Raw genomic sequence first — 72,089 nt, 5'->3', positions numbered from 1 at the left:
CAGATCACAATGTCAGCTTCAAACCCTTTGACCCGAATCCTTGAGACCAACAGACTGACCGGAACCAACTATAAAGACTGGCTTAGGAACCTGAAAATTGTTCTGAATTGTGAGAAAATAGGGTATGTGCTCGAGAATGATATCCCTAGGCTACCAGCACGTCCTACTGATGATCAGCGTGAGACGCATCAGAAGTGGACTGATGACGACATTAGGGTCAAGTGCTACATCATGGCATCCATGACTAACGAACTTCAAAGCCAGCATGAGAACATAAAGACTGCTAGGGAAATACTGGCTCATCTGCAAAAGTTGTATGGTGAGCAGAGCCGCACTGCACGCTTTGAAGTGTCCAAGAGGCTCTTCAAGGCAAAGATGCGTGAGGGGCAGTCTGTCCATGATCATTGTCTGACTATGATCAAGGACCTCGAGGAGCTTGAGAAGCTCTGTATGTCCATGCATAAGGAATTGCAGATAGATCTGATCCTGCAATCCCTTCCTGATTCATTTGGTCAGTTTATAGTAAACTACCATATGAATAAAATTGAATGCATGAAGACCGAGTTGTTGAACATGTTGGTAACTACTGAAGGAGCTTGAAAGGTTCAAGGGGCTCTGTTCTGGCTGCTGAGCTAACTTCTGGTTTCAAGAGAAAGTCTACTTGGAAGAAAAAGAAGTCTGCAAAGAAGCACAAGAAAGACAAAAAGCCTAAGAAGGAAGTTCATAAGAAAAAGGCTAATGACAAGGGAAAATGTTTCCACTGCAACGTCGATGGCCACTGGAAAAGGAACTGCCCTTCATACCTCGAGAGCCTGAAGAACAAAAAAGACACACCTTCTGAAGGTATGTTAGACTTGCTCGTAATTGAAACTAATCTTACGGTTTCTTCTACTTCTAGTTGAGTTATAGATTCTGATTCTAGTGCTTATTTATGCACTACTATGCAGGGTCTAAAGAAAAGTAGGAGGCTGGCAGAAGGTGCAGTGACCCTTCGGGTTGGCAACGGAGCAAGAGTTGCTGCTGTGGCTGTAGGCACCTACCCTCTGCGATTACCGTCTGGATTTAGTTTATTGCTCAAAGACTGTTATTATGTCTCTGCTGCTAGCAGGAATTTGATTTCTGTTTCATGTTTAGCACAGGATGGTCATGTTTTGTCATTTGACAAAGACTGCTGTTCTATTTATTTCAGTAATAAATTAGTTGCACGTGGTTTCATGATTGACAGTCTTTATCACTTGCATATTGATGTATCTGTGAATGTGTCTGAGCAAGTAGTGGATGCCATAGGATCTAAAAGATCGAGAGATGAGATAAACCAGAAGTATTTGTGGCACCTCAGGCTTGGCCATATTGGAGAGGACAGAATGAACAAATTGGAGAAAGATGGGCTTCTCGGCCCATTGACTTCTGAGTCATATCCAGTTTGTGAGTCCTGCCTTCAAGGAAAAATGGCTAGATTACCTTTTGTAGGACATGGGGAGAGGACCGCTGAAATACTTACCCAGGTTCATACTGATGTATGTGGCCCATTTGATGTATCAGCTAGGGGTCGTTATTCATACTTCATTACCTTTACCGATGACTATTCATGATATGGGTATGTGTATCTTATGAGATACAAATCTGAGTCTTTTGAAAAGTTCAAAGAGTTCAGAAATGAAGTAGAAAAATAGACAGGAAAAACCCTTAAGGTTCTTCGATCAGATCGAGGAGGAGAATACCTTAGTGGGGAATTCCGGAACTATCTCAAGGAGAATGGCATAGTCTCACAATGGACACCTCCGGGTACACCTCAACTCAACGGGGTGTCAGAAAGGAGGAATCGGACTCTATTGGATATGGTCCGATCCATGATGAACTTCACATATCTGCCTATGTTTCTTTGGGGAGATGCCTTATTATCCGCGATTTATTTATTGAATAGAGTTCCCTCTAAATCCGTTCCTACCACACCGTATGAGATATGGCATGGTAAGAAGCCGAGTCTTGGTTATCTCAAGATTTGGGGATGTCCGGCCCATGTCAAAAGAATGCAGGCGGACAAGTTAGAGCCCAGGACCATAAGTGCTCGTTTCATTGGATATCCTAAAGAGTCATTAGGATACAATTTTTACGTCTCAAAGGATCACAATGTGTTTGTGAGCCGACATGCCGTCTTCTTGGAAAAACAGTTTATCCTTGATAGAGGCAGTGGGAGGAAAATTGAGCTTGAAGAGAGAGTCTCTGAAAAGCAACAAGTAATGGATCCTATAGAACCTATTCACATAGAGCCAGTACACGTTGTACCTCCTCCACCTCGTAGATCAAGTAGGGTCTCCCATCCTCCCGATAGATACTTAGGTATACTAGTAGAGGATACAGAGGAAATGTTCCTCATGGGAGATAGGGAACATATACAAGATCCCAATACCTACAACGAGGCGATATCTGATATCGATTCCGAGAAATGGCTGGAAGCCATGAAGTCAGAGATAGACTCCATGTATTCCAACCAAGTTTGGACCTTAGTAGATCCACCAGAAGGTATAGTACCTATTGGATGTAAATGGATCTATAAAAGGAAGATAGGTTCGGATGGAAAGGTAGAGACCTATAAGGCAAGGCTAGTAGCGAAAGGGTATAGTCAGCGCGAAGGCATTGACTATCAGGAGACCTTTTCACCTGTAGCCATGCTGAAATCCATTCGAACATTGCTTGCCATGGCAGCATTTCATGATTATGAAATATGGCAGATGGATGTGAAAACTGCTTTCCTGAATGGATATCTTGATGAAGATATCTATATGGAGCAACCTTTGGGTTTCACTTCCAGTGATGGTGATCACAAGGTCTGCAAGCTGCAAAGGTCCATCTATGTCTAAAGCAAGCATCTCGGAGTTGGAACACTCGTTTTAATGATGCGATCAAATCGTTTGAGTTCATCAAGAACGAAGAGGAACCGTGTGTTTACAAGAAGGTTAGTGGGAGTGCTGTCGTGTTCCTCGTACTGTACGTGGATGACATCCTCCTGATAGGAAATGATATTCCTATGCTAACCTCGGTCAAGGTCTGGTTATCAAAAGAGTTCTCCATGAAAGACCTTGGGGAAGCATCCTACATTTTGGGGATAAAGGTCTATAGGGATAGATCTAAAAGGATGCTTGGCCTATCACAGAAGATGTACATAGAGGAGGTACTGAAGAGGTTCAGTATGAAAAACTCCAAGAGGGGTCTATTACCCCTAAGACATGGGATTCATCTCTCCAAAAAGATGTGCCCCAACACATCTGAAGAGATTCAACGCATGAGCAGGATTCCTTATGCTTCTGCAATAGGAAGCCTCATGTATGCCATGCTGTGTACACGACCTGATATAGCCCTTGCTGTGAGTGTCACTAGCAGATATCAGTCAAATCCAGGTGAAGAGCACTGGACAGCTGTGAAGAACATTCTTAAGTACTTGAGAAGAACTAAAGATTTGTTCTTGATTTTTGGAGGACCATCAGAGTTAAAGGTAGAAGGATACACAGATTCAGATTTTATGACTGATATTGATGATAGAAAGTCTACATCTGGATATGTGTTCTTGTGCAATGGTGGTACGGTAAATTGGAAGAGTTTCAAACAACCGATCATTGTTGATTCTACCACGGAAGCTGAGTATATCGCCGCCTCTGAAGCTGCAAAGGAAGCCTTCTGGTTCAACAAATTCATTGCAGAGCTAGATGTAATGCCATCGGATGCCATCACACTCTACTGCGATAATAATGGCGCCATAGCCCTTGCTAAGGAGCCAAGGTCTCATCAGAAGTCCAAGCACATAGAGCGGCACTTTCACCTCATACGCGAATACCTCGAGAAGAAATATGTCGAGGTGCAGAGAGTAGACTCCGCGGACAACGTGGCAGACCCGCTCACTAAGCAGTTAAATCAGCAGAAGACAGAAGCCCACCTTGAGAAGATGGGACTTAGATATATGTCTGATTGGTTTTAGTGCAAGTGGGAGATTGTTAGATGTATGCCCTAGAAGCCAATCTGGCGGACACATTATTAATTCTAGGACATAAATTTGTACTTGACTTTATTATTATTGAATAATAAATGGGCATCTTTTTCATTCATATTGTTTATGTGTCTATGAATCGTCCAAGAAATTAATAAGATGATGATACATATTCTCAAGAGTTGAGAATTTGAGCCATGTATCATTGGTGATTAATTTCTAAATGCTCCTGATCAATGGATCATCATGAGGACGGTGATCGATCCGATCAGTGCACAGATCACTTTTCTTCTGGATGGACGAGACTCGAGTCCACAGTGTAGGGACACTGAAGTGATAGTGCAGGTGCTTGTTAAAGAACAAGGGTACTGAGCGTGACCAAGACAAGAAGTCACTTGGATGTCTATCCACTCGTCAGTGACTTGCTTGATATTGCAGTAGTATGATTGGTCCTTTGACCTGCGGTGCTTCGGCTACTCACAGTGAGGTTATTGTAGTTTGACAACACGTGTACATGGTCTCTAGCCATATGGGTCCTTGTAGTGTAGATTGGCTGCAGTAAGTTCCCTGTAGGAGTAGGGTATGCACTTACATGGAATCTATCGACCTTGATAGAAGAGGAGTGATCCTATGTGATTTGTTAGACTGAGTTCTAAGACCTTGGCCAGGGCAGAAATATAAAGTGGAGAAAGAGTTTTTCACTATCGAACTCAAGTCAAATAAATCTAGACAAATGACAGACGACAGGGTTTGACGAGTTATCCATGACCTCCGGTCTGTAGGGATCCACGATAGAAGGACTGTATCATACGATAACTGCACCTAGAGATTCATCATTCTATTCTGCTGGGTGGCCACTACATACTGCTAGGTGTGTTGCCCAAGGTGACAAGCCAAGAGGGGGGGGGGTGATTTGGTTTCTTTTAATTTTAACTATCTTACTTGTGTTAAATGATGAGTTAGTGAACTTAAACAAATCACAATACAAACAACAAGAAGTATAGTGGTTCGGTGCTCTCCTTAGCACCTACGTCCACTCCCCAAGCGACCCCTTGGGAATTCACTATAATTCCGCGGATTACAGTTGGATTATTTTTCGGGCTCACAATCCAAAAACCTTTACACTTTGGTTTTCCGGGTTCACCAAAAACCTATGTTGGTTTTACGGGCTCACCAATGAACCTATACAATTGGTTTTACGGGTTCACCAACAACCTACGTTGGTTTTACGGGCTTACCAACAACCTATGTTGGTTTTACGGGCTCACCAACGAACCTTTACAATTGGTTTTCCGGATTCACCAATCAACCTATTCCGTTGGTTTTGCGGGCTAACCAATCAACCTTTACAAGTAGTCTAATAAACAAAGGAAGAAGATTTAAACTCCTAGATGAGCAAATATAACAATATAATCTACAAAGAAGAGTTTAGAGAATATTTATCGCTTGATGTGACTTCTCTCTTCTTTGTCAAGGATGCTTCACTCTTCAAGGGTGGATGGAGCTCTTGATGACTTTTTGAATCTGCTCAACCACTTTCTTTTGATTCTTGAATGAAGCACTTGGATGAAGCTTGCCTTGCTAGGGTTCTCTCTTGAATGCACTTGATGTATTTTCCAAAGCTTGCTTCCTCTGATGAATACTCCCTCTTAAATACTTCTCCAACCTCCAAATAGTCCTTCCTGACCGTTGGATTGAAGAAACTAGCTGTTTATAGCTGTTGGGAGTCCAAAAAGCACTTCTGCACAACTAGCCGTTATGCTTCTGCCCGTGCTTGGGTCGGCTCAACCTGTCCTTGGGTCGACCCAACTTTCACTTGGGTCGACTCAAACATTCCTTGGGTCGACCCTCTCAGAATCCACAGAAACTTGGAATTCAGCTTTCCTTCACTTGGGTCGACCCAACCTTTCCTTGGGTCGACTCAAGGTTCAGTTGGGTCGACTCAACTTCTTCGTGGGTCGACCCTAACAGGGTTTCCAGAGAACCTTTTCTGTCTTCTGTTCTGTCTTGCCTTTGGGTCGACTAAAGCTTGGGTCGACTCAACTTCATCTTGGGTCGACCCTCTCAGTAAATTCAGAGAACCATTTTCTGAGTTGTTTTGAAGATCTTGATATTTGGGTCGACTCATGCTTTCCTTGGGTCGACCCCACACACTGTTCATCTGTGCCATTTTTGCAGAAGTGTGCCAAATAATTTCTTGATGTGCCGGGGTCGACCCAATCATCCTTTGGGTCGACTCAATCCACACTTTGCTGCATCTCAAGGTTAGATTCATTCAAATGAACAATGAAATGTATCTATATCAGTTTATTCAAAATGTACTGAGAGTAATAAACTTATAAATGAAGTATCGATTTAACTTATAACATACTCTAGATAATTGCTTGTTAATCATCAAAATAACACTATCATCCTCAATCTCTCCCTTTTCGATGATTACAAAATAAAGAGTATGAGCCAATTGATACTTATCTTAAATTCAGTTTTTGAAAGGGCTTAACTTGCTGAATTTCAGCTTTTCATATATAAGAGTGAAGTCTCCCCCTATATCATTCAAATGTTGCCAATTTGACTTTTTGAATTACTCCCCCTTTCATTTATAATTCATTAAAGATTAAACTCCAAAAATTTGAGATAAAACATGAGTTTCAGGTTATGTATCGAGGTGTGAAAGGTGCGTGCCAAATTCTGAAATTATATGTGCCAAATTCTGAAATTTGATATAAATTTTTGACTTGATCATTTTCATTATTGCAAATTGCTCCCCCTTGGATGTATATGCTTTCCTATATGATTTTCAATTTGTTTTACAAATTATTTCTCTTTCTTTCTTTACTTCTCCTCTTATTACTCTATCTTTACTTCTCCCCTATTACTCTTTCTTTACTTCTTCCCCTTTTTGTTACTCCATTTACTCTATCTTTACTTCTCCCCCTTTTTGTTATCATCAAATAGGTACATGGGAAAGGACACAATAAATAACAAACATTTAAACTTCATTGATCAAAATAGGAATATTTTAGTACAATCATGCCAAAAACAAAAGCAAATACAATGTTCCTCAATCAAGGTTCAAAATACATGATCAACACAAAATACATATGAGAACTAGATACATATCCTAGGCTCTAAACAAGATCGTGAGACTCTCCCGGATCGCTTGGCTACGGCTCTCTTGGGTCCCATTTCTCCAAGATATTGAAGTAATCTACTGTTTGGAGATGATTGGAGAAGATTTGAGAGTGGGAAATAGGGTTTTCGGAAGAGGACAATGGGTAAACAGTGCCCTAGATAGCTCACGGGTCCCCCTTTTAACAGTGGGGTCCCGACGTTGGGTCGACTCAAGAATTTTCTTGGGTCGACTCAACGTTGGGTCGACCCTATTCTGGGTTGGGTTGACCCAAGTTCAGAAATTTTTTCTTTCTCTTCCTTTTCGCTTCTAAAAATTTTCTTTGCTTCCAATCCTTACAAATTCTTTCTGGGACAATGATACATGAGTAAGGAATCTATAGATTACAAGTTTGACTCATATTTCATAGGTTTTTAGAAATGGGAGGAATGTATCATGAGACTCATGAACGAGTTAACATTTCCTTTCTCAAACTCCAAATTAAGACAAACAAGAAAGGGGATCTTCATTGACCAAAGTTAGTCCACAAGAAAACACTTATAGAAGATTGGCATGAAGAGGGTATATCTATGATCCCATCTTGTAGAATTTGAAAAGAATGAGCAAAGTAGATCTATTGTTTTAAAGTTGTATTGAAGCATGATAGAATAATTATTTTATCATACAGCTAGTAGACCAGATTATATGCTCATTATGTGCACTTGTGCAAGCCTTCAATCTAAGTTTAATGAATCATATTTTATTGATAACAAATAAATCATAATCTGAATTTTGATAGAAACAACTGTTTAAGATAAGTTGATTAAAACTTAGCTAGCATGTCTTATTAATAATTATCTTAAGCAAATAAAATCTAAACTAAATCGTTTTTGAGAAATTGATTTGACCTTGATAAAACTTCCTATTGCCTCACATACTTGTCCTTGAACCATCTTGGTTAATGAAACTATCTCTTTAGTTCAAGTGATATGTGCTTGCTTATATTTAGGCAATCTCTGGCGTAAAGTGACTCAATATTCAACTATTGTCATATCTTATATTGAGTCATCTAGTTAAAAAAAAAATATGTTGGATGAATGTTTTGTATCTTGAAGAAACCAATGACTTTCTTTCAAGAAAGAAAAGGAGTTTGTTAATAATGCAGGATCCTTGAGCAAGAAAATGAGAGATCTCAACTTGAAGGATATCTCCATGTAAGATACAATAAACATTCACTTGCAAACAAGAGAGAGGACCTTCTTCAGCCAAAGGTTCATACATAAGAAATCTAGTAGGTATTTGACTGAAGAATGCAGAATGGATTGGTAATTCTAGATACTTCTTGAGCAAAGTCAACAACTTAAGTCTTATTATGGCATGATTAAGTTCTTTAATTATTAACTTTTGATATCATGGCTCTATACATATTGATTGACTTATGCTCTTAGAAATTGTTTCATGGTTTGCCTAAACTAAATGATTTCTTTGCCTATATCATAACCATGAAATACACAAGTATATGCTTAAAAGTTTGATGTAAAATAACTTGTGAGAAATTATGAATCCATGAGCATAATAAAAATGTTGTTTGCATGATATACATATATATGATACACAAGATTAATTCTTTATTCTGCTCTTTCATGTAAATTACTTGAGAATAACAAAAAGAGAGAGAGATAAAGAAAAGAAAATGAATATTATTCAAGAGGTGTAGAATCTAAGCAAAGGCAAATACTCCAATCTTAAGGAAAAATAAAACAAGCATAATATATTTGGCACATTTGGAAGGGATAAAATTCATAATTAATTACACTTAAACAGGGAGAATTCGAAGCAAACATTTTACTCCTTCTATATTGCTCATCATAGGGATGGTGCCAATGGGGAGGCTAGTGGTAGTATCCGGCACTATTTGACCCAACTATTCGGTGTAGGGCATATTAGGGACGGCACAAGAGGGAGGCTAGTGGTAGTACCTCGTGCCCCTTCCCAACTCCACCGGATAGGGAGCAAATAGAATATAAAGCATAAGAAAGTTGAAAATGAAAGACAAAGTAAATGAAAATATATAAGAAGAATCAAGTCTAATTATTAGTCACTTGGAAACACACCATAAGGATGAAGTCAATGCAAGATGATATTTAAATAGGGGGAGTGTATTTGAAAAGAATTGACTTTGATCCTTGACATGCTTGTTATTATTATTTTAATGCATGACTTAACACTTAATATATTTTGCATATAGTATGATGTCTTGATTTATGGGTTCTCAATATTTTGTAATGTTTCATACTTGGACAATTTGATTGAATGCATGAATTGCTACATAACATCTTTTGTTTAGTTTTATTGAAAAGAAATTTCAGATTTGTCATTCACAATCATTGTTAAAATCTGAAAGCTAAATAAAATTGTAGAAAGGAGAAGAGAAGAATATCTCTATTTAGGAAAAATAAATTGATTTTGATCTATCTTTCTACTCGCCTAACTTTGATACATAATGTCCTAATACTTGTTAAAATATCCTTTATTTTGTATCGAAACTCAAAATTAAACACAAAGATTCTGAAAGTGCTTTAATGGTATTGAAATATGTATTTTTCAATCATAATAATTTAAGATGAGCCACAATGTGAAAGATACATATCTCAAATTATGACTTAAAAGGCCTCTATTGAAAATCTTTATGAAATTCAGAATTTGATTTTGTATAAAAGCTTAAACTCCATATGATTACTAAATAAAATGTTAATATAAGAAAAACAGAATTTATTTTGATTGCTCCGATACGCATCCGAAACATATCTTTTCTTATCATTAAAATGTACCAATATTGGTCTAAATGATGTGTCTTTCAATGATCTTGATTGCAAGTAAATATTTTTAAAATATATGACTTTATTTTAATATTTAAAAAATTTATTGAGTTTCATGTATACATTGCTGAAAAATTGTGATTAAGAAATTGAGTTCTATAAATACATATACTTCCATGATTATCTATATGTTTTTTCTCTCCTATATCATTAAAGACTTTCATCAATAGAGTGAATGATCTAAAAGAAAGAAAATGTAAATGCTTTTGAAAGAAACTAAGCTTCAAATGAATTACTTTTGATTAATATTTTCATACATTTTCTCTAAGATTAGGAGAAAGCATAACTTGTTCTTAAAAGATTAAAAAGAGTGATTACTATAAATTGTGAATATTTCTAGATCACTCTACATTCTTGATATCATAAAGTTTCAGCTCTATTCACGTTTATCATTAAAATCTGAAATTCGACAAAAGAAAAGAAAGATTAAAGAAGAATGCATCTTTTAAGGGGGAGCTTTAGATATTCAGTATCTTATCCTAAAGTCACTTCAATTTGATGCATACCTTGCACTTTATGGATTGATTTTGATGAACCTCCTTATATTGCAAGACATGCTTTAATTACCTTGAGATGAGTTCTATAAAGGTTGTCTTATCTCAAACCTTGAGTCTTGTGAAAATAAGCTGAAACTTATAGAAAATATATTTTTGAGATTGACGATTTTATTGAACATTATCTTCAAATTTTAAAACTCTTAGATGGAATGATCAATTGAGGGGGAGAAAGAAAATTGCAGAAGGAGAGGTCTGATGGAACTTAATTGCATAAATTTATAAAGGAGAGAGAAAGAATACTAAATGAAAAGTGATCCTAATACTCTCCAATATGTATCATCTGAAATTTAAATCTGAAAACCTTTATGATACACCTTGAGGCGTGTTATTTGGTTAGTATATCTTATGCATAAATCATGAACCAAATTGCAAGTTGATCTTAAGAGCCTTTAACTTAATGACAAAGGGGGAGAATAACGTGTTGAATGGTCTTGAGTATCTCTTAGAAAATTTATTTTGAAATTCACTAATAAGTCCTAATTAGCTTGCTCTTTAGAACGTCAATTCTGTGCCAATTCATATTTTTATATATGTATCAAATTGTGCTTATTTTCTAAAGGAATAAAAGAACTTTGAAGACATTAAAAATTAATGATCCAACATGATGATATGTCTCTCAAATATATAAGTTTTGATCTTTTACTCTGAAAATTAACTAAAATTGCTCTCATGTTTGATAAAATACTTAATAGATTGGGCAAAAGGTCTTAAATGAACAAGCTTTCATACTTATTATTGAAGAGAGGTTAGATTTCCACTCGTGTTTTCTTTGAATATCATTTGTAGTACTTCTTGGATTAACCTAAGGAAGATTCCACCTACACTTGAATAGAAAACTATCTGTGGTATCAAATTAGAAAACTTCTTGAAATCACATTTAATGTGTTCTGTTCTGAAATTATCTTAATTGGCTCTGATCTGTGCTCATTAATCTGATTCCAATATTATTGCCTTGAGTTATATGATTCATATCCTTGCAATAATTTAACATTCAAATCAGAGTACAATAAGGAAAAGAAATATATGAGTATTCTGATCTTTGTGCTTAATGTTTCCCTATCTTTTTGATGTTGTCAAAAAGGGGGAGAAATATCTAAGTATATGCTCATAATGCTTTATGTTTTGAATTGAATACAAATCAGCTGGAATTGACATATATTGATTATCTTAAGTGAGCATAATGCTTTATGTTTTGAATTGAATACAAATCAGCTGGAATTGACATATATTGATTATCTTAAGTTGATTAAATCTAAAGCATTATCATGAAGTATGTTTTTTAAATATATATGTTTTCTACTTCATGCAACTTTGCTATGTATTACTTCTAGAAAACAATATCTTTTATATTGCATATACTCCAAGTTTTGTCATCATCAAAAAGGGGGAGACTGATGACCCAAAGATTGATTCAAAGATTGATTTTGATGATCACAAAACCTTGAAGTATAAATACTAATGTTTGTGTTGCAAGGAGAAAGATATTTATTTTGCAAGGAACATAGCAAGTTGGAAGAATACAAGAAGGCCTCCAAAGTTCTCAAGAAAAGTTGGAAGAAAGCTACAATTCATTGGCCCAAGCTTCAAGTTCAAAGAATTCAAGTTGAAGGAGCAAATTCAAAGAAAAATTCAAAAGAATAGTCCTCGAGTCGACTCCTGGAAGTTTCGAGTCGACTCTGGCACTCTAGAGTTTCAAGGAACAGTGCTCGAGTCGACTCCGGGACTCTACGAGTCGACTCCGACTGAGAACAAACAAAAAGACAGAGAGTTGATTTTCTGCGCTACAGTGATCTCGAGTCGACTCCCAACTTCAGGAGTCGACTCCCAACTTCAGGAGTCGACTCCCAACTTCAGGAGTCGACTCCCAGCTACAGTGCCGGCAGACTACTATTCACAGATCAACTCCTGTTTCAGCCGAGTCGACTCCTACTTCAGCCGAGTCGACTCGAGCACGCTGGGAGGCATAACGGCTAGTTTTTTCTTGATTCCAACGGCTCTATTTTTGTCTCTAACGGCTAGATTTTTGTTGGGACTCCCTCTAAAGCTATAAAATCAAGAGAAGAGCTAGGGGAGAAGGTATGGAAGTGGGAGAAAACATTTAGGGAAGAGATTTGAAAGAGATTACAAGGAAAATCTTCCATAAGCACAAAAGGGCCATTCAAAGTAAAATAGAGAGAAGAAGAGCATCCAAGTGAATCCCAAAGCTTCCTCTCCATCCGTGTGCTGCCTCGGAGATCCTCTACTTCGTGCAAAATCAGAAGAGGGGGCAAGTGAAGAAGAAGCCGAGTTCCACCATCTACAAATTAGTTTGAGGGCTTCTTCTCTTTTCTTTACTTATTTACATTTGCTATATTTGCTTATTTGAGAAGCTTGTATTTGATTTAAACTCTTGTTCTAATATCTTGTAACTTGATTCAATCAAGGGATTGAATCAAGGGGTTAAGGTTTGTTGGTGAGCCAAAGGGAAAAACCAACGTTGTAAGGTTGTGGTTGGTGAGCCTTTGGGGAAAACCAACCGGGTTGATTGTGAACCCGGAAAACAATCATTGTAAGGTTGTGGTTGGCGAGCCTTTGGGAAAACCAACTGGGTTGGTTTGTGAGCCCGTGAAAACAATCGGTTGGTTCTAGTCGGTGAGCCTGTGAAAACCGACCGAGTTCGTTGTGATCTCGCAAAACAACAAGTTGGGTTGTGAGCTTGTAAAACAACCGACTGTAATCTAAGGGATTATAGTGAAATTCCCAAGAGGTCTTGGGGAGTGGATGTAGGTGCTGGGGTGCACCGAACCACTATACATCTTTGTGTTTGTGATGCTTTATCTCTTGTATTTCATGCCTTCCATTCATGCTTGATTGTGTAATATCTCTAGATTTGTTTCTATAGAGTTATAAGTGATTTGCTTAGCTTCCACTCCATTCTTACCATACACATAGATTAAAATTGATCATACAACTATAAGTTAATGTTAGATCAATTGCACCCTAAAGCCATAGTATAATTGCTCTAGCTTAATCTTCCACTGCTTTACTTGTAATTGCCTAGAGCTTAAGTAAATAACATCTTATTATTCCGCTGCATTCTATTCAAAGTAAAAATTAGGGAACATAATTTTTAGAAAATCCAATTCACCCCCCCTCTTGGGTTGTCACCTTGGGCAACAAAATCAATCTATGAATCAATCTTTGGGTCATCAATCTCCCCCTTTTTGATGATGACAAAACTTGGAGTATATGTAATATAAAAGATATTGATTTCTAGAAGTAATACATAGCTAAGTTGCATGAAGTAGAAAACATATATATGTAAAAACATACTTCATGATAATGCTTTAGATTTAATCAGCTTAACACAATTAACATATTTAAATTTTAAGCTGATTTGTATTCAATTCAAAGTAATAAAGCATTCTGAGGTATATAGCATATACTTAGATATTTCTTCCCCTTTTTGACAACATCAAAAAGATAGTGAAACATTAAGCACAAAGATCAGAGCAGAACACATCGAGTGTGAATTCAAGAGGTTTTCTAATTTGATACCACAGATAGTTTTCTAATCAAGTGTAGGTGGAATCTTCCTTAGGTTAATTCAAGAAGTACTACAAATGATATTCAAGGAAAAACATGAGTGGAAATCTAACCTCTCTTCACTGAGTATGAAAGCTTGTTCGTTTAAGACCTTTTGCCCAATCTATTAAGTATTTTATCAACATGAGAGCAATTTAATTAATTTTCAGAGTAAAAGATCAAAACTTATATATTTGGAAAAACATATCATCATGTTGGATCATTAATTCTTAATGACTTCAAAGTTCTTATATGATAATAAGAGCATTGGGGCACAAATACCAAAATATGAGTTTATGCAATTTTTGATACATCTTTGAGCTCTTTTAAAGACTTTCTTTTATTCCTTTAGAAAATAAGCATAATTTGATGCATAAAATAATGAATTTGCACAAAATTGAAGTTCCAAAAATAGATTTTCTAAGAGATACTCAAGAAAATTTAACACATTATTCTCCCCCTTTTTCATTAAATTAGAGGCTCTTAAGATTTGCAATTTGGTTCAAGAGTGATGCATGAGATATACTAACCAAATAACACGCCTCAAGGTGTATCATACAGATTTTCAGATTTAAATTTCAGATGATACATATTGGAGAGTATTAGAATCACTTTTCATTTAGTGTTCTTTCTCTCTCCTTTAGTTATAGATTTATGCGATTAAGTTCCATAAGACCTCTCCTTCTGAAATTTTCTTTCTCCCCCTCAATTGATCATTCCATTTAAGAGTTTAGAATCCTAAGATAATGTTCAATAAGATTGTCAGTCTCAAAAATATATTTCAGCTTATTTTCATAAGACTCAAGGTTTGAGATAAGACAACCTTTATAGAACTCATCTCAAGGAAATTAAAGCATGTCTTGCAATATAAGGAGGTTCATCAAAATCAATCCATAAAATTCAAAGTATGCATCAAAATAAAGTGTCTTTGGGATAGGATACTGAATATCTAAAGCTCCCCCTCAAAAGATGCATTCTTCTTTAATCATTTTAAATTGTTGAATTTCAGATTTTAGTGATAAACGTGAATAACACTGAAATTCTGTAATATCGAGAATGTTGAGTAATCTAGTATTATTCCAAAATTTGTAGTAATTACTCTTTCTAATCCTTTACGAACAAGTTATGCTTTCTCTTAATCTTAGAGAAAATGTATAGAAATATTAATCAGAAAATGATTCATTTGAAGCTCAATTTCTTTCAAAAGCATTTACATTTTCTTTCTTTTAGAGTCATTTGAGTGAACTGAAATATTTCTAGTTTTAAGATCATTCACTCTATTGATGGAAGTCTTTAATAATGTAGGAGAGAAAAACATATAGATGATCATTGAAGTATATCTATTTATAGAACTCAATTTCTTAATTATAGTTTTTCTGCAATGGATACATGAAGCATAATAAATCTTTTTAATATCAAAATAAACTCATATATTTAAAAATATTTGTTTGCAATTAAGATCATTGAAAGACACATCATTTAGACCAATATTAGTATACTTTGAAGATAAGAAATGATATGTTTCGGATGCGTATCGGAGCAATCAACCAAGGCATCAAAATTAATTCTGTTTTTCTTAAATTAAGATTTTATTTAGAAATCATATTGAGTTTAAGCTTTTATACAAAATTAGATTCTGAATTTCATAAAAATTTTCAATAGAGGCTTTTAAAGTCATAATTTGAGATATGGATCTTCCACATTGTAGCTCATCTTAAATCATTATGATTGAAGACACATATTTCACACATATAAGAGGATATTCAGAATATTTGTATTTATGTTTAGCACATTATATACCAAGGTTTGAAGGATAGAACAAACTCAATTCATTTTGCCTAAATAGAAATATCCTTCTCTTCTCCTTTTTACAAATTTATTCACCTTTCAGATTTTAACGATGATTGTGAATGACAAATCTGAAATTTCTTTTTAACAATACAAAAAAAATTTATATAGTATTTCAAATATTCAATCAAATTATCCAAGCATGAAGCATTGTAAAACATTGAGAACCCATAAATCAAGACATCATACCATATGCACACTATATTAAGTGTTAAGTCATACATTAAAATAATAAGAACAAGCATGTCAAGGATCAAAATCAATTCTTTTCAAATAAACTCCTCCTATTTAAATATTATCTTGCATTGATTTCATCCTTAAATTATGTTTTCAAGTGATAAAAAAAAACTTGATTCTTCTTATATACTTTCATTTACTTTGTCTTTCATAATAATTTAAGATGAGCCACAATGTGAAAGATACATATCTCAAATTATGACTTAAAAGGCCTCTATTGAAAATCTTTATGAAATTCAGAATTTGATTTTGTATAAAAGCTTAAACTCCATATGATTACTAAATAAAATGTTAATGTAAGAAAAACAGAATTTATTTTGATTGCTCCGATACGCATCCGAAACATATCTTTTCTTATCATTAAAATGTACCAATATTGGTCTAAATGATGTGTCTTTCAATGATCTTGATTGCAAGTAAATATTTTTAAAATATATGACTTTATTTTAATATTTAAAAATTTATTGAGTTTCATGTATACATTGCTGAAAAATTGTGATTAAGAAATTGAGTTCTATAAATACATATACTTCCATGATCATCTATATGTTTTTTCTCTCCTATATCATTAAAGACTTTCATCAATAGAGTGAATGATCTAAAAGAAAGAAAATGTAAATGCTTTTGAAAGAAACTAAGCTTCAAATGAATTACTTTTGATTAATATTTTCATACATTTTCTCTAAGATTAGGAGAAAGCATAACTTGTTCTTAAAAGATTAAAAAGAGTGATTACTATAAATTGTGAATATTTCTAGATCACTCTACATTCTTGATATCATAAAGTTTCAGCTCTATTCACGTTTATCATTAAAATCTGAAATTCGACAAAAGAAAAGAAATATTAGAGAAGAATGCATCTTTTAAGGGGGAGCTTTAGATATTCAGTATCTTATCCTAAAGTCACTTCAATTTGATGCATACCTTGCACTTTATGGATTGATTTTGATGAACCTCCTTATATTGCAAGACATGCTTTAATTACCTTGAGATGAGTTCTATAAAGGTTGTCTTATCTCAAACCTTGAGTCTTGTGAAAATAAGCTGAAACTTATAGAAAATATATTTTTGAGATTGACGATTTTATTGAACATTATCTTCAAATTTTAAAACTCTTAGATGGAATGATCAATTGAGGGGGAGAAAGAAAATTTCAGAAGGAGAGGTCTGATGGAACTTAATTGCATAAATTTATAAAGGAGAGAGAAAGAATACTAAATGAAAAGTGATCCTAATACTCTCCAATATGTATCATCTGAAATTTAAATCTGAAAACCTTTATGATACACCTTGAGGCGTGTTATTTGGTTAGTATATCTTATGCATAAATCATGAACCAAATTGCAAGTTGATCTTAAGAGCCTTTAACTTAATGACAAAGGGGGAGAATAACGTGTTGAATGGTCTTGAGTATCTCTTAGAAAATTTATTTTGAAATTCACTAATAAGTCCTAATTAGCTTGCTCTTTAGAACGTCAATTCTGTGCCAATTCATATTTTTATATATGTATCAAATTGTGCTTATTTTCTAAAGGAATAAAAGAACTTTGAAGACATTAAAAATTAATGATCCAACATGATGATATGTCTCTCAAATATATAAGTTTTGATCTTTTACTCTGAAAATTAACTAAAATTGCTCTCATGTTTGATAAAATACTTAATAGATTGGGCAAAAGGTCTTAAATGAACAAGCTTTCATACTTATTATTGAAGAGAGGTTAGATTTCCACTCGTGTTTTCTTTGAATATCATTTGTAGTACTTCTTGGATTAACCTAAGGAAGATTCCACCTACACTTGAATAGAAAACTATCTGTGGTATCAAATTAGAAAACTTCTTAAAATCACATTTAATGTGTTCTGTTCTGAAATTATCTTAATTGGCTCTGATCTGTGCTCATTAATCTGATTCCAATATTATTGCCTTGAGTTATATGATTCATATCCTTGCAATAATTTAACATTCAAATCAGAGTACAATAAGGAAAAGAAATATATGAGTATTCTGATCTTTGTGCTTAATGTTTCCCTATCTTTTTGATGTTGTCAAAAAGGGGGAGAAATATCTAAGTATATGCTCATAATGCTTTATGTTTTGAATTGAATACAAATCAGCTGGAATTGACATATATTGATTATCTTAAGTGAGCATAATGCTTTATGTTTTGAATTGAATACAAATCAGCTGGAATTGACATATATTGATTATCTTAAGTTGATTAAATCTAAAGCATTATCATGAAGTATGTTTTTTAAATATATATGTTTTCTACTTCATGCAACTTTGCTATGTATTACTTCTAGAAAACAATATCTTTTATATTGCATATACTCCAAGTTTTGTCATCATCAAAAAGGGGGAGACTGATGACCCAAAGATTGATTCAAAGATTGATTTTGATGATCACAAAACCTTGAAGTATAAATACTAATGTTTGTGTTGCAAGGAGAAAGATATTTATTTTGCAAGGAACATAGCAAGTTGGAAGAATACAAGAAGGCCTCCAAAGTTCTCAAGAAAAGTTGGAAGAAAGCTACAATTCATTGGCCCAAGCTTCAAGTTCAAAGAATTCAAGTTGAAGGAGCAAATTCAAAGAAAAATTCAAAAGAATAGTCCTCGAGTCGACTCCTGGAAGTTTCGAGTCGACTCTGGCACTCTAGAGTTTCAAGGAATAGTGCTCGAGTCGACTCCGGGACTCTACGAGTCGACTCCGACTGAGAACAAACAAAAAGACAGAGAGTTGATTTTCTGCGCTACAATGATCTCGAGTCGACTCCCAACTTCAGGAGTCGACTCCCAACTTCAGGAGTCGACTCCCAACTTCAGGAGTCGACTCCCAGCTACAGTGCCGGCAGACTACTATTCACAGATCAACTCCTGTTTCAGCCGAGTCGACTCCTACTTCAGCCGAGTCGACTCGAGCACGCTGGGAGGCATAACGGCTAGTTTTTTCTTGATTCCAACGGCTCTATTTTTGTCTCTAACGGCTAGATTTTTGTTGGGACTCCCTCTAAAGCTATAAAATCAAGAGAAGAGCTAGGGGAGAAGGTATGGAAGTGGGAGAAAACATTTAGGGAAGAGATTTGAAAGAGATTACAAGGAAAATCTTCCATAAGCACAAAAGGGCCATTCAAAGTAAAATAGAGAGAAGAAGAGCATCCAAGTGAATCCCAAAGCTTCCTCTCCATCCGTGTGCTGCCTCGGAGATCCTCTACTTCGTGCAAAATCAGAAGAGGGGGCAAGTGAAGAAGAAGCCGAGTTCCACCATCTACAAATTAGTTTGAGGGCTTCTTCTCTTTTCTTTACTTATTTACATTTGCTATATTTGCTTATTTGAGAAGCTTGTATTTGATTTAAACTCTTGTTCTAATATCTTGTAACTTGATTCAATCAAGGGATTGAATCAAGGGGTTAAGGTTTGTTGGTGAGCCAAAGGGAAAAACCAACGTTGTAAGGTTGTGGTTGGTGAGCCTTTGGGGAAAACCAACCGGGTTGATTGTGAACCCGGAAAACAATCATTGTAAGGTTGTGGTTGGTGAGCCTTTGGGAAAACCAACTGGGTTGGTTTGTGAGCCCGTGAAAACAATCGGTTGGTTCTAGTCGGTGAGCCTGTGAAAACCGACCGAGTTCGTTGTGATCTCGCAAAACAACAAGTTGGGTTGTGAGCTTGTAAAACAACCGACTGTAATCTAAGGGATTATAGTGAAATTCCCAAGAGGTCTTGGGGAGTGGATGTAGGTGCTGGGGTGCACCGAACCACTATACATCTTTGTGTTTGTGATGCTTTATCTCTTGTATTTCATGCCTTCCATTCATGCTTGATTGTGTAATATCTCTAGATTTGTTTCTATAGAGTTATAAGTGATTTGCTTAGCTTCCACTCCATTCTTACCATACACATAGATTAAAATTGATCATACAACTATAAGTTAATGTTAGATCAATTGCACCCTAAAGCCATAGTATAATTGCTCTAGCTTAATCTTCCACTGCTTTACTTGTAATTGCCTAGAGCTTAAGTAAATAACATCTTATTATTTCGCTGCATTCTATTCAAAGTAAAAATTAGGGAACATAATTTTTAGAAAACCCAATTCACCCCCCCTCTTGGGTTGTCACCTTGGGCAACAAAATCAATCTATGAATCAATCTTTGGGTCATCAATCTCCCCCTTTTTGATGATGACAAAACTTGGAGTATATGTAATATAAAAGATATTGATTTCTAGAAGTAATACATAGCTAAGTTGCATGAAGTAGAAAACATATATATGTAAAAACATACTTCATGATAATGCTTTAGATTTAATCAGCTTAACACAATTAACATATTTAAATTTTAAGCTGATTTGTATTCAATTCAAAGTAATAAAGCATTCTGAGGTATATAGCATATACTTAGATATTTCTTCCCCTTTTTGACAACATCAAAAAGATAGTGAAACATTAAGCACAAAGATCAGAGCAGAACACATCGAGTGTGAATTCAAGAGGTTTTCTAATTTGATACCACAGATAGTTTTCTAATCAAGTGTAGGTGGAATCTTCCTTAGGTTAATTCAAGAAGTACTACAAATGATATTCAAGGAAAAACATGAGTGGAAATCTAACCTCTCTTCACTGAGTATGAAAGCTTGTTCGTTTAAGACCTTTTGCCCAATCTATTAAGTATTTTATCAACATGAGAGCAATTTAATTAATTTTCAGAGTAAAAGATCAAAACTTATATATTTGGAAAAACATATCATCATGTTGGATCATTAATTCTTAATGACTTCAAAGTTCTTATATGATAATAAGAGCATTGGGGCACAAATACCAAAATATGAGTTTATGCAATTTTTGATACATCTTTGAGCTCTTTTAAAGACTTTCTTTTATTCCTTTAGAAAATAAGCATAATTTGATACATAAAATAATGAATTTGCACAAAATTGAAGTTCCAAAAATAGATTTTCTAAGAGATACTCAAGAAAATTTAACACATTATTCTCCCCCTTTTTCATTAAATTAGAGGCTCTTAAGATTTGCAATTTGGTTCAAGAGTGATGCATGAGATATACTAACCAAATAACACGCCTCAAGGTGTATCATACAGATTTTCAGATTTAAATTTCAGATGATACATATTGGAGAGTATTAGAATCACTTTTCATTTAGTGTTCTTTCTCTCTCCTTTAGTTATAGATTTATGCGATTAAGTTCCATAAGACCTCTCCTTCTGAAATTTTCTTTCTCCCCCTCAATTGATCATTCCATTTAAGAGTTTAGAATCCTAAGATAATGTTCAATAAGATTGTCAATCTCAAAAATATATTTCAGCTTATTTTCATAAGACTCAAGGTTTGAGATAAGACAACCTTTATAGAACTCATCTCAAGGAAATTAAAGCATGTCTTGCAATATAAGGAGGTTCATCAAAATCAATCCATAAAATTCAAAGTATGCATCAAAATAAAGTGTCTTTGGGATAGGATACTGAATATCTAAAGCTCCCCCTCAAAAGATGCATTCTTCTTTAATCATTTTAAATTGTTGAATTTCAGATTTTAGTGATAAACGTGAATAACACTGAAATTCTGTAATATCGAGAATGTAGAGTAATCTAGTATTATTCCAAAATTTGTAGTAATTACTCTTTCTAATCCTTTACGAACAAGTTATGCTTTCTCTTAATCTTAGAGAAAATGTATAGAAATATTAATCAGAAAATGATTCATTTGAAGCTCAATTTCTTTCAAAAGCATTTACATTTTCTTTCTTTTAGAGTCATTTGAGTGAACTGAAATATTTCTAGTTTTAAGATCATTCACTCTATTGATGGAAGTCTTTAATAATGTAGGAGAGAAAAACATATAGATGATCATTGAAGTATATCTATTTATAGAACTCAATTTCTTAATTATAGTTTTTCTGCAATGGATACATGAAGCATAATAAATCTTTTTAATATCAAAATAAACTCATATATTTAAAAATATTTGTTTGCAATTAAGATCATTGAAAGACACATCATTTAGACCAATATTAGTATACTTTGAAGATAAGAAATGATATGTTTCGGATGCGTATCGGAGCAATCAACCAAGGCATCAAAATTAATTCTGTTTTTCTTAAATTAAGATTTTATTTAGAAATCATATTGAGCTTAAGCTTTTATACAAAATCAGATTCTGAATTTCATAAAGATTTTCAATAGAGGCTTTTAAAGTCATAATTTGAGATATGGATCTTCCACATTGTAGCTCATCTTAAATCATTATGATTGAAGACACATATTTCACACATATAAGAGGATATTCAGAATATTTGTATTTATGTTTAGCACATTATATACCAAGGTTTGAAGGATAGAACAAACTCAATTCATTTTGCCTAAATAGAAATATCATTCTCTTCTCCTTTTTACAAATTTATTCACCTTTCAGATTTTAACGATGATTGTGAATGACAAATCTGAAATTTCTTTTTAACAATACAAAAAAAATTTATATAGTATTCCAAATATTCAATCAAATTATCCAAGCATGAAGCATTGTAAAACATTGAGAACCCATAAATTAAGACATCATACCATATGCACACTATATTAAGTGTTAAGTCATACATTAAAATAATAAGAACAAGCATGTCAAGGATCAAAATCAATTCTTTTCAAATAAACTCCTCCTATTTAAATATTATCTTGCATTGATTTCATCCTTAAATTATGTTTTCAAGTGATAAAAAAAAACTTGATTCTTCTTATATACTTTCATTTACTTTGTCTTTCATTTTTTTCTTTCTTATGCTCTATACTCTATTTGCTCCCTATCCGATGGAGTTGGGAAGGGGCACGAGGTACTACCACTAGCCTCCTTCTTGTGCCGTCCCTAATATGCCCTACACCGAATAGTTGGGTCAAATAGTGCCGGGTACTACCACTAGCCTCCCCATTGGCACCATCCCTATGCTTTATCGGAGATCTTTTACCTCTCCCCTCCTCAGATGTCTCCACCCGACAGAGGCGGATTATGCAATGCGTGAAGTCCATGAAGGGATTTGCGGAAATCATCTGGGAGGACGAGCACTGGCGCAAAAGATTTTGCGACAAGGATACTACTGGCCGACACTCCAGAAGGATACCTTGGACTTCGTCCGAAGGTGCGACCGATGCCAGAGAAACGCTAATGTCCAACGCCGACCCTCGGTTCCGTTAACCTCTATCAGCTCCCCTTGGCCTTTCGCCCAGTGGGGGATTGACATCTTGGGACCATTTCCTCTGGCAACCGCGCAAAGGAAATTTCTAGTCGTCTCCATCGACTATTTTACTAAGTGGGTGGAAGCCGAGCCAGTCGCCCGGATCACCGAGCAGAAGATGCGGGATTTTGTCTGGAAGTCAATAATCTGCAGATTCGGACTCCCCCGCATCCTCATATCAGACAACGGCCGCCAGTTCGACAACCTTCGCTTTAGAGAGTTCTGCTCCGAGCTTGGCATCAACCACCGCTTCACCTCGGTCGCGCACCCTCAAACGAACGGAGAAACCGAGATAACAAATCGTACCATCTTGCAGGGGCTCAAAGCTAGGCTCGACCAGTCCAAAGGGCAGTGGGTCGAAGACCTGTATAATGTCCTGTGGGCTTATCGGACCACGTTCCGTGTCCCCACCGGTGAAACTCCTTTCAATTTAACATATGGAACGGAAGCCGTCATCCCACTGGAGATCGGACTCCCTTCTCCGAGGGTGGAGCATTATGACGCCAGCTCCAACTCCTCGCAGCTCAGAAATAACCTCGACCTAATCGAGGAGACGAGGGAAGCCGCCCGAGTTCGCATGGCGAGGTACCAGCAAAAAACAGCGCAATACTACAACGCTAAAGTCAAAGTCAAGTCCTTCAAAGCAGGGGACCTCGTCCTTAGAAGAGCTGAGGCCTCCCGGCCGGCCGAGCAAGGAAAGCTGACTCCGAACTGGGAGGGACCCTACCGAGTCGCACGAGTCCAACGACCCGGGGCGTACAAGCTGGAGTCTCTCGATGGGACCCCCATTCCACGAAGTTGGAGTTCCAAAAATCTCCGGATGTACTACCAGTAGAACCCCAAGGGGTTCCCCATTTCAATCATAAATCTCACCTTTCTACCATGGCTTATTTGCAATTGTTCAATTGTGCCTAATGATTGTCTCGTGACTCCCAGACTTGGCCCAGCTCGTCAACCAACATTGAGCGAAGCCGGGCGCCTTAAACGAAACTCCGGAGCGCCGATGTCGAGCTCGGTCTCGATCTCCACCAAATACCCCGGCACTTCGGGAAGGCGGAGCAGTGCCCTCGGGCCCTCCGTGGCGCTCAACGACGAGGTAATACCCTCGCGGTCCCCTCCGCGGTGCCTCCTCGACTACGGTCGGGATGCCCCGACGAGTCGACAGTGAGCCCGAGCTCCCTCGACCTCGGGATGACGGGGTAGTACCTTTGCGACCCCCGGACAAACGTTCGTGATCGCCAAAAATGTTCGTGGTCGACAATACATGTTCGTGATCGACAATGTTCGTAGTCATCTAAAGGTGCGAGATGCGGCCTTCCACCGAGCTCGGCTCGATCTCCATCAGTTATCGAGCTCGGCTCGATCTCCATCTGTCGAGCTCGGCTCGATCTCCATCAGTTATCGAGCTCGGCTCGATCTCCATCGACCATCAAGCTCGGCTCAATCTCCATCGATCATCGAGCTCGGCTCGATCTCCATCAGTTATCGAGCTCGGCTCGATCTCCACCGATCATCGAGCTCGGCTCGATCTCCATCGATCATCGAGCTCGGCTCGATCTCCATCTGTTATCGAGCTCGTCTCGATCTCCACCGATCATCGAGCTCGGCTCGATCTCCATCAGTTATCGAGCTCGACTCGATCTCCATCGACCATCGAGCTCGGCTCGATCTCCACCGATCATCGAGCTCGGCTCGATCTTCATTTGTCGAGCTCGGTTCGATCTCCATCAGTTATTGAGCTCGGCTCGATCTCCATCAGTTATCGAGCTCGGCTCAACCTCCATCTATCGAGCTCGGCTCGATCTCCATCAGTTATCGAGCTCGGCTCGATCTCCATCGACCATCGAGCTCGGCTCGATCTCCATCGATCATCGAGCTCGGCTCGATCTCCATCAGTTATCGAGCTCGGCTCGATCTCCACCGATCATCGAGCTCGGCTCGATCTCCATCAGTTATCGAGCTCGGCTCGATCTCCATCGACCATTGAGCTCGGCTCGATCTCCATCAGTTATCGAGCTCGGCTCGATCTCCATCAACCATTGAGCTCGGCTCGATCTCCATCAGTTATTGAGCTCGGCTCGATCTCCATCAGTTATTGAGCTCGGCTCAATCTCCACCAACCATCGAGCTCGGCTCGGTCTCCATCTGTCGAGCTCGCCCCAATCTCCATCAAATACCCCGACTACGGTCGGGATGCCCCGATACTTCGGGATGATAGAGTACCCTCGTGGTCTTTCCGGAAATAAATGTTCGTAATCAGCAAAACGTTCGTGATTGGCAATAAACATCCATGATGGCGACTGGTTTCTCCTAATGTGTCGGCGTCCCCAAGGAGCGGACCCCGAGCAAAAGAGCGTCCTCAAAAGTTCGCCGAGGAGCAAAGCTGCCGACCTCGGCGTAAGACGCTCGACCCCGATGGTACAAAAGGTACCTTCTTAATCAATGTTTACATTATTTCATTTACTCCATTCCTGATTAAGTGTCTGAATAAAGCCCCGACTAGCGTCGAGGGTACTTAGCCGGGCCAATCGTCGCCTGGTCTCGCCCGCCCCGCATGCACTGCTTAACGGCGAACTCTAGCCCAGTTTATACCGGCCGCCCGGCGAAACCCTATCCCGAGCTTGGGGACATCGGACCTGTTTTAAGTCGGAGGTCCGACAATCCGCCTCGGCAACTCGAGGTCCGAGCTCGTGGAGTCCGGATAAAATTCGAGTCGGATTAGTGACCTTTGGTCCTAGGGCTCGGTCGAATTCTGAGCCGAGCTCGAGAAGGCTTGACGAGCCTAAGCATATTCTTTTGGACCTAAGCACCGCAACATCGCTGGTCGAAGGTCCGAGCGACGGAAACTTAGGACTTGAGCTCAGGGACTCGGCAAATATGCCGAACCTAAACCTAGGTCTAACTACGTAGCGGACGAAGTTGAGGCCGCAGAGCCCAAGTCCATAGAACCTAAAGCGGATTCGATTGAAGAAATCCAGATTTACTGAGAATCGGAACTTAAACCAATCATATAAGTTAGAAAAGGATATTCATTTAAGAGAGCCCGAAGGCCAAGTACAAAGTCTAGGCTTGGCCTTATAACAATATGAAGGCCATCCCTATTTACAAAAATGATAAAGGATATGAAGAAGTCCTAAGGCTCGGCCCTATTGTCTTCGGCGACTTCGGGGACGGCTGGTTCCTCCGCGGCCAAAGTCTCCGCGTGGCCGTCTTCAGTGACCTCGAGAGCAGCCTCGGGCGCCCCAGCTGGGCCCTCCTCGGCGGCCTCGTCGACCGCCGGAGTACCCGCTTCTGATTCTTCAACCCCCGCTCCTGGTTGAAGCAGATTAAGGTCGAAGTCGGGGAGAAGTCGCCGTAACTGGTTACGGAAGTCCTTGAAGCCCTGGATAAGCCCGTTTACGCCCTCCTCCTCCAACAGATCGTGAAACTCTTCCGATTCACGGAAGAGCTTAACGGCGTTTTGGGCCTGCTCCCGAGCTTCGTGATACCCGGCCTTCCATTCCAGATTCTTCATTTCCCGTTCGCGGGCGACGAGCAAGGACTGCGCGTCGGACAAACGGGCCTCGAGCTCTTGAGCCTTGAGGTGAACCTCTTTCACCTCCTGCTCGCGGATAGCGAGCGTCGATGTGGTCTCGGCCAGACGCGCCTCTGCGGTGCGCACTTCGGATCTGGCCAGGGCATGTGCGCCCTTCTCCTCTTCGAGCTCGGCGGTCAGAGCCCGAATCTCGTCCTCGGCCGCCTCCACTCTCATTTGGAGCTCCTGTCGCTCGGCCTCGGACACTAGACGCCTCGCCTCGGCCTCCTCGTGCCCTCGCTGATGCCTTCGGGCTCGTTCCCGATAATCTTGGATGATGTGCATCATCGTTTCGGTCTCGTGTAGATGCTGTAAAAGAGGGACATGAGAAACAAATCTAATTCAAAACAAACTTGCACAAATATGGAGGTTAACTTACTCGGATGGTAGAGCAAAGGGTCGCGTCCATGAAAGCGCCGTAGTTCATGGACCGGATCTTGGCCTGGTCGGCTGGGAGCAGTGCGACCCGAAGAACTTCACGCGCCGTCTGGGGATTATCGAGAGCCGAATCGCCCTCGAAGACCGCCTAGCCAGGAGCATAGGGCACCCTCTTCTGGTGACCCTGATCACCCGACGGGCCCGCTAGACTAGGCCCTGCTGGGCTCAGCAAAGGCGGTTCCGCGGCTCCCTGGCTGCTCCCCGACTCGAGACTGGGAAACTGAGGTCGGACAGGCGGCCGATCCGATTGCCGTAAGATTGAGGCGGGGCGCGCAAGCGCAGAATCCGCCGTAGAGCTCATCCCTCCCTGATCGGCGCTCGGGACTTCCTGCCGACCAGGAACCTGCAAAATCGGCGCCGGGCACGGGAGCGCCGCCGTAGCTCCACCAGAGCTCGCGCCCCTAGAACTTGGGCCCTCCTCCCGACCAGATTCGGGTGCTCGCCATGAGGAGCGCCCTTCTCGGCGGCCACAGCAGCCGAGACCTTCGCCTTCTTTTTTGGCTCAGGTGGTTCTCCCGCGAGCTCGGCCGCCCTTTTTCGGAAACGGGCGTATAGGACGTCGCTCTTGGTCACCATTTTTGCAATATCTGCAAAGACGAACAAAAGAAGTTAGCCAAATATTGCCAAAAAAAAAGAGAGGGGGACAAAGGAGAATTCCTTAGTTACTATCCTTACCCGGAGGGCGCGCCGAGCTCAGACCAACATTGATCAAAATATCCTCACTCACGAGACCACTCAGGAGAATGCCATCCCTGAGGCTGCGGATGGTGTCAAGGATTCCCTGCTCACGCGAGGAAAGCCTGGGAAGTTGGTTAGCAATCTTGAGCCGGCTCCGCCTCCACGTAGGGTTGAACCCCCATGGTTGCTCGGAACTCAAGAAAGAACTTTTCCTTCCAACCATGAATGGATGACGGGGCGCCGTGAAAGAGTGGCCGACCCGCCCGAAAGGCGATGTAGAGCCACTCTCCGTCTCCCGGGTTAGACTTAAGTGAAAAAAGTCGCCGGAAGACGTTCACGGAAGACGGGATCCCGTACGCCCTACACAGGGACAGGAACCCGATGATTGTCCTCCATGCGTTCGGAGCGAGCTGCGCAGGGACGATTTCGTACTCCCCGAGCAACTCGTTCACAAACCCATGAAGAGGAACCCGTAGGCCGGCCCAGAGTGCTTCCGAGTACACTCCGATCCGGCCTACACGGGGGTCCGTTACCCGGTCCCCCAACCCAGCGGGTTCCAAACGGAACCCTTGCAGAGGAAAAAACCATTTCTCGACCATCTCAACTTCTAGCTCGCTCATGGTAGACCCGAACTCACCCGGACCAAGACCCATTGGGAACAGAGAGAGGAAAGGGGGAAGAAAGTTCCGAGCAAATGAAAATGGAAACACCTTAGGAAGTTCGCCGGAGGTAATGGCGGAACGGCCGTTTCGGACTGAGAAGTGAAGGGAGAAGAAGACAATAAGAAAGTAGCTGGAGGCCAGATAGGGGTTTATATAGACCCCTCCAACGGCCCAGATCAGCAAGAAAGAACGCCGCTCCTCGTTCAGATCATGACGTGTGTCGGCCCGAGAATCAGAGCGCTGCATTTAATTCAGGCTGACGCTTCGAACACAGAAGCGCCTCGTCGGATCGTGCGGCCCCATCATGAGCCCACGATGCGAGGACGCTTCGAGAAATGAAAAGGTACCCTAATAATGAAACATTTCGGGAAAGAAGAGACGCCGCCCATTAAAGGCACCTCGAAGCGCGCGATAATTCGAAATTTTCCTAACTCGCGGTAGCCCAACTAAAACTACTTCCCGCGCCCGAGCTGGTGGCCAGCTCGAGCTCGGAAGTCGGGGGGTAGTGTTGGGGGAAAACCCAAGTCGCACCGACCAGAAGGTGCCCGACCAAGTCGCGCCGACCAGAAGGCGCCCGACCAGGAAGCGCCGACCAGAAGGCGCCCGACTAGGGAGCGCCGACCAGAAGGCGCCCGATCAAGTCGCGCCGACCAGAAGGCACCCGACCAGGGAGCGCCGACCAGAAGGCGCCCGACCAGGGAGCGCCGACCAGAATGCGCCGACCTCGAGTTGAAGGCGCCCCACTGGGCAACTGGCTTGGCTCGGCACCCGGCCAGGTGCCGAGCCCCAAAATGCCTGCCGGGTGCCGAGCCCCAAAATGCCTTGTCCAAATATTCGACTCCGGCCTGATTCCTTAAAGAGAACCTGACAACTAGATATCCAACTCCACCATACTCTGCTACCGTCGTCAAGCCATTAAGGCATATGGCCTTCGCAGGCCTCCGGCACACCCGATCATTAATGCACGTGGCCTCTGCAGGCCTCCAGTGCACTCAACCATTAATGAACACGGCTCAAGATGATCTCCGGATCACTTGACCATCAAAATGTATGGCTTTTCCTGATCACCGGTTCACTCAACAATTAATGCGCTTGTTATCTACGGACCCCGGACCCTCCACAGCGGGCGGTTGAACCACTCCACCAGGTCCGATCAACCACGACAATTCGCTGACTCCGGTCTGATCCGGTCTCATCCTCCACAACGCCATTAATGAACATGATCGTGCTCAATTATCACGAAGAGGACAATCTGCCCTGTCACCTTCCAGGTAATATAATATCCTTCTATAAAAGGGAACCCGGGGGGAGGGACGACAAGAACAACAGAAAATGAGAAGAGAAACATTCTCCTCTCTCCCACCTACTGCTATCTCCACTCATATACTGCTCCCCTTCTGACTTAAGCGTTGGAGGGCCGGCGCCGGGAACCCCGGCCACCGGCTTCTTGCAGGTTTCTAGGAGGACGCCACCAGCCGACGTACCGCCACCCACCGTTCCACCAGCAGGAGCTCCTCCCCCCTCAGCCGACGGTCGCCCCCGGGTCCAATTTCCAGCAACAATACCTATGACAAAATTATATAATTACAGGAAGTATCATTTATATTATAATGTACGAAGAAAAAAAATCTGCAGAAAGCCTAATAAACAAGGAACCTTAATCGGTCTTGGCTTTCTCCCTTGCCATGTGATCAAGGTATTATTTCTTTTCTTCATTTATTTATCCATCGTTTTGAACAAGAAAAGCATTGGAAAAAAAAGAACCATAAAATCTTACTTTTGCAAGTATGATTGTATGGCTCTATATTTTTTTCCAAAAATTAGTTTTCAAAAATATTATATTAATAAATATCAATATATAATAATAATAATAATAACTATAATATTTTATATCAAAAATATTGTATTATACTATAATATAATATTATACTATATAATATCGAATTACATTATATTATTATATTATAGTATACAATATTATATAAACTATATTAGAATAAATTTATATTACATCATAATAATATTATACTATATCATATATTTATGTATTAATATATTATATTTTATTATGCTCTATTATATAATACTATGCAATGTATTTTATTATACAAAAATATATCAAAGTTTCATTGTATTTTAAAAATATAATTATTAAATAATAAATAGTTTTTTATAAAAAAATTATTTCTGAAAACTCGATCCAATAATTCTGCAAACGATTTGCATGTTGCACTATGACATGGTGCAAGAGGCGTAGAGTTATAATTTCTTCTGCCGACGGTTTCTGAGAAAAACAAAAAAAATACGGACGTGGTATCTCGACGAGGCACCTGCCCCATCGCGTACGCCAAGGCCACTCCGCGAGCTCCACGTATGCCAATGGTCATGCATGCACATGCCTCCATATATGCGATGTTTCCTCCGGGCGTCTGGCAGGCCTTTTTTTTCTTTTGAGTTTGAAACGAAAATTGAAAAAGAAATTAGAGAGGTTTAGACCTGTCCTTCGTAAGCCCATAGGATTACAGAAAAGGAAAAAAATTAAAAGGAAAATATGGAAAGGCGAGGAGGAGGGGAACGGACGATCCGATGACCTCATCTCGATGATCCCCATCCCTCAAATGGTTTCTCCCCGTCTTGGCGGTGTGGGGATCCCACCGGTGCGCCTACCCCTCTTCTCCCTCCTGATCTCCGTCCGCGCTCTCTAAATAGCGACTGCGAAGAGGACGGAAAAAACGGAGAAGAAAGAAACCAAGACATCATGGCCGTTGTTGAGAACACGGGCGGCGTCGATCTCGAGGCGAATGCGAGGTCCTCAAGCCGGGATTTCGACGCCGGTGCAGCGCCGGACTCGCACGGCCCCAAGGATCTGGACGCCCGCCAGCCGGTGGTCCGGATGGTGGAGCCCGCCGGCGGCCTCCCCGTCCTCCGTCCCCACCACGACCCCGCCGCCGCCTTCTATATGAGGGTTCAGCAGTTCCAACCGCAGCACCGCGCGGCCGGCGCCGGCGACGGTGGCTTGGTGAAGGGCCTGGCGAGGAGCGGGACGGGGATGGTGCCGCAGCGGGCCAACGGCGTCATCGTCGGGAGGAGCGGCGACGAGGCGGCGGCGGCGGTCGCCGGCGGTGGCGAAGGGTTCAAGCGCGAGATGAGGGATTTGGAAGAGCTGCTCTCGAAGCTGAACCCGATGGCGGAGGAGTTTGTGCCGACGTCCCTCGCCAACCATGGATACGCCGCCGCCACCGGCGATGTCGCTGGGTTTTATTCTAATGGATTTGAGACGCAAAATGCTGGGGCGAATGGCGGTGGTGGAAGGCGGGTAAGTGTTTTGACCCCAATAGCTACCCTAATTTCGTCTATTTTCTCCCTAATATAGCCAACGTTATGATTTCTATTTTTCTTCTCTTACAATGGTTTATTTATTGAAAGAAGAAGAAGAACGGATATGGCCAGGGAAAGCGTCGAATGAACAGCCGGACGAGTTTGGCACAGCGAGAGGAGGTGATAAGGAGAACGGTTTATGTTGCTCACATTGATCATCAGGTAAAGACTCTTTGGCCAGAGTTTTTAGTTCTTCTCTTACATGGCTTATTTGTTTTCTGGATTGTGTTTCACTTAACTAGGTTTTATTAGGAGTTAGCTGTGAGTCATGCCTGCTGACACTTGTCCTCATCGAATGAAGATCCTAAAGTTTTTTGGCTTTTTGCTTTCCCTCTCATCTTTTTATTGGAGTTTGCTGTAGTTTGTAAGTGCTTGAAATGCTATAGAGCCATTATCAGTTTAGAGAATATTTCAATCAATGGGTGGCATTTTGGCAGAAGTATAGTTATGAAAATTGTGTAGGTTAGGCTTCAGCAGAATATGATGATGGAGAGGTCATGGAAGCTATTATTGGATTACAGTAGCTGTAAAGTGCTTCTAGAGCATGGAATGATGGCCGATGTCTATGTGTTGACTGAAATAAGCAATTGTTAGGAAAAAATGTCCCATTATGGATCAGCATTAAAAGTACTAGGATTGCATGTACATAATAGTGGCAGAGTGGATATTTAAGAATGTTGAGACACAAGATCAAATATTCTGGTAGTTTGGGTTTCATTAGTCTTAGCACTTGTAAGCTAGATAATAATTGTGGTTGTTATTATGTTGTTGTTGATGATGATGACGATGAGGGGATTGGGTTGGTTGAGTGGAGTGTTGTTGTAATGTATGCTTATGGAAATTGTGTTATGCCACAACTTTCTTGTATATATAGCATGTAGTTTGAAAGAACAAAGATAGAGAAGCTTATAAGTGCTAACCATTTGAAAAAGGAGATGACTTGGATCACCTAAAATCTGTTATGAAAGTGTTTTTTTCAACTTTGATGGAATCTTTGAACTCCATGACTAGAAGTTTCTTGGAAAGTATTGGATCAATGTTCAATTTTCAAGTAATGATTTGTATCGTGAATTCTAGACTCAGTTGATTCATCCATCTATTCCTTTTTTAACAACTGCAGATCTGAACTGAACAAAAGATCATATAAAATGAAATGCTTCACATGTTATGCAAAAAATGAAATAATTTGGGCTAAATGTAAGATTTACTAAATAAAGTGTAAATAAATTCCAGAATATATGTAGAGTTGAATTAACTAAATTTTCAGAGTGTATGCATTATATAAAAATGGATTATGAAGTTATTCAATATTGATACTTAATGATGCTATTTTTGTTCTTTTTTTTGGGTAAAGTATGATTCTAAGTTTTTGCTACTATAGCTCTAAACACAAATTTGTAAAATCCATGTTAGCTATGGTAAGATTTAATGTTGCCTAATAGTGCAGACAGCTGATATAGTAATTATTAGTCATCTGTGCCTATTGTAGAAAACATATGCATGGTGGGGACTTGCTTGATAAACATGTTTGTCATGCTCTTGAACATTTATGGCAAAGTAAAATTTTCAAACAAGCATGCCAAAAATTGTGAATCCTGTGTTTCTGCATTTTCATTATTTGGATTTTTAGAATGAAATGATATATTTTTGAGAAAAAGAAAGAGGGGGAGCATGCTTTAAATTTAGACAATATACTGAAAAAAAGAAATACCAGATCCTTGACCGTTTGTTCTGTGGTCATCGAGTTAGTACTCTTATTTGTTGAATATCCAACTGTTTTTCTCTTTGTATTGATTTATTTAAGATTGCATGATCCACTCTAGAAGGTTAAAAAAAAGTCATTAACAATCCTATTAGATTTGTCTTGAATCAAAAAATATGATTAAGGATCCTAAAATCGGCTTAATAAAGTTGCATCTGGCGAACTGGCTTTACATATCTTATTCTTGTGGCTTTCTCGAATTTTGCCTCGTGTGTAGCATATTGTGAGAGCTTAGAGAAGGAAGTTGACACCCTCTAACACTTAGAGCTCTACTTTGTCAGTATACATACTTCACCACTATATGTTCCACTAGTGTCTTCTCACAATAGTTGTCTGCATTTATCGGAGAACCTTCATTGTGAAGCATGATCTACTTAAACATTGCAAGTTTGCAATTTAAGGGTGCATACTTCTTGTTAAAAATACCATCGCCAGCTTGTTAAAATTGTATGTTATTTTTGGTCTTCTTTGGTACTCTATTCACACTTCACATTTTGATGTGATAACATTTTTTTGTCCATGCAAGATGAATCAACAAGACCATCATAATTTTTACCATTATTTCTGTATGACTTCAATTTTTATGAATTATGATCCATTGACTACCAAAAGGAGAGGCTTATCTATATTCTATAAGTTGGGAAGGGTTCCAATTTTTTATATTTCTATTCAAAATTTACTGTCATTTATTCCAAGAGACAGTTAATGCTATTACTTCCCCGTTTTCCATTCCTAGTGATAAGTGCTTTATCACTTCAACCACCTTCAGATCGCAATTATCTCATGCCATTGCCCTTTGCATATCATGGCTAAGTTTCTATGATATATGCTAAGTGCAACATCCATGAATTTGGTCAGCCAAATAGTACACCATGGCCATGGGTACATACATACATACTTATAGGCACATATATATACATACATATACACACACATATATACATATACATATATTTATATGTGTTTGTGTAAAACCTTTCTAATTGTGATGATGCACCACATACTGGTCTTTTATTTCACCTAGTTTAGTTTCTCTGCACATAATGCTCCATGAAGAGTTTTTGTATGCAGTCCTCTTGTCGTGCATTTCCTCATCACTATGTAGAGTTAACTTCAATTATTGACCTTCACTCATCATGGCTCTTAGTTCATTGATCATCAAATTACCAAAAGTAATTGGACTTTATTGATAATTGGCTTTATATGCTGCATGGAATCTGATTTTTCGGCCAGTCTTCTGTTTATTAGCCTCCACTCTAAATGTTTGACTAGTTAAATATTTTTAAATATTTCGCACCGTTGTTCAACAATGCAACGTGTGAGTTTGGTTTTAGTATTGAACTTGGGACAAGGGGACATGGGGACAAGGGGATACTGGTTTGAAATTAAATCAGTAAGGGGATAAAAAGAGCAAGCAAAGAGAATAAAAATGATTTGTGCAGGACAAACATTTTAGAAATCTAAAATGAAAAGTTGCAGACTTTATAGTGGTGAAGTACCTTCTAAAGAAATAGTTAACAACATTGCTTCTGTCTTTTTGTGTCAAGAACAAATGATGATTAGGGGTTTGCCGAAAACTGGCCAAACTGCGAATCTGACCCGAACCGGTCTCTTTGGTTTGGTTTATATCGGTTTTTCTTAAATTTTGTTTTGTGTTTATATCAGTTTGGTTGCAGTTTGAGTTTTTAGAAGACCAATTCAAACGACCCAACCCGACTCTTATGTGTGTGTGTGTATATATATATACTCAAATCGATCGGACCCGACCTATATGTGTGTGCCTATATATATATAGATACTTGAATTTTTTATTTTTTTATATTTTCTTATATATAAAATAAAATTTTTATGTTTAGACTTAGACTAGCCCATTTAGCCCAGTCCATTGACCATCAACCTTATATAATATGGAATTTTTTTTAGACCTAGTCTAGCCCATATTCCCCAACCCATTGAACGTCAACCCGATAAACTGATCCGAACAAAACCGAATTTCTCGGGTTGGTTTTAAGCGGTTTTTGTAGATAGTTAGTTTCGATTTCGGTTTTAGGAAATAAATTTAGATCGGTTCAGTTTGGGCTTTATCTTCAAACTGACCTGACTCGATTTATGCACATTCCTAATGATGGTATCTAGAAGCAGAAGAAGAAAATCCCTTTGCAACATGGGAAAATGGATAAACCTTTATAAATTGTGATTATATTGGCGATCCATCTTAGACAAGCAAAGCTAAAAATTTGACTATATAAAAATGTGAATTTCTGGACAGAGGCTAAAAAGAGTCATAATTATAATTTAGGCAAAATTAAGCGAGAGTTTCTTTGCAGAATGACAATGTGTGTGCATAAGTTTGGTACTGTTCAGGACATTCAAGTTTCAGCTATTGCTTGTATTTCAAAACCAGTAGAAACAAATCTCTGCTTTAGTTGGAGAACCGGAGAAATCTGATCTTGATCAATTCACAATAGACTATCTATTTGAGGGAACATGGCTGAAAATACTTATTGTAGGTTAGTTTTGTTAGAATTATATTGAGGAATTTTGTGGTACATTGTAAATCAAGTCGGAGCACTTTTAGGATTAGAAAATGGACTTGGAATTCTCTGGTGTCTCCTTTGTATGGATCAGATACTGAGCTAGCCTTTGAAGCAGGAAAACTATTTTCCTTTTTGTTTTTAGTGAATACTAAGTCTATTAGTCTTTTCTCATGTCTAATGCATTAGCTTTTCTTCTCCATTTTCTTCTCAATCATCTTCATCTTTCTCTTCTTCAATCCCTTCTTAATTTTCAGCAAAATAAAGCCATTTCATGTTGGAATTTCATTTGAGATTTACACAATGTTAAATCCAAATTTTACGTAAGATACATTTTTTAAAAATTTCATTAAAGGTACCATTTCATCTTAGAACATAGTAGTATGAAAACAAGAACAAATCAAAACAATGCCGCAAAATTCCAAGGATAACTACAAAGAGTATTAGGAAAAATGAGTAGCCAATGTAACCCCAAGTAGGATGAAGGAAACTAATAACCACATCCTAACCTTAGATCTATATCCCTTGAAAGCATGCGTTGAAAATGTTTTAGTGTTGAGAGTCAATAATTGGTGGGAAATTTATTTATTGATACTCATAAGAGAGATAATCATCATGGGGTTTCATTGTAACCCTTGGGGACTTGCATGGAAAAACACTCCATGAGAGATCAAACTCCATCATCAAAGTCCTTTATCTCATGGATCAACAAAAATTTGAGCCACTCACATGTGGTTCACATGTGCTTGATGCTAATTTCCAATGAGTTGATGTCAGAAAAAACATAAGAAAACCTATTATTGTTTGCAAACTGACAAGAGCACTAGGGGAATGTTTAAACAAATGTTTTAGCAAAAGTGCAATCATCAATAGCAGGATGGAGCATAAAGCCAAAAATTGTTGAAAAACTGTATGTTAGAAGGGATAAGGATAGGAAAAGTATCAGATTTTGAACCACTGTTTAGCAGCTAATGACAGCCAGAATAGACTTGGTATAGAATCAAAAAACAATATTATTCAAAAAAAGGCATTGCAACAACAGTCAATAATCTTAAGAACCCAATTGAGATCCGTCAGGACCACAAACACAAAACTAGCCTCAATTTATCATGGTATGACAGCAAGTAATCTAAGATAAACAACAATGACAACCCAATTGAGATCTTTCAGAGCCACAAACATAAAATTAGCCTCAACCTATCATAGTTTGACAGCAATTCTGATGAAGATAAACATGTCAATGTAGATTTGTCTTCACATTCTATCCAAATTACCGGTCAAGTGCCACTAACTGTCAACCAGCAGATATTTGCCCAATGGTATCGTTCTTGTTCTGATAGCAGAACCAAGCAGGGAGCTTTTTGCTGTATATACAAAAAACCAGTCCTTTCTTTCAAAATTATCAAGTATTTACTTTAGAGATCATGCAATTTTTCACCTATAAAAACTAGTTTATTGAACTGACTATTACAGATAAGTTTGAAGTTGGAGTTCTTAATGACCACTCACCTCACCTTGACCATGTCATGTAACCATTTAGAAATGTGGCACATGAATGCAACTGAAGAGTTTCATCATCTATCTTTTCCAAGTAAATGAAACTGAAGGACATCTATTTCAAGAGTTAGGTCGTAGAGTTTGTCATTGCCTTATGCAGTGATATTGGTATTAGTTATTGATCTAGTAAAGAACATGGCTGGGAGGATAAGAAGAGTCCATATCTGAAAGAAGTTCTTGGGTGTGGGCCTAAATATCTGAAATAATGTAAAAGGATCAATAGAAATGCTCTATAATCTCCTTGTCAACACAAGATCCTATCATATCTTATGGTAGATCCTTACAGCTGTCCTAACCCATCACTATGAACCCCATTACAAGATCCTATCATATCTTTTTTAACCTCAATTCCCTACACTCAGCAATCCATACAAACCACTACCTAAGTGAAGCAACAAAAGATCTCACATTAAGAAATGCTGAACTGGCCCGTACCAGTCGGTTCAGCCCGTACTGAACCGGTTCGATCTCTGATTGGGTCGGTACGGCCACAGAAATGGAACCAGCCGGTACAAGGCCAAACCGGACTGAATAGGACCGGTTTGGCCAGGACTCGATGCGAATCGGCACCGAGTTCGGTTTGATTTGCTAGAGTTCGGTTTGGCTTGTTGTGCGGTTCGGTACCAGTCCGAACCGGTATCGAACTGGTCCGGTAGCTGACTGGTATGCCACCCAGTACTGGTTTGGCGATTCTTGTCTAACATCCTTCATTCCTTCAGAATTTTTGGATGAATATCTAATCTCCCTTTTCCATATCGAGTCTCAATTATGCTTCCTAGATGTAACAAAACAACAATTCTAGTTATTCATCTTCCAATTGTGCCTTAGAACCTCGATATAGTTCAATTTAGCACCTTATTTGCTACGCTATGCCTCCCATTGCAGTTGTAATAATATTAACTCTTTATTATAAAAAAATTTAATGTAATGTGAGCATGTCAAGTTGTGAGCTACAAGCTTGTTTATGGAGGTTAGTAATGTTTTGCACATGTTAACCATCAAAACCACTAAATATGAATTTTCAGAATTCCATCACACCAATTTATTTGGCATCCTATTCTACAAATCTTCAACAAGCACATAAAAAGAGGGTTTTTTGGTCTATTTTCCCTTGTTTGATGAAGAAACAATTGTCATTACTAAGAACACTGAAACATATGTTTGGGTACTGCATGGATCGGCCAGATGCATAGGGGGCGTGCAGGTTTGTTGAACCATGGAGAGGAGTTGGAAGTAGAACTGGTTGGGGAGGAGATAGAGAGGGAGAGGAGGCTTTTGTGGCAAATGAGCGACTTGGATGAGGTAGAGAGGAGGAAGAGGAGGCAGCCAGTTAGGGGTGAGGTGCTAAGAGAGAGAAGGCAGCGAGGGTGGCCGGTTTGGTGGTGGTGGTGGTGTGGGGAGAGAAAGGAGGCATTGGGAGCAAATGGTTGGTTAGGGGGAGGTAGAAAGAGAAAGAGGAAGAGTAGATGGCTGGCTAAGGTCGTGGTGCAAGAGAAAGGAGGCAGCAATGGTGGCTGGCTTGGTGGTGGTGGGGGTGAGGCAAGGGAGAGGATGCGGTGGTGGCAGCCGTCCGAGTGAGGGGAGGGAGAGAAAGGATGAGGAGGGTGGCGATTGGGGTGTAGTTGGTGGGTGCAGCATTGTTGGCAAACATGGGAGGAGATCTGAGGGAGAAGAAGTGGTAGGGTTAGGGTGATTGCAGATAGGACTTTTCCGATTCCCCTCTTTCCCTTTTTTTAACATTTCATGATAAAATAGATGATATAATAATATATGTTTTACAAAATTTGAAAACAATGGATATCAAATTTGAGTTGGACCTTATTTCAGTTTGGGCTTAAATTTTTAGGCCTGATCCAGCCCCTCAGATTGAAAATTGTAGACCAAGCCCAGCAAAAATTGGGCTGAGCTAGGCGAGGTTGGGTGGGCTTACGTGGGTCTATTTCAAAAAAAACATTAGCATTTGAGTCCTATTTATATTCCCGCTTTACTCTAATATAAGGTTAAGCATTTAAAACATATCCTTCTTTACCAACTTCCTTTTTGGCTTGACCTGTTTTTTGGTAGCTTTGAGGTAATCTTGAGCTTTTTTCTTGTAAAAGCTTCGTTGCAATCTGGTCAAGAGTTGGGGCCTATGGATTTGAATGATGTGTAGTTGATAAGCTTGTAAAAGTTGTTATTGTATAAAGTATGAACTATGTTAGTTCATAGCTGACTATGCTTTATAGATTTTTTTTAAAAAAACTACGTGCATATGTAGAGTGTATATATTTATACATACATACATACATACATACATATATATATATATATATATATATATATATATATATATATATAATATTCCTTGATGTATCCTAGCTACATCATATCCTATTTTTCTCAAAATCTGTTGTATTGTGCATATTGTGTCATATCCTTATCCTATATTCGGATCCATGCTTTTTTTAGGGGCTATATGATGCTCCACCCAATATTCCTGCCTTCAACTATTTACCACTAAATGCTAGTATGGGACTATGTTTTCTTCCCCTCCTTTTTCTAGCCAACCAAGTCAAGCCTTTTTCTCCATATCTCCTCTCCAATAAGCTTTTCTGATCATTTTACTAGCTTGGCTAACCAACTCATTTTCTCAGAAACTTTATTCTCCACCACATATTGGCATAGATGTTTGCAGAAGATCGATCTTGTCCAAAAGCACATAACTAGAAATATGCATGTTTCACTTCTTTATACACTTCATGTGAGATGTTTGCTGATCATTAGAAAATGAATAACTTAATAGTTCCCAAGTACTATTATCCTGTTGAGAATCTGATGGCTTTTATGTATGAATGATGTAGATTGTGTAGACTCTACTCCGAATTGAGAAAGATGTCATGTGAAATAGTGTTTAAAACATTATTAATTAATATATCCTCGGATCATCTTGATTTTTTACTCCGATTTATTACTCACTACTTTCTTATTAGAGGAAAACTGAGGCACATTGAAATCACTGTCACTCCTGAACACTAGGGATTCTACATTAGGTCCTAGACGTCAAGGACTTGACATGCTTTAGGGTCATTAGCTATATCCATCTGTATCTAGATATATCCTATGACACTAAAATACCATCCATGCTTTTAAATTCACTAAATTTAAGCATGTTCGATTAAATTCACACAATCTGTAGCTTTCTTGCAAGAAGATGATAAGAAGCCTATGAGTGTTGTTTAGACCGTCTATGAAAATTTCTTTCTTTACATCTCATGGCTTCAATGGTACAAGTCAATACTTTAATCTAAATCATTTTCTTGCCCACCCTTGTGATTATCTATGATGCATGGACGTGTAGAATACGGATACGACACGATACGGATATGTGGATACAACGAATCTTGAAAAGGTAGGATATGATGAGATGACTAGGATACGTCAATATGTTTATATATATTTTATACGTGTATTGACACGTACACACATTTATACATGTTTATATATTTAAAAAGAATAAAGCATGGCAGGCTATCAAAATAAGTAAGTCCATTTTTTCATAATAGCATATTTAGTTATTCAAATCTTTAGATCCCAATCCATATCTTGTATTTTATATTAATATCATAGACTACAGCTGACTATTCACCATTAAAAGTTTAGGATGAGAAAAAAGAAAGAATAGAACCTCCCCATCATATTTGGAGGTGCTGGAGAAGTATTTCTAGTGTATCCGGAAAATAACCAGAGTTTTTTGTTCTAAATTTTGAAAAATTGGATATTTAATACAAGTATCATACATGTATCCAAGAAGTAGCCACTTATTTGTATCTGATAGGTATCTGTACGGACGTGCATGTGATTGGAAGCATCCTGGCTTCCTAGCTGACATTCTTTTGCCATAATATGTTGAAGCTCCCTGTTGTCCTATTCCGTTTATGAATTTCAATGCAAATACTCATTCTTGCATTTCTCTCTAACCACACTTTATCTACACCCATTAATCAAGAGGCCCGCATTGTAGGGATCTAAGGCAATTCCCAAGGCCTATCTGATGATTCCTATGCCCCCATTTTTTTTTCAAAGTAAAATTGTTTTGAACTAGCTCTTTCTTTATTGTAATCCACAATGCAGAGTGTGGGTAGGCCTAATATGTCCTTACTCAGCATTGTGTCAAAGGGTATGAAGAAACCAGCACTTGGCTGTTTTGAGAAAAGAACATGGGAGTGATTTACTATGGGAAACATCATCAGTAACTATTATCTGTGCAGCTGATTGTTTTTTTACACTTTGTTTCGATAGGTTATGGTTTATGAAACCTTTGCATCACTTGTAAAACAGGCATCAGAAAATTAGTATTCCTTGATTTACAGGATTTCTACATTGAGGCCAGGAAGTTTATTTTCTGTTTATGTTACTGTTAGGTTGTTTTTTTGTTAAATACAAAAAGAGTTCTGTTTACCTCGTTGCTTTTGTCCTTCATTTAATGAGGGGAAAAGTTTGATATATAACTCTTTTGGGATTTAGGTTACTGAAGAACAGCTTGGCAGCACTCTTCATTAAGTGTGGACAGGTAAATTTTTTTCATCTCCTCTGAATTTGTTTGGAATTTTAATGCATATAAAATTTATCTTTTCCTTACTGCCAAAGGTTGTTGACTGCCGTATGGTGCGGGGATCCAAACTCTGTTCTTCGTTTTGCTTTCATAGAGTTCACTGATGAGGGTAATTACCAATATTTACATGTATTTGCACGCTTAGCTTCTCATATTAAAAACTTTAAATATCATTGATTGATGTCATGGGGCTGATGCAACTTTAGAAGGTGCAAGGGCTGCTTTAAATCTGTCGGGAACTGTGCTTGGATTTTACCCAGTAAGGGTGCTTCCTTCCAAGACTGCGATTGCCCCTGTCAACCCAACATTTTTGCCAAGGGTAAGAGATTTGAAATATTTATGCTACTCTATAGATATAGATACCATACTTTTTATGTATCAAATCTATTCCTTGCCTTGATATCTTACTAACTAGTGGTTAACTTATATAACCATTGCTGTGGCCTTTAGTCTGATGATGAACGTGAGATGTGTGCAAGGACTGTTTATTGTACAAATATTGACAAGAAGGTAGACTATAAGTTTGTCTAATCATTCTTTCAATTTTTTTATTACATCTTTAATGCATCTTCAGAGCCATTTTTCCTATCAATCCTGTTTACTTTATGCAGGTGTCACAGGCAGAAGTTAAACTCTTCTTTGAGACTATATGTGGAGAGGTTTGCTGTCTCTATGGGCAAATTTTGGTCTATTATTGTTGTTGTTGTTGTTATTGTTATTGTTATTGCTATTATTATCATAGGTTGTGACATCTTGTATGGTACAGGTCTATCGCTTGAGATTGCTTGGAGATCATCATCATTCCACTCGCATTGCATTTGTTGAGTTTGTGATGGTTAGTATCTCTGGCTTTCTGCATTAATGCTGAACTATCACCATCAACATATGTAACTTTTTTGCCCTTGAAAGTGGATAGCTGTGTTTGCAACGAGGAAAATTTCCTACTGCTGAAATTTTATAAGTATGGCAAAGAAAAAAAGGATTCAAAGAAATCAAAATTCTTACCTTTTGTATCATAGCATGCATAAATTTGCGTTTCTTGTCTTCTCTCTATGCTGCTTTTATCTATTACTATTTGCTGTTTCATGATTTTTACTAGATTTTTTTCGACAGTTGTTCCCTTTACCAATTTGTTGTTCGGTTAGTGTAGGTATTCTCTTATGGCTTTGATCCAAGAATCTGCCAAATAAAACTTGAAAAGTTTAAATTTTTAAATAATTTTGAGATTTTAATTTGCTGATGAAAAACCAAAGAACAATATTTGGTGTTGTTTATGTCAGTAGTTCTTTCTCAAATGGCTATACTAATTTTTCTGTAGTTATTATGTATGTCTATCTATTTTGGAGTGTTTCGGATGATAACACAAACTTTATGTTAAAGACAGAATATCTGGAAGTGATATGAAGCAAATTAAGATGGAAAGTTCGTTGTACTAGTGCATACTACCCTATACAGGGCGTAACATATCGTACCGATATTGAATTGATAGTCTGTACAGGGGGTGTACTGAGTCTCCATACGCTGAGTTGACGATATTTTATCAGCATGGTACTAATATATAGTTTGGGACCAAGATTGCGAATCTTGAACAAGAGTTTAGTATTTTTTGTATCATGTCCCATGATATGATGCAAGTGGATTACAACTTCACCAATTTATTGTTAGATATTAGTTTCATGGAACAGAGTACTCAATGCTCCAGTTGTACATTGATGGTTTGGTAGTAGTTTTTGATTGTCCAGTGGGAGGTCCTTTGCCAAGATATTGCATTTGAAGACCCTAGATATGTATGGGCTTGGTTCATCGAATGACCCGTACAACCAGTGCAATTTAGTATGCAGGCTTTGGCCCGATAGCTGTGTGCAAATCAGCTTGGACTTGTGGAATGCATACATGTTCTTTAGGCTCATATCCAAGCTATAGCTATGACTAGATGTGATTAGCCTAAAGGTTTTTATTTAGTTTAGTCTGTAGCCCTTCTTTTTTATTGAAATTGAGTGAAGACTTTTTAGCAAATGTTTTTCTTTTTTTTTTCCCTAAAATTATTTACTGCATGGTACAATATCAGTATAAAATTATGTACTGTATAAAATTATATGGTGACTGGTGCCCAAGTCTTCATCTTTTGTTCCCTTTATAAGTCCAAACTGGGGTAAATAAGTGATTGATGAGATATGATTTATATCCTAATCTTTTAGGATCTTAATTTGTGTGACATTAGTTGATATGTTCTGGAGATCCACTTTCGAGTTTAAGGAGTCCTTTTTAGTGTCGAACTATATTGAAACTCTAGTCATAATAGATGAGTAATTTCTTGAGGAGCAAGTATAATAGTTTTGGTATCTATAAAGAGTGTTTCAGAGTTTCATTTGGAATATTTTGTTTGAAAAAGATTTTGGCCATGTTCAGCCCTCTTGTTTCCTATCTCGTTCCCCTCTTTTAGATTTATCTTTATCTCTGCTAATATTATCCCTGGTTTTCCTCTACTAAATCTCACTATGAAATCTGCTAAATGAATTTTTGTTATAGGAGTACTATGGACCACCAAACAATTGACAAGCTCGTCGAAAACTTTTTCCAGACCTTTACCTCATCTAAGAACCTAAACAGAAAGTTTTGGTACTTTTTTTAATTTTATAATCACAAAAAAACATTTATCTACCTTGGTTTTTGTTAGCAGGATGATAAGGTAATTTTTATCATACAGGAGATATTTTTCCAAACCCTTCAGCCCTTTTGTACATTGTAGTCCATCCTCAGTCCTGCATCACTTGCTTTTGGCCTTTTAATGAAAGGACCATGCTTTGTTTATTGGATAGGTCCTCTTAATGCTTTCAATACCTGCAAGTTTAGAAAAGTTGTATTTTATATTTTGAGGAACATGTTGTGATTCCTTCTACCTATTTCTAAGGAATCGGGATGGTAAGTCATGTATTAAAATTTTAGATTCTAACTGTCTCGTTTGGTGTTATAAACATCATGCATAGCATCTCTAATAAAAAAATAATGACGTTCTTATCATAAAGAGTTTAACATTCCATTATGAAGCTAACCAAGGTTGCAAATAGTCCAATTTTAACTCTCGAGTATGAAGAAGTGATGTTCAGGCCAAAGCTTTCCAAGATTTATTTAAAAGAGTACTTATAATCAGGTACGCCGAATTGGGTACCGATCGGCGTACCGGTGGTGACATGGACCAAGGCGGTACCGGTTTGGGCCGTATCGAATCGGTACCGATCCGGTCCGCCGCATGCGCTGCCCGCATTTCTCCACATTTTTCCGCGTTTTCTCTGCGTTTTCCCATGTTTCCTGCGTTTCCACAGGCGAGGCCGCGCACACGGGATGCGGAATGCTCGCGACCATGTCTTTTTCTTTTTCGTTTCTTCTTTTTTTTTTCTTTCTCTTCTTCTTCCCGATTCTTCTCCTTCCTTGTCCTTTCTTCTCCTCTCTCCTCTCTTCTCCTCTCTTTCCCCCTTCTCTTGCGAGCAAGGAAGGGCGAGCACCCCGTCGAGGATCACTCCGACGAGGCCCCGGTATCGGTAAGTCGTCTTCTTCTTCTCCTCTTTCTCTTCTTCTTCATCTTCTTCCTCTTCTTTCTTACTCTTTCTCCATCTTCTTCTTCCCCATGCGTGCGGGCGCGCTGCCCCGCGCATACTGGTGTGAACCGGTCTGGTTCGCATCAGTGCGCACCGGGAATAGGGGCTGGAACCGTTTTCCATAGCTGAACCGTACCGGTTGGCTCTGGTACCGGGTACGGTACGTGCTGAACCGGCCGGTACGGGCCGGTTCAGCATACCTTGGTTATAATGCATGTGCTAATGGTTGTGGCTACCGCTGAAGATTTTAGATATAGGATAAATTTTTAACAGGATTTTAACATTAGTTTATGTGCCAATATATCTTCATCATGATTGTTGTATATTTATTTGGTATATTACATTATTAATCTAGGTAAGCTTGAATTTTGCTCTGGCGAAAGAAATCACCCATTTTTGGATTTTTGGGGATGCAGGATTCTTGCATACATAAAATCATGGAAATTCCAACTTAAGGAAAGTTTCCCCCATGTATTCAAGTTCAGTAATGTTAGGATTCTTTTTATGCTGGCTTACCATAGTTTAAACATCAAAGGAAGAAATCTAATTAGAGTAATTATGAGAATTGAAATTGGGAAATGTAGTTGCAGATATTTCTAAACCAGGCTAGTCTGCCGATCCCAGGCGTGGCCAGTGTTCAACCATATCTGTGACTTTGTAAGGTCTTTGTGGTGCTGAGTGCATTTGGAACCAATCATTCTGTACTTGTAACATGCAGTTGGATTCTCCAGATCTTTCTAAACCTGGATCTTGGGTTGGTGCATATTTAGTTAGAAACTAAAACATTGGCTTTGGTTTTAGTTCTTTATTATATGGATGCTATATTGCAGGTTTTGCTTTCCTTGTTTGGAGATATGTTTATGGAATTTAACCTGCTCGTTTTGTGGCTTTCAAATGCTGTTCTATGAAGAACTTTGAGCTATTGCAGACTTTTCATATAATTATGTAGTGGGTTCCATTGCTGTTAATGCGATAAGTTGATGCACCGCAAATTTTATCATTCCAAAATAAATATAAAACTTTCAAGATATTCCCAGTTGCAGTATATTGCGAGAAGAAAATGACATTTGACCCCCTAAAGGTCACCCGAGGAGGGTGTAAACCTGGTTTCCTGTGAACGTCTGACAGCAGAATGACCTTCTTGACCCTGAAAGACACCCCAACCCTTGTGAACTGGATGTGATGCAATTACATTCTTTTCAGGTAGCTTCTGGTGGACATGTAGTAGTGCTCCAGTGATTTTCACTAGATGTGTTTATACCTGTATGTTACTAGGTGCTTTCAGTTCCCTAAGGAAAATTGATATGAGAGTTAAAAAATCATTGATGTGTCACCTTTCTTAGATACTGTTGGTATATCAGATGGTTTTCGGATAAATGATTAACACTGTCATATTTCTATTGTAATATTTGGATGTTCTGATGGCAGATCTGTTAGAGATTAGAATTAGGTAAAGTTATGGAAAAAATGGAGAAATTCAGTTGGAATGAGAAACAAGGTACTGATGATAAATGATATATTAAGAACTTACTATAATGCAACATCTGCCTTAATAGGTACTCGTTTCAGAATCTAGAAGAATGGAGGCCTAAGTTCATCATGCCAAGAGGGTGGAAAAAGGATCTAGAGCTCGTTGCTAGGTGCTTTCAGTTCACTAAGGAAAATTGATATGAGAGTTAAAATATCATTGATGTGTCACCTTTCTTAGATACTGTTACACATCATATGGTTTCCATACCATGATTAACACTGTCATATTCTATTGTAAGATGGTTTCCATACCATGATTAACACTGTCAATATTTCTATTTGTAAGATTTGGATGCTTCTGATGGCAGGATCCGTCAGAGATTAGAATTAGGACACATCAGATGGTTTCCATAACATGATTAACCCTGTCATATTTCTATTGTAATATTTGGATGTTCTGAAGGCAGATCTGTCAGAGATTAGAATTAGGTAGAATTATGGAAAAATTGGAGAAATTCAGTTGAATGAGAAACAAGGTACTGATGATAAATGATATATTAAGAACTTACTATAATGCAACATCTGCCTTAATAGGTATTCGTTTCAGAATCTAGAAGAATGGAGGCCTGGTTCATTGCCAGAGGGTGGAAAAAGGATCTAGAGCTCATTGCTGAAGGCATATACTACAATGATCTGATTTGTGCCTTTTCTGTGTATTTATAAGTTATTGGATTTGTCGAATACAGATTAAATTTTTTCTCATGTTCTCGCACCCTGAGCATCAATGAAATTTGGAAGCTGTGTAGAGTTTTCCAATCTATCATTGCTAGGCCATCTCCTTTTCTCCTCCTGCCTTCCTTATCCGCCTACTGATTTGATCTTGTGAAAGTGCTTGAAATCCTTTTCTTTAATGCTTATTTGGGCCCCTGGATCTAGAGTCCGCTCAACTATTGTGCAGTCTCTCTTACGCATTTTAAACACAAATTTGATGCCAAAATACATTATTTAAAAATTGCATTGCAGGCTGAGGTGCGACTGGTGCCCTCCACTTAAGTGGCTCGATACTGGGATCCTTGCCGATAAGGTATGTTTTCTTGTATCTTATTTGAATTATGGATGTTTCATTTTTCATCGGTCTTAGTCTCATCTCCTTGTAAACAATTTAGGGTAAGCCCGTCAAAGACACCTGTGCGGCCACGGGGTCCTCGCCAACCCATGCATTGAAACTTTTAGGTCCATGGACATGGCTTGATAGCACTCTTATATATAATACACATAATATAAAGGAATTTTAAGGTATATCTCTTTTTGGTTTATAAGTTGTTTCTATGTTTTTTTTTTTACGTTTTGTACCTTTGGCATATCTTTCTATGTCTAGGGGGATGGATTGTTCTTTTCTGGCACATAGAGTTGGTTGGGACGTCGAGGCTTTGGACATTTATGAGTAGGCAATGGAAACAAATATCCCCCCGGATATCTATGAAAGAAACTGTTTTCAGTTGTCCGAAAAATCTTGCTGACTCTATAACCCTTGAGTTCTTGCTGGAAGAAAGCTTTTCTGGTTGGCTTCTCATCTATTACTTCTATAGATTATGAAAGGAAAGCTTGCATCCTGCTACACCTACCGGCTTTGAAGTTCATGAACTTTCCCTGGATAAATTTTTACGTATCTATGAAGAATACCCTCTCCTCAGGCATTGTGGATTAATTTATATACCTATTTCACGATTAGGGACCTCATCAGTGTGAGAATATTGTTTACCGATCGCTGATCCGCTGACCTCCATCAATGCTTATGTTGAATGAATTCTGGTATTGGTCAGAAATTGCCACTGTCCATGATTCACATATAGGTTAAAGCTTAACAGTTCTGGAACCAAAAGGAATTCAATAAAATTTGCAACCCTAGTTTTGAATCCGTTCTGGTGTTTCTTGGTCTCTACTGCAAAAAAGGACTCAAGAGAGAACTGAGAATAATAGTACCATGCAGCTGTTGGAATTTTTGAGAAATGGCCTCAGGCTATTTAGTTAGGTTCTAAACATTAATCCTCAGATCCTGTATCAAGGACCTTGTTCTTGACATGTAAATGTAAAGGAAAAAAAAGGAGAAAAAAGAAAGAAAGAAAAAGAAAAGAAAGAAAAGCCTTCCTCAAGATAGAATTGGAGCATATGCGAGAAATCCGTACGCCCTGTTTGCTAATAAGCCCCAAACAAAGTTATCAACCGAGCTCCTCTTCCATGATTGGCTCCAACTCCTTGACAAGAAGGCAGACTCTCTCTTGCCTGCACGCATGACCACGGGCGTAGCCTGCCACCTCCCTCTCCAAGCATCCTTCGATGATTAGCTGCCCGATCTCAGCGTCGCTCCTCTGCGAGGCCAGCTCCTCGAACTCCTTCGCTGTCATCAGAACCTTGATCCGGCGGCGAGCCTTTCGATGACTGCAAGCTTCGAACTAGTCCTCGAGGCTCCAAGGGGTGAACCGGGATTGCTCTTACCCATACAACCGGCCCATTATGCTCTCAAGATCTATAGCCTTCTGGAATCAGTTCACAAATTTCTGGGCAATAGAAAGCATATAGTAGGGATGGGTGGTGCCGGCACCGGCAAGGAATGGATAACCATGAGAAAGTTTCGGGCGGACGTGACGCATGGAGGCTTCCTTTGCGTCCGAGAACCGCCTTGATTGTGAGGACACGGCACACGAGCTCGCGGGTCTTCGGGCTATGGTTTCGGTTGGCGTTCTCGTGCGCCTGGTGACAGATACCTGTGCAATCAGTGGGGGCTTTTTCTATTTGTAACGTCACATCTTGCAAGAATCTTAGACAACTCATTCTAGTATCTGACGGCTTTCGGGTTATCACTTGTCTGCATCCATATTAACCATGGAGGATGAGTAGCTGTAGAATATCCCTTGTGGTGCAGTAGCTGTTGAGAACGAGAAATTATATCCTACACCATATGTATTATATAAGTAGTGCACTATAAAGATACATCAAAATGAGATGAGCAGGCGGCAATTTTGGAGCCCTACAGAAATCCGAGAGATGTGATTTGGTGTGGTGCAGTACCATAAGTACCTTTATGGTGTATGTATAGAATATAATTTGCCACGAAGGAGTGCGCATGCTCTGACCCATTATTCTAGCACCATGCAAGAGAGTCTACTAATCAAGATGGTCAATGTCCGAGGTGGACCACATATATATTACTCTACATGTTTGCATCTAAAATCAATATTTCAATAATGGCCGGGCATCTCTAATTGATATGGCCTCATCAGAAACAATTTTCTCCTGAAGGGGCACTTTTCGTCCAATGTGATTGGGGCTGGGTATATTCTTGTGGGAAATAGTGGTTTATAGCCATTGTAAAGGAAAAACAACAAAATTTTTGCTAAAATAATTATCCAACGTATCAAAAATTAGTTCTATAATGGCATGTAAATTTGGTTTTAAATTATATATTTATGTTTCTTTGGAGGGATGATGGAAATGTAAAAATCCAAACTATCATTCACTTTTTATAAGGAACTTAATAGCAGGTTATGAAGCCCTTATTTCTAGATGTGACAAATTGAGATGTCATCGGGCTTGACTTGACATAATGCCAATTCTAACATTGTAATTGAATTTTGATTTCTAGATACTTTTTGTAGTCTACGTTACGTTCAATTGTTTGGATTTTAAATTTGGATAGTCTATCGTTAATTTCAATTGTCAAGTTTTTTTTTCAAGGGTTGATATGAAGTATGCAGTCTAACTCTTAAAACATAATGGAATCTTAATGTCAAGTTTATGAGCATATGCGGTCATATGTTCCTAGCGTTGGAAGGGCATTTCTTAATGGGTCTTTTGGATCTCAATTTTCCATGCATCTCTTCGTCACAGAAACACCTGTTTCTTTTCAACCCTTCCTTACAACCTCTAAGATCCTACAACTTGTGTAAACCCTATGCAATATGAAATTATTTATTTCTGGTTCTACACGTAACTTTTAACTTTGACTTTACATAAGAACTTCATGTTTCCATGCAGGTTTACTGGGTAATGAAGATTGCTACTTGGAAGCTTTTAAAGGACTTTCTATACGCTGGAGATACATCGTCAAAATTCACCAGCAGTTTGTACAGTAAGTGGGGCCATTAAACATCACAAGATGGAAAACTACTTTACGTTTCAAAATTTGCAGGATTTTTTAGGAGTTTCCTTAATCTCTCTTAGTTAAAAAAAATTCAATTACTCCCTTAAGTCCATTAAGTGATGCAATGTTCCCCTTCATCCCAATGGCAAATGGTGAAACTTCTTAATGGTGGATTAGGTGGATCACAGGGCTTCTCTGCAACTAGGGTTTCTGCTGTGAAGTTGCATGTCCCTGTTGCAATTCCTCTTGTTATGCCCCAGATGTTTGAGTGAAGTTGCTTTGTTTCTTTGTTGCAACCCTTTTGCTGTGCACTTGATGGTCTGAGCTGCAGCAAACCTGTCCACACATCAATTCAATTCAATGATATAGCACAAACTGTTGAATTAAATTAAATTTTTAAAATTTTGAAACTATTAATCCGGCCAAGTGGCAAGCATCCGTACACAAGCAAGAAAGCAAACATGAAAAAATTCCAAAGAAAGCAAACCATGACAAGTGTCATGCATCCGGCAAGAGTAAGAATGGAAATGCCCCTCAGGTGAAGGTATGAACGGCCAAGATGCAATAAGCCGAAGAATCAAAGAAGCACAAAAGACACGTTATCTCACGGGAGGGAATCTTCTTCTTTGAATGCCTGGCCTATATGGCTTGGGATTTCAAAACAATCAAAATTTTCTCTTCTTTCCAAAAGTCTAGATAAAAGGACTCTAGGGATTTGGGGAGAAATAAAGAAAATTTTTTTCTCATATTTTTTCTAAGTTTCTTTTGAGTATTGCTGAAGCCGTGACGTGCTCTTCTTTCTTCCCTGGAGGCGCATGGGGGAAGACGTGGTTTGTTATTGGGTCGTCGTATCTCTAGGAGATCTGTGCCAGCAGACCCGTGCGTGGGGGCATAACTTTCTGGGAACGTCAGCGTGCTTCGATCCACAGGCCATCTTCTCTCTTTTCTTCATTTTATTATTATATTGTCAGTTTTTTTGGTTTTTTCTTTATTATTGTTTTGAATATTAGAAATATTTAATTTTTCCAATTTTTTGTGTGTCTAGGCTAACAATCTAAAAAGTTATGTACTGTTACTGAATTTTAAATTGCTATTTATTATTATTTTGCTGATAATTGTAAATTGTTATATTTTAACTGTTACACATTTATGTAGCTTTTTTAGTACTTATTTTCCATGAAATTTTAGATTGCTTACCTCCAAGAGGTTTTATTTACCTCATTTGGACTTCTCCGGAGTAATTTCCAGATTCCATTCAAACGAAAATTCGAAATTGGTTATTTATAGGAGCTAGCTTTATTGTACTTAGGATAAATTGAACTATTCTAGTGATTTCTATTGGAATACGGTGTTAGAAAAAGCTTGTCAAAAAGGCATACATGCCTAAGAAAGGCTGGTACTTAAGTGAGCCAAGTGCTCCACCACCGATCTGAAGCTGATCTGGCTGTTATTCTTTAGATTTTCAATTAGATCTAAAGTTCAAATTAGATATCGGTGTAATAATTTGATATATACCCTTCTCATTTTTACATGTGTCAAAATTGTGTTAAGTACTTAATGGCTTCCCACACATCTGAAAATGTTAGTGCTAAATCTGAAAAGTTTGATGGTCAAAACTTTAGGAGGTGGCGGAATCAAATACGGTTCTTGCTCACCATCCTAGGCTTGATTTCTGCCATTGGTGAGAGTACTAAAGTCAATAATGGGTCTAACCCATTTGCTCTCCTTCCCCATTTGATTTTCAGCATGTGCCCTGCATGGGAGAAGTTTGAATTTGAATTTGAATTTCACCCCATATGGCTGATTAGGAAGTAGTTTCAATTATCCCGCCAACAAGCCATGTATGGTATATGAGTCTTAGGTCTATATAAGAGAGTCATAAACCTTTTGTGAGAAATATCTTTGATCATTATATTTGATTTTTAATGCACTTGACTTAATCCCAAAATCATAACTTAAAAATAATGACAAATGTGAGATATGTGTAGAGGCCAAATTACCTAAAACATCCTTTCATTCTGTAAGTAGAGATTTTGATCTCCTTGAACTCATATATAGTGATGTATGTGACTTAGGAAGAACCTCAAGGGATAAAAACAAATATTTTGTAACTTTCATAGATGACCTTTTTAGATACTGTCACCTATATTTATTGAAGCTAAAAATGAGGTCCTAAATAAAAATCAAAGTCTATAAACAGAGGCTGAAAACTAACCAGATAAAAAGATTAAAATCTTAAGAGGTGAATATGCCTCATTTGAGCTGACCCAGTTCTGTGAAGAACATAGGATAATTCATGAAGTGACAGCTTCTTATTCACCCCAATCTAATGGAGTAGCTGAGAGAAAGAATAGAACCTTAATGGATACGATTAATTGTATGTTAATTAGTTCAGGTGCACCGGAAAATCTTTGGGAGAAAGCACTAGTAATTGTATCTTATATCTTGAATAGAATTTCATTCAAACATAATGATAAAACTCCATATGAAATCTGGAAACATAGGAAACCTAACCTAAAATACTTAAAAGTGTGAGGTGCTTAGCTAAAGTAAAAATTTCAGAAAATAAAGAAAGAAATTGGATCCAAAATAGTAGATGCAATATTTATAGGATATGCAATTGAGAGTAATGCTAATAGATTTTTTCTCAAATAAATGAAATTAATAACAACACCATAATGAAAGCAAGAGATGCAATATACTTTGAAAGTATATTTCCTTTAAAACAAGGATAAGTGATCAAATAAATACCAATATAATTAGGGACTAGTTCTAGCAGAACCAGATTTAGAAAGAAGAAGAATAAACTGAACCTAGAGAAGTAAAAACTAGAGTTGAAAAGAACTTTGGAGAGACTACTACACATTCCTAATAGAAGACTCTCCTACTTCTTTAGAGGATCCTTGAAAATCTCTAGATGCCCTCTTATGGAAAGAAGCAATAGATAATAAAATGCAATCCATAATCCAAAACCACACTTGAAAATTGGCGGACCTACCCCCCAGGAATAAACCTATAGGGTGTAAATGGATCTTTAAGAAGAAACTTAGGCCAGATGGAACTGTAGACGATATAAGACTAGGTTAGTAGCCAAAGGTTTTACTTAAAAATCTGGAATTGACTTCTTTGATGTTTATGCCCCTGTAGCTAGAATCACTACCATTAGGATTTTTGTTGCATTGGCTTCCATTCATAAGCTGGTTATACATCAAATGGATGTTAAAACCGCTTTCTTGAATGGGGACCTAGATGAAGAGATCTACATGAACCAACCCGAAGGTTTTCATTGTCGCCAGATCAAGAGAAAAAGGTATGTAGGTTGATTAGATTCTTTATGGTTTAAAACAAGCCCCAAACAATGGCAACTTAAATTTGATGAAATAATCGTAACTAATGGATTTAAAATTAATAACACAGATGAATGTGTATATTATAAAAAGAAGAATAACAAAATTATAATCTTATGTTCATATGTAGATGATATTCCTAATTTTTAGAATAGACTTAGAAATTATTAATGAAGTAAAGACAATTTTTATCTCTAAAATTTGACATAAAAGATTTAGGAGAAGCAGACCTAATCCTTAATACTAAAATCATGAGGAATGAAGATGAATAACTTTTGTCCCAAAGCCACTATGTGCGAGAATATTCTTAAAAAGTTTCACTACTCTGATTGTCATCCTATATCTACTCCCTATAATCCATCTCTTCATCTAAAGAAGAACTTAGGTGATCCAGTCAATCAAAGCTTGTATGCCCGGATCATTGGTTTTTTAGAATTTTTTGCAAATTATACCAGACTTGATATTGAATACTTTGTGAACCGACTGAGTAGATATACTCACAATCCTAATAATGATCATTGGACTGCTCTAGAAAGAATTCTTAGGTATCTTAAGGGTACCATATCTCTGGGATTACACTATTGTGGTTATTCTGTTGTTCTGGAACGCTATAGTGATGCCCAACTGGATCAGTGGATACAGTTGACACCAAATTCACCCACTGGTTTTGTCTTTCTTTTAAGAGGTGCAGCTGTATCATGGAAGTCTACCAAACAAACTGTAGTGGCTAGGAGCACCATGGAATCTGAAATGATTGCGCTAGATACCACTAGCATTGAGGCCGGAGTGGCTTAGAGATCTACTGATAGATTTACCTCTTGTGACTTCACCATTACCTTCTGTATCTATTCATTGTGACTGCAGATCTATTATATATAAATGCAATCAAGAGAATGCAAATGTAAAAATGAATAGGCACTTGAAAGTGCGCCATAAATCATTGAGATATAAATTTAAAGAATAACTTGATTGCACTAAATTTTTGTAAGATCCGAAAAGAATCTAGCTAATCAGCTTACCAAAGGATTGTCTAGAACAGTGGTTCTAGAGTTATCGAGGGAGATGGGGCTAAGCCTATAAGTAAAGTCACCACGGTGGTAACCCAATCTAAAAAGGTTCAATGGGTAGAAACAAGCTAGATAGGTGACTAATGAGGAGCACTATTTATTTTTCCCATCCCTAGGGCAACAGTGCTTATAAAAAGCAAGGGTTAGGTTGAGTTTTTACTCTTAATGAATCCGAGACCCATGAGGCAGGGTACCTACTTGCTCGCACCCTTTTAGGATTCACCTATATGCGTGTAGTCGTGAGGTCGCGACTGTGGAAAGTGGGCTGTTTCCTAATAACACAATGAAGAGATACCTGCGCATGGCCATAAAGTGCAAACCCGTTTCGAGCATGTTCACGCTATATTATGTGTGCTGTTGATGAAATCTGAGCCATGGACCAAGGTTCAAGGCATAGTCCACCTTGGCTCCACAGAGGTAATCAATTGTCACTAAGTGAAGATTTCAAACCGAAAGGTGCCTACACCTATTACATAATATAAGATATCAGCATTTTATTTTAATTTTTTTTAATTTTATTTTGATTTTAAATTTTTTAAATATTTAATTTATGTGGGGGATTGTTGAATTAAATTAAATATTTTAAAATTTTGAAAACTAAATTAGTCAATGGCTAAGTGGCAAGCATCCATGCACAAGCAAGAGAGCAACATGGAAAAATTTCCAAAGAAAGCAAACCATGACAAGTGTCATGCATCCAGCGCAAGACCAAGAATGGAAAGGCCCCTCGAAGAAGGAAGGAAGCATGAACGCCAAGATGCAATAAGCCGAAGAATCAAAGAAGCACAAGAAGACATGTCATCAATCCATGGGAGGGGAATCTTCTTCTTTGACATGCCTGAGCCTATATAAAGGGCTATAGGGAATCATTTCAAAGACAATCAAAATTTTGTCTTCTTCCTATTCTAAGAGTCTAGATAAAAGGGCTCGAGGGATCATTGGGGAGAAAAAAATAATTTTTTTTTTCCTCATAATTTTTTCTAAGTTTCTTTTGAGGTATCTGCAAGCGTGAACGTGCTCTTCTTGTTTCCCTGGAGGCCGCACTGACGGGGAAGACGTGGTTCTGTATTGGGTCGTCGTATCTCTAGGAGATCTGTGCCAGCAGACCCGTGCATGGGGGGCATAAACTTTTCTGGGACAACGCATCAGTGTGCTTCGATCCACAGGACCATCTTCTCTCTCTTTCTTCATTTTATTATTATATTGTCAAGTTAATTATTTGCTAGTTTATTCTTCTTATTTATTGTTTTTGAATATTAGAAATATTTAATTTATCCAATTATATTTGTGCATCTAGGCTAACACAAACATGTTCACAAACAAAAACCTGGCATGCTTGATATGCATGGAAGTGGAATTGAGAGCTGACAATGAACTGAAATCAAAGGAGGAAGAACACTTGAATTGCAAGTTGACAATGCAAAGCAGCTTCAAATCTTTCAAACTGGAATTTATACATAACTGATCCAGGACTTTGGAATTAGTTGAAGAAAGGCTCCACAATGCATAATAGAACTGGAACCTGGCATTGAACTGAATCTGGCATTTTTGAAACGTAATTCTCCTATAAATGAACCGACACCGACTCAGGAAAAAAATTGAATGCAGATTGCATTCACATCACAATATGTGCTTAACAAAACCAAAAACATTTCCTGCCTCATTCACACCAATAAATAAGTGCTTAACATTGGTTCGGACACCATAATGTCAACGAAAGCATTTATTTCACATTCATTCACATCAACAAAACCTGTCAATTCAACGCTCCTATACACAATCCTTTTGTCATTTTGTTGTGAGGGGAGAAGAGGCAATTGCCTTGCATCTCCTTGAGAGGAGGTCTAAATCCCATGCGTAGGTGGAGGCACTTCTCCAATGCTCTGGATCCAGTATGTTTTTGACTAGGTGAAACCTACAAGCACCACCATAAATTAATCAAATGTATCATGATAATAGAGTTGGCTGCATTGCAGATCATGATGGGCGAGCAACAATTCAAGTGGAGTGTGGGCGCATTGCTGCATACCAGGAACTGGCTGAATGATATGCTCATAAGCCTTCATATAAATTGCCCTGTACTACTAATAAAGATAGTCATAAAGAAGATGGAACAATTCTCAAAGTTTGAAAAACCAATAGCTCAGGTGAATCGGCACATCATCCTCACATTCGGCAAGGATGATGCTCTGAGATCCATCATGGCGCAAAGGGAGAATATTCCTCCTGCTGCTCTACATGGAGACACAACAGAATGAGTTAGGATTTGACTTTTTATTTTTTTGATTCAATTGTACAAAGTTGGTTATTTGATTCCTTTGTAATGCTACAGACATGCTATATATATGGATACATCTGTGTACAAAACATACAGAAGGAATGAATTAACCATTCACAAATCCGTTGTTTATTCTCTCTTGCTCTGTTTCTTTCTCTCTATATTTCTCTATTTCAATGTATTTCTCTCATTGAAACTTTACTTTCACTCTCTGAACTTTTCGTTTCTGAAACTTTTCCTCCTCCTCTGTTCTAAAACTTAACATGGTATCAGAGCGGGGCTTGCGACTTACAATCCTCTCATCCTCTACATCTCTGCGTTATCATTATCACATTCTATTTTCTCCTAGATGGCTGAAAATCCCCGTACCACATATTCAATTGTTCCTTCGAATCCCTTTGCTTCTAGTTCTTTTCCTTCTGAAGATCCGAATAGTCCCTTCTTTCTTCACCATAGCGATAATGCCAATACCCTAGTGGTAACACCTCCATTGACTAGTTTAAACTACCTCTCATAGAGCCGATCCTTCTCTCTAGCCATTTCTATCAAGAACAAGCTTAGTTTTCTTGATGGAAGTATTCCCACTCCAGAAATTACAGATCCTCTATATGTCCCTTGGCTGAGATGCAACAACCTCATTCTTACCTGGATCTTAAATTCTATTTTGAAGGAAATTGCCTCCAATGTTCTATTTATCAAGTCTGCAAAGGAGGTGTGGAACAAACTCAAATCAAGGTTTGCACAACCAGATTGTTGCCCAAGGTGACAAGCCAAGAGGGGGAGGGGGGAGGGGGGGTGAATTGGTTTCTTTAAATTTTACTATCTTAATTTAGTCAATCGATAAGTGAGTGAAGTTAAAACCAATACACAATGCAAACACACAAGAAGTATAGTGGTTCGGTGCTCTCCTAAGCACCTACGTCCACTCCCCAAGCGACCCCTTGGGAATCACTATAATCCCGCGGATTACAGTTGGATTGTTTTCCGGGTTCACAATCCAAAACCTTTACACTTTGGTTTTCCGGGATCACCAAAAATCTATGTTGGTTTTACGGGCTCACTAACGAACCTTCACAATTGGTTTTACGGGTTCACCAATAAACCTACACCGTTGGTTTTACGGGCTCACCAACAAATCTTTACAAGGTGATTAAAAGAGAAGAAGAAGATTGAAACTCCTATATGAGCAAATATAACAATTATAAGCTACAAAGAAGAGTTTAGAATATAGTTATCGCTTGATGAGACTTCTCTCTTCTTTGTCAAGAATGCTTCACTCTTCAAGGATGGATGGAGCTCTTAATGTCTCTTGGAATCTGCTCAACCACTTTCTTTTGACTCTTGAGTGAAGCACTTGAATAAAGAAAGTTAGGGCTCTTGTCTTCTTGTGTAAGTTTTGATATTTTGCAAAAGGATCTTTTCTCTGATGAATAGTGTCCCTTTAAATAGTTGTTCTCATCCATTGGACATCCCCCATTGGTCAGATTTCAAAACTAGCCGTTACTTGCTGTTGGGAGGACAAAAAGTACTTAAGCAGAACTAGCCGTTATGCTTGTGTCCGTGCTTGGGTCGACCCAAACTTTTCTGGGGTCGACTCAACCCACTGTTCATCAGACTTGGGGTCGACTCAACTTTCACTGGGTTGACCCAACTTTCACTTGGGTCGACTCATGCAACATTGGGGTCGACCCTCTCAGGAAACACAGAACCTTGTATTTCAGCCTTCCTTCACTTGGGTCGACTCAACTCTTTTTGGGTCGACTCAAGGATCAGTTGGGTCGACTCAATTTCCACTTGGGTCGACCCTCTCAGGGATTCCAGAGAACCGATTTTTGAATGACATAGCCTTTGGGTCGACTCATGTTCAGTTGGGGTCGACTCAAGGTTGGGTCGACTCAAATTCCATTTGGGTCGACCCTCTCAGGAATTCCAGAGAACTGTTTTCTTGAGGCTTGAAGATGGGGTCGACTCCGCCTTTACTTGGGTCGACCCAAGTACTGTTCATCCGTGCCATTTTTGCAGAAGTGTGCCAGATGGTTCCTTGATGTGCCAGGGTCGACTCCACCAATCTTGGGGTCGACTCATTCCACACTTTGCTGCAACTTAGGGTTAGATTCATCCATATAATCAATGAAATATTTTTTAAGCAATTTTGAATATATGTCATGGTGGTGCTATATACTCTTAACATTGAAAATTACTATCATCTCCTTGAGAGTACGTTTTACTTGAAACTTTGCCGAATTAGAATTTAGAATTCACTATCATTCTTCAAGCAAATTTTACTTATTATTAATCATTGAAATACATCTTGATCTCATTCTACTTATGTACCGAGAGTGACGAACTTAGTAATGATGTATCATATTACCTTGTAAAATTTAATTAGATATTCCTTCAATGGTTGAGTTAATCATCAAAATACTACTATCATCCTCAATCTTCCCCTTTTTGATGATTACAAAATATTGAGTATGAGCAGATTGTTACTTAAGTTAAAATCCGTTTTTAGAAGAGCTCAAGTTGCTGAATTTCAGCTTTTCAAATTTGAGAGTGAAGTCTCCCCCTTTTTCATCCAAATATTGCCAATTTGAACTTTTTGATTTACTCCCCCTTTCTTTTATATTTGGTTAAAGATGAAACTTCAAAAATTTGAGATAAAACAAGAGTTTCAGATTATGTATCAAGGTATGAGAAGTACGTGCCAAATTTTGAAATTTGATTTCAATTTGAGACTTTAACCTTTCATTGTTACATATTACTCCCCCTTAAGTGTATAATCTTTCCTATTATCATTTTCAATCTTGTTTATCAACTTATTTCTTTCCTTACTTCTCCCCCTTTTTGTTATCATCAAATAGGTGCATGGCAATAGATAAGTAGACACAGTAAATAATAAACATTCAGATTTTACTGATCAAACATGGAACATTGTAGTATATTAATACCAAAAATACAATGTTTTTCAATCAAAGTGCAAAGTACATGATCAACACAAAATACATATGAGAACTAGATAAATCCTAGGCACTAATCAAGGTGCTAACATCAGCCTAGGGGGTATCTAATGGCTGTGATCTAGTCCTCATCCTCCTAGCATAAGTAGCGAGGGGAGGTCGAGCCTGATAGGACTGAGTCTGGTGTGGACCTCGCTGAGCTGGATGACTCTGTGCCGATACCTCTGACTCAGCTGCTCGGGGCACAGATGGACCATGAGCCCCTCTCTCTCTCTCCGTAATGCTCCTACCTGCTCTCTGAGATCGCTAATCTCAGCAGTCATGCTATCCATCCTGCTCCATATCCCATCAGAGAGAGTCCTCACCTGAGCTGATACAAGCTCAGTCATCCTACTCCAAAACTCCTCTGTACATCCCGTAGGTGTGGATGACGAAGGTCCAGCCTCTGAAGGTGCTGTAGGATGATCCGCAGGCTCCTCATCCTCAGGGATGGGGTCTCCAATCTCTGGTGCATCACCTTCTGGTGCATCACCCTCTGGTGCATGTATCCCAGCTCCCGCACGCACCCACTGCCCGTTCACCTTCTCATAACCCATGCGAATAAGGGATCGTGCAGTGTACGTGTCAGTAAATAGTAGATGCCTGGAGATCTTTCCCTCTACTGATATGTCATGCTGTCGGAAGACCAGGGTGAGTATCATACCATAGGGCAAGGAGACTCTCGAATTGCATATAACCTTTTTCATCTGTCTGATCATCATAGCTGAGAGGTTCAGGAGAATGCCCTGAATAATGTGCTCCATAATGACCAAGTCTCGCTCAGAAATGAGATCAAATCTTCCACTCTTCGAAAATAAAATCCGACCTATGAAGTTGTGCAACAACCTCATCTCAGCTGAAAGGGAGCTTGCTATCATATTTTCGGAATAGTCGAAATCATCGTTCTCAAGGATCAATTGTAGAGCTCTCAACTTGTTTTCAGGTTTTTCCGGTGTAGCTCCTTCGCAGGGGAAATGAAGCAACTCACTCAAGCTTTCTTCTGAAACCCTAACCCTTACTCCTCGGACTTCAGATATAAGCCCTCCCATTCCAACTTTCAGGAAGGCATAGAACTCACGAACCAACCCAGAGTAGATCACCACATCTAGGGAGCAAAGATACTCCCATCCTTGCCTTCGGATCCAATCACCCAACCGGAATCCTTCTTGATCCAAGAACTCGGAGTGGATCCTTCTTCCCGTGGTAACCGGTCTCCCCACATATTTTGCAAGTTGGACTGAAGGGGAGGGAGGAGGAGGAGGCTCTACACGTGTCTCACCTTGTGGAGGCACTGTAGAAGACTCTCTAGCATTTCTTTCAACACGGGTGGTCCGTGAAACTCTCCCGGATCGCTTGGCTACGGCTCGCTTGGGTCCCATTCCTTCAAGATCTTGATCTAACGGCTTGGGAAAACTTCCTTCTTCTGTTTGGAGATGATTGGAAGAGATTGGAGAGTGGGAAATAGAGTTTTAGAAAGAGGATAAGATGAAACAGTGCCCTAATGTCGCTCACGGGTCCCCCTTTTAAAAGTGGGGTCCCGTCGTTGGGTCGACCCCAGATTTTTTTTGGGTCGACTCAACGTTGGGTCGACCCCATTCTGGTTTGGGTCGACCCTAGTTGAGAAAATTTTCTTTCTCTTCCTTTTCTTTTTAAAATTCTTTCTTTCCTCCAATCCTTACAAATTCTTACTGGAACAATGATACATGAGTAAGAAATCTATAGATGACTAGTTTGACTAATGTTTCATGGGTTTTTCGAAATGGGAGGAGAGTATCATGAGACTACTTGCTCCTTCTTATATCTCCTCAATCAAAGGGATCACATATACCTAATTCCCTCCTAAGCATGCAAAACCTGTCTTCACTCAAAGGTTTTGTGAATATGTCAGCCAATTGTTTCTCGGTACACACATGCTCAATACATATATTTCTATTTTGAATATGATCTCTAATAAAATGATACCTTATTTCAATATGTTTGGCTTTAGAGTGCTGAACTGGATTCTTGGTAAGGTTAATGGTACTAGTGTTATCACACTTTATAGGAATGTTATCTAGTTTAATTCCATAGTCCTCTAGTTGTTGCTTGAGCCAAAGTACTTGAGCACAGCAACTGCCGGCAGCTATATATTCGGCTTCAGCTGTTGACAATGCTACTGAATTATGCTTTTTGCTAAACCAAGATACTAAGTTATTTCCTAAAAATTGACATGTTCCACTAGTGCTCTTCCTATCTAATTTGCAACCAGCAAAATCTGCATCAGAATATGCAAGCAAATATAGACATGAGTCTCTCGAGTACCATAATCCTATGTTTGCAGTTCCTCTCAAATATCTAAGGATTCTTTTAACAGCACTTAGATGTGACTCCTTAGGATCTGATTGGTATCTGGCACAAATTCCCACACTAAACACTATGTCTGGCCTACTAGTAGTAAGGTAAAGCAAGGATCCAATTAAGCCTCTATAAAGCTTTATTTCTATACTTTTTTCTTTTTCATCTTTGTTTAGTTTATTAGTGGGATTCATTGGGGTGCCTATTCCCTTGTGATTTTCATTCTCAAACTTCTTTAATATTTTCTTTGTGTATTTAGTTTGATGAATGAAGATACGTTCCTTAGTTTGCTTGATTTGTAATCCGAGAAAAAAGTTTAGTTCTTCCATCATACTCATCTCGAATTCTCCTTGCATTAGATTAGCAAACTCTTTGCAAAGATTATCATTTGTGGCACCAAAGATTATGTCATCTACATATATTTGTACCACTAGCAGATTTTTGTCTTTCCTTTTGAGAAAAAGTGTTTTATCTACATTTTCTCTACTGAAATCATTATTCAGTAGAAATTTGCTTAGTCGATTATACCAAGCCCTAGGTGCTTGTTTTAATCCATATAATGCCTTATGTAATCTAAACACATGATTTGGCAATTCATGATTCTCAAAACCAGGAGGTTGCTCTACATATACTTCTTTCTCTATAAAACCGTTTAAGAAGGCACTTTTTACATCCATTTGATACAATTTGAAATCCATGAAATATGCAAAAGCTAGAAGTAATCTAATTGCTTCTAATCTAGCCACGGAAGCAAATATTTCCTCAAAATCTATCCCTTCTTCTTGATTGTATCCCTTAGCTACAAGTCTAGCTTTATTTCTTATGACTACCCCATTTTCATCTAATTTATTTCTGAAGATCCATTTTGTTCCAATTACAGAGTTATGCTTTGGTCTTTCAGTTAATGTCCATACATTACTTCTTTTGAATTGATTTATTTCTTCTTGCATAGCATTTATCCAATTGGTGTCTTTTTCAGCTTCTTCATAAGTCTTAGGTTCCAATTGTGAAACAAAAGCAAGATAATCATTTAAATTTCTAAGAGAGGATCAAGTTCTTACCCCTTGAGATGGATCACCAATGATTAAGTTTTTAGGGTGTCCATATGCATACCTCCATTTCTTTGCCAAGTCTTGAGATTGTGGTGGCACGCAATCATTTTCCATCTCTTGATTTGGCACGTCATCAAGATTCAATTTTTCAAAGTCAATAATTCCTGCATCATCATCAAGAATATTTTCTCTCCTAGGAGACTCACTATCAGACTCATCAAAAATGATATTAACTGACTCTTCAACTACAAGAGTTCTTTTGTTGAATACTCTGTATGCCCTGCTAGATGTAGAGTATCCTAAGAAGATACCTTCATCTGACTTGGCATCAAATTTACTTAGATCCTCCTTGCCATTATTTAAAATGAAACATCTACATCCAAATACTTTAAGATATTTAGCAGTTGGTTTCTTATTCTTCCAAAGTTCATAAGGAGCTTTCTTGGTTATAGGTCGTATTAAAATCCGATTTAGAATATGGCAAGCAGTACTTATAGCTTCAGCCCAAAAGTACTTTGGAAGACTTGACTCGCACAACATTGTGCGTGCCATTTCTGCCAAGGTCCTATTTTTTCTTTCAACAATCCCATTTTGTTGAGGCGTTCTAGGTGCTGAAAATTGATGTGAGATACCATTTTCATTACAAAATTCTTCAAAGTATTGATTTTCAAATTCAGTTTCATGATCACTTCGAATTGCTATTAAGGTGAGCTTCTTTTCAGTCATGATATTCTTATAATATTTTAAGAATGCTGAAAATGCTTCATTCTTATGTGTAAGAAATGAAACCCATGTATATCTTGAAAAATCATCTACTATAACTAGTCCATACTTCTTCCCTCCTAGACTTGCGGTTCTAGTGGGTCCAAATAGATCCATGTGTATGAGTTCAAAAGGCCTAGTGGTTGATACTACATTCTTTGATTTGAAGGATGATTTTGTTTGCTTACCTAATGAGCATGGTCCACAGATTTTGTCCTTTTCAAAGATCAATTTTGGCACATCTTTTATTAATTCCTTCTTGACTAGTTTTGATATTAAGTCCATACTAGCATGTCCTAGTCTACGATGCCAAAGCCAACTTGTTTCATTTTTCTTTTCTTCATTAGTAATTAAACATAATCCATTTTTCTTGCCTAATTCATGAAGATCTACCATGTAAATATTTCTTTGCCTTTGCCCTACAAGTACGATGCTGTTATCTTTAGAATTTGTGATTATGCATGTAATGTCCGGGCCCAGAACCTACTAGGCCCAATAAGGAATAGGCCCAGTTAAGGTTTGGGCCCAAATTTCACTGTGGGCGGTGCTGTTATAATGTTTAAAAAAAAAAAAAAAAAAAACGAAGGGATAAGACCGACAGGGAGGGGTTACCGCACCCCCTGCTGGCAGCCGTTGCCGGCGCGCCGGAGACAGGGGGGGCGGCGGCCAGTCCCTAAGTATGGAGGAAAAGAGAGGATGGGACCTCTCAGAGGGGGGTTTCATCCTATAAACAATGATTTAAGCCTCTGCCGGCAACCCTAAGTCACAGACCCCCAAGAACACTGAACGGGAGAGAGAGCCGAAGCCCTGGAGCCGAAGGCGAAGGAACCCTGAAGCTCCAAGAGGAAGGGCAAAAAGCCAGGTAAGCCCCCTTCCTTCTCTCCCCCTGTTTTGTGCAAGACAACAAAGAAACAAAGAAAGAAGGGAGGAAGGGGATTGATGGCAGACCAAGGGGAGCGGCTGCGGGCATCCCGCAGTGCCGCCGGCTTCTCCCGGCATCTCTTCCCCGTGGGAGAAGAGAGGGCCGCCGCAGGCGCGGCCGTGGGCTCAGCCGCAGGCGCGGCTGTGGACGCCGCGAGCTCGGCCATGGCACCGCCGACTGTGGCTCGGCCCTCCCAAACCCCCCTTCTTCCTTCACAGGGGAAGAATGGAGAGAGGAAGAGAGAGGGTTTGGGAGTGAGAGAGAGAATATGGGGTGGTGCCGGAGGGAAGGACCAAAGAAAAGAAAGAAAGAAAGAAAGAGAGAGAGGAGGAAGAGGCCGTAGATCCGGCCGGAGGAGAAGAAGAAGACCGGAGGATCGGCCGAAATGGCTAGGGCTTCCGATCGGAACCAAGGAGAGAGAGAAAAAGGAGAGGAGGAGGGGACTTGCCCGTGTACGGCCGTGAGCGTCGCCGGTGCGGGCTCGGCCGGGGAAGCCGAGAGCTCGGCCGCGGGCTCGACCGAAGAAGCCGAGAGCTCGGCTGCGGGCGTCGCCGATCGCGGTCCGACCCCCTCCCCGTGAGGAGGAGACCATCGACCTCCCTTTCCGCTCGTCGTGCTCCCATCGTCGGAGAAAAGAGGAAGGGGAGATCGGGATGAAAGAAGAAGGGAGGAGAGGAAGCTTCGGGAAGGAGAAGAAAAGAAAAAGGAGAAGAGAAGAAAAGGAAAGAAAAAGGAAAAGAAAAAGAAAAAGAAAAAGAAAGAAAAAGAGAAACAAAAAAAAAAAAAAGAAAAGAAAAGAAAAAGAAAAGAAAAGAAAGAAAATGAGAAGAGAAAAGAAAAGAGTGGGTTAACGGACCGGAATCGGGTTCGGATCCGAAACACGTTAAGCCCAATTCAAGCCAATGTAATTAATTTGGGGGCCAAATTGATTCCGGATTGACCCTGACTCAGGCCCAAACGGGTCACAGTGACCCTAAACCCGAAATTAAACCCAATTAAGCTGGGAATTAAGCTTAGTGGCCAATCGGAAGGCCAATTAAGACTTATGAGCCCAGCCAAGACCCCAATACAGAGGAATTAGGCTTGGGCTAAATTTCAGGTAGAAAAGGAAATAACATATTGTTATTATGACATGATTTAGGTGATTAAGGATCTGTCACCTGGACTTGAGCAATTTGGAAAGCGAATTGAAGTAAGTAATCTGCCTTAATCTTATCGTAGATCCTGTATTACATTTTATAAGATGAACCAGTGTTTTTTATACAATTTGAATTGTATGCATGATTAGTGAAGAATGTAAGTAACCTGCCCTAATCTTTATGGATCATACATGAAATTTAACATGTTATGCATGTATGTAGGCTAAGAATGATATGTGTATCTGACATGCTCTAGTTATACAAGATATGATGATATATGTTTTATATTCCGTTATGCCTACAAAATACTGGGATTACGATACATGCTAAGATATGAGTTATGAAATATGAACATGAGTGGTACATGTCAGTCACATGATTCATAGTTGTGCACATATTATGTTTTCATAGCTCTTGTGATACATGCAAAATGAATGGAGTTCCATGTTATGATTTTTCTTAGCATGAGTGTAAAGAGTAATAATGATTTGCTCTAGCTGCATATTGCTTGTAAGGGGGTACCTAAGAACTACTAATGCTACGGGCCGAATGCAACTGAGCCGGCCTTGCCAGTGGCCGATAATGACTGAGCCAGCCCCGCCAGTGGCCGACTAATAACTGAGCAGGCCCCGCCAGTGACCATTAAACAATTCGCCGTAGCATCTATGAGGTACTACCTATACGGAGCATTATTTATGAACTCTTAAGAGCTACTGACCCAATGTAACTGAGCCGGCCTTGCCAGTGGCCGAGAATGACTGAGCCAGCCCCGCCAGTGGCCGCCTAATAACTGAGCCGGTCCCGCCAGTGGCCAAGAATGACTTCGCAGTAGCATTTAAGAGCATGACCACGGTATGCCGGGGGCACGGTTTCATGTGCATGTTTTATGAAAATTTTGTGATTTACAATACTGCTTTGTTTAAATTGCATACTTTATGAAAATGATATTTGAAGCATGATCATGAGGCTCGTTTCAGAGATTGGGTATATGAGGCGGGTGCTTCCAAATCCTGCAGATGTGTTTTTGGGGAGAAGCAAAATCGGTGAGGGGTGAAGGACGCTTGCGTGAAGCCCCGAAACCGGCCAACATCTGGCAGGAGAGCCCCGTGTTTACCCCTCATGTGGGCCCGATAGTCACGTGCCCTGCGCAGGCGGGCCGTGACATTTATGAACGTGCTTGGCCAAAGCATACATTGTTTTACAACGGGTTTTTGAATATATCCTTATGAAATGTTGTATTTTGCTATAACCGCTATCTCCTTTAAATTGCATACATATTATGCCATGATGATGATTAGATAAATATGCATGTCAGCTTCTCAAACCCTGCATAAACATGGTTACCGTTATGTTCGATCCGGTAAGATTATGTATGATTACTTACTGAGCCGTGTAGCTCATATCCGTTCATTTACTTTTTCTTTCAGATCACTGATAGCTGCCAGAGACACGTTAATTTGGTATCAGGGCTTCTTTCTTTTGGGGTAAAGCAAGTATACTTTTGTGTACATAAACTACATAGAAGCTCTGTATTTGGGTACTGACCAGCATGTTGTATTAAGAATGCTTTCATATGAAAAGATTTGGTTGGTTTGACTACCCTGTTACCCAGGTATAAGGCTGCGTGCTATTGTGGGCGGTAGTCGGCAATAGCACGGCCGTGTCACGGATCCGGGTCCGGGGCGTGACAATGCATACTGAGGCTTCAAATGTGACTTTAAAACCTTTATCACAAAATTGACTTATGCTAAGTAGGTTATGTTTCAAACCATTAACTAATAAGACATTTTCTATAAAGGTAGATGGAGTAATAAAAATTTTACCCTTTCCAATGATAAATCCTTTTCCATTGTCTCTATAGGTTACTACTCCACCCTTCTTAGATTCCAAGGTGACAAATTATTCTACGTCACCTGTCATGTGTCTTGAACAGCCACTATCTAGATACCATCGTTTATCCACCTTATTAGCTGCAAGACACCCCTGCAATCAAGATCAAGAGTATGCTTTAGGTACCCAAACTAAGTTGGGTCCTTTAGGATTAGTACTTGATGTTCCTTTTGGAACCCAAACTTTCTTATATTTACGCTTGTAATTATTACTCAATTTGTTGTAGCTAGACTTTCTATAGTTACATTCATATGCTTTATGTCCTAATTTATTGCAGCAATGACAAATTATATTTTCATTTTTGGCTTTTACAAATATGTTCTTTAAGTATTTTTGTTTCCTATTTATTTTATATCCCAAACCAGCCTTATCATATACTGCCTTTTGACTATCAAGAATCATATTTAGTTTAGTTGAACTAAGTTGTAAACTTGTCCAATAAGGATTTGTATTTTTCTGCATCTTCTTTTAGCTTGATATTTTCAGCAATTAAATTCTTAGTTTCATTTGTGAATCTCCTACTTAATGTTTCATAGTCATTAGATATTTTCTGCTTATCTTTGATAAGAGATTGATTTTCATCTTTTAGAACTTTATTTTTATTGATTAATTTTTTGTGTTCTTCCATGAGTTCTAAAAATGCATCATGTAATTCTTCAACAGTAAAATCACATTCAAGTTCAGAATCTACCTCATCGTCATTGGCCATATGACAGATTTGGGCCGTCTCTTGTTGATCTTCTTCTTCCGAACTTGACTCCTCACTTTCACTCCATTCAGCCATGAAGTTCTTCTTCTTGAGTTTTCTTGCCATCCACTTCAATTCCGGACAATCTATCTTGAAATGCCCGGGCTTGTTGCACTCATAGCAAATTGGTGTTTTCTTTTTCTTTTCTTTGTCCTTACCTTTTTCTTTGCTTGAGCTACCTTTGAAGAAGGGCTTCTTTTTATGAAATTTCTTCTTTCCTCTCATAAATTTTCTAAATTTTCTTCCAAGCATAGCCATTCCTTCTTCATCAAATTCCTCCTCATCATCAGATTCTTCCGATTCAGTTTCCTGTTTTGGAGTGGTAGACTTTAAGGCAATGGTCTTTCTTTTCTTGACCTCATCTTCTGAATTTTGCCGCATGGTCAACTCATGGGTCATGAGTGATCCTAGAAGTTCTTCCAATTGCAATGTATTGAGGTCCTTTGCTTCTTGAATTGCTGTTACTTTGGCCTCCCAAACTCTTGGTAGAGATCTGAGATTTTTTCGCACTAAATCAGAGTTAGTATAAGACTTTTCTAAACTTTTTAGTCCATTTATGATTTCTGTGAATCGAGTAAACATTTCAGTTATGGACTCAGTGGACTCAATTTTAAACAACTCATACCTATGAATTAATATGTTTATTTTTGACTCCTTGACTTGATTAGTTCCTTCATGTGTGACCTCTAGTTTATCCCAAATTTCTTTCGCAAAGATGCATGTAGATATTCTATTGAATTCACTTACATCTAGTGAACAGTAAAGTACATTTATTGCTTTTGCATTTAGTTGTGCTAGTCTTCTATCACCCTCATTCCAATCCATTTCTGGTTTGGGAATGAGTGTGCCCTCTATACTAATTGTGGGTGTGTGTGGTCCTCTAGTTATGATATTCCATAATTCATAGTCTAGAGCTTGAATGAATATCCTCATCCTAGCTTTTCAGTATGTGTAATTTGAGCCATTAAACTGAGGAGGTCTATTTGTGGATTGCCCCTCACTCATAGAATATCCTACTTGGGTTGTCATGATCTTTGTCTCTTGATTGTGAGATCAACAAATACTATGTGAGCACCTTGCTCTGATACCACTTGTTGCCCAAGGTGATAAGCCAAGAGGGGGGGGGGATGAATTGGTTTCTCTAAATTTTTACTATCTTAATTTAGTCAATCGATAAGTGAGTGAAGTTAAAACCAATATACAATGCAAACACACAAGAAGTATAGTGGTTCGGTGCTCTCCTAAGCACCTACGTCCACTCCCCAAGCGACCCCTTGGGAATTCACTATAATCCCGCGGATTACAGTTGGATTGTTTTCCGGGCTCACAATCCAAAAACCTTTACACTTTGGTTTTCCGGGATCACCAAAAATCTATGTTGGTTTTACGGGCTTACCAACGAACCTTCACAATTGGTTTTACGGGTTCACCAATAAACCTACACCGTTGGTTTTACAGGCTCACCAACAAACCTTTACAAGGTGATTAAAAGAGAAGAAGAAGACTGAAACTCCTATATGAGCAAATATAACAATTATAAGCTACAAAGAAGAGTTTAGAATATAGTTATCGCTTGATGAGACTTCTTTCTTCTTTGTCAAGAATCCTTCACTCTTCAAGGATGGATGGAGCTCTTAATGTCTCTTGGAATCTGCTCAACCACTTCCTTTTGACTCTTGAGTGAAGCACTTGAATAAAGAAAGTTAGGGCTCTTGTCTTTCTTGTGTAAGCTTTGATATTTTGCAAAAGGATCTTT

The 72,089-nt window shown here is 38.8% G+C and overlaps 1 long non-coding RNA gene and 1 pseudogene across 1 annotated transcript; both read left to right on the top strand.

Moving 5' to 3' along the window:
• Positions 1-31,237: 31,237 nt before the first annotated feature.
• On the top strand, positions 31,238-43,550 carry LOC120106098 (annotated as a pseudogene).
• A 5,136-nt stretch (positions 43,551-48,686) lies between these two features.
• Positions 48,687-49,108, top strand: LOC120106099. The gene is made up of 3 exons (XR_005508336.1): positions 48,687-48,741; positions 48,824-48,890; positions 49,036-49,108. It is a non-coding gene; the product is annotated as an uncharacterized LOC120106099 (long non-coding RNA).
• Positions 49,109-72,089: the final 22,981 nt, after the last annotated feature.

This window comes from Phoenix dactylifera, unplaced genomic scaffold, assembly GCF_009389715.1.
Source record: "Phoenix dactylifera cultivar Barhee BC4 unplaced genomic scaffold, palm_55x_up_171113_PBpolish2nd_filt_p 000460F, whole genome shotgun sequence".
NCBI lineage: Eukaryota > Viridiplantae > Streptophyta > Magnoliopsida > Arecales > Arecaceae > Phoenix > Phoenix dactylifera.
Note: the sequence above shows the minus strand (reverse complement) of the source record. Positions and strands in the feature narration are given on the sequence as shown.